The sequence below is a fragment of the Pseudophryne corroboree genome, chromosome 5 (genome assembly GCF_028390025.1).
Source record: "Pseudophryne corroboree isolate aPseCor3 chromosome 5, aPseCor3.hap2, whole genome shotgun sequence".
Lineage (NCBI taxonomy): Eukaryota > Metazoa > Chordata > Amphibia > Anura > Myobatrachidae > Pseudophryne > Pseudophryne corroboree.
This window is the reverse complement of record NC_086448.1, coordinates 555044382-555116470: the sequence shown is the minus strand read 5'-3', so window position 1 is coordinate 555116470 and position 72089 is coordinate 555044382.

The following is a 72089-nucleotide window of genomic DNA, read 5'->3' as shown; positions in this document are numbered from 1 at the left end:
TCAAGCTGTAGCTCCAATTAATGTGTATTTAGCAGCTGTCTAGATAGACTAGTCACACCTATAACATCATACATACAAACAAGAATAACAGAAATAAGACAGCGCTGACTGAGATGGATTGTCAATAAAATTACAATAATATTTCTCTAACGTCCTAAGTGGATGCTGGGAACTCCGTAAGGACCATGGGGAATAGCGGCTCCGCAGGAGACTGGGCACAACTAAAGAAAGCTTTAGGACTACCTGGTGTGCACTGGCTCCTCCCTCTCTGACCCTCCTCCAGAGCTCAGTTAGAATTTTGTGCCCGGCCGAGCTGGATGCACACTAGGGGCTCTCCTGAGCTCTTAGAAAGAAAGTAATATTTAGGTTTTTTATTTTCAGTGAGATCTGCTGGCAACAGACTCACTGCTACGAGGGACCTAGGGGAGAGAAGCGAACCTACCTGCTTGCAGCTAGCTTGGGCTTCTAGGCTACTGGACACCATTAGCTCCAGAGGGATCGAACACAGGCCCAGCCTCGGTCGTCCGGTCCCGGAGCCGCGCCGCCGTCCCCCTAGCAGAGCCAGAAGCAAGAAGACGTTCCTGGAAATCGGCGGCAGAAGACTTCGGTCTTCATTAAGGTAGCGCACAGCACTGCAGCTGTGCGCCATTGCTCCCCAGGCACACCACATACTCCGGTCACTGATGGGTGCAGGGCGCTGGGGGGGGGCGCCCTGGGCGGCAATATAAGTACCTTACTTGGCACATTAACACATAATATAGCCTTTAAGACTATATATGTGTAAAATCCCCTTCCATAACTGTATAAAAAAAGCGGGAGAAGCCCGCCGGAAAAGGGGCGGGGCTATCTCCCTCAGCACACTGGCACCATTTTCCCTCACAGCTCCGCTGGAAGGATCGCTCCCCAGGCTCTCCCCTGCAGTTTCAGACTACATAGGGTAAAAAAGAAAGGGGGGGCACTAAATTTAGGCGCAATCTGTGATATATAAGCAGCTATAAGGGGTAAAATCACTGTGTAGTGTGTATCCCTGTTTTATATAGCGCTCTGGTGTGTGCTGGCATACTCTCTCTCTGTCTCCCAAAAGGGCTTTGTGGGGTCCTGTCCTCAGTCAGAGCATTCCCTGTGTGTGTGCGGTGTGTCGATACGGCTGTGTCGACATGTTTGATGAGGAGGCTTATGTGGAAGCGGAGCAGGTGCCGATAAATGTGATGTCACCCCCTGAGGGGTCGACACCTGAGTGGATGGATATGTGGAAGGAATTAGGCGACAGTGTCAACTCCTTACATAAAAGGTTTGACGACATATCAGATGTGGGACAGCCGGCTTCTCAGCCCGTGCCTGCCCAGACGTCTCAAAAGCCATCAGGGGCTCTAAAACGCCCGCTACCTCAGATGGCAGACACAGATGTTGACACAGATACTGACTCTAGTGTCGACGATGATGAGACTAGTGTACATTCCAATAGAGCCACATATTACATGATTACGGCAATGAAAAATGTGTTGCACATTTCTGATATTACCCCAGGTACCACAAAAAAGGGTATTATGTTTGGGGAGAAAAAACTACCAGTGGTTTTTCCCCCTTCTGATGAATTAAATGAAGTGTGTGAAGAAGCGTGGGCTTCCCCCGATAAGAAACTAGTATTTTCTAAAAAGTTACTAATGGCGTACCCTTTCCCGCCAGAGGATAGGTCACGTTGGGAGACATCCCCTAGGGTAGATAAAGCGCTCACACGCCTGTCAAAGAAGGTGGCACTACAGTCTCCGGACACGGCCGCCCTAAAGGAGCCTGCTGATAGGAAGCAGGAAGCTATCCTGAAGTCTGTTTATACACACTCAGGTATTATACTGAGACCAGCTATTGCTTCAGCATGGATGTGCAGTGCTGCAGCTGCGTGGTCAGATTCCCTGTCAGAAAATATTGATACCTTAGACAGGGACACTATATTGCTAACCATAGAGGATATTAAAGACGCAGTCTTATACATGAGAGATGCACAGAGGGATATTTGCCGGCTGGCATCTAAAATAAGTGCAATATCCATTTCTGCCAGGAGGGGTTTATGGACTCGGCAGTGGACAGGGGATGCAGATTCTAAAAGGCACATGGAAGTTTTGCCTTACAAGGGTTTGGAGTTGTTTGGGAATGGTCTCTCGGACCTCGTTTCCACAGCGACAGCTGGGAAGTCAGCATTTTTACCCCATGTTCCCTCACAGCAAAAGAAAGCACCATATTATCAGGTACAGTCCTTTCGGCCCCAGAAAGGCAAGCGGGTTAGAGGCGCGTCCTTTCTGCCCAGAGGCAGAGGTAGAGGGAAAAAGCTGCAACATACAGCCAGTTCCCAGGAACAAAAGTCCTCCCCCGCTTCCTCTAAGTCCACCGCATGACGCTGGGGCTCCACAGGCGGAGCCAGGTACGGTGGGGGCCCATCTCAAGAACTTCAGCAACCAGTGGGCTCACTCACGGGTGGATCCCTGGATTCTACAGGTAGTATCTCAGGGGTACAAGCTGGAATTCGAGACGTCTCCCCCTCGCCGTTTCCTCAAATCTGCCTTGCCAACAGCTCCCCCGGACAGGGAGGCAGTGCTGGAGGCAATTCATTAGCTGTATTCACAGCAGGTGATAGTCAAGGTACCCCTCCTTCAACAAGGAAGGGGTTACTATTCCACAATGTTTGTGGTACCGAAACCGGACGGTTCGGTGAGACCCATCTTAAATTTGAAATCCTTGAACACCTATATAAAAAGGTTCAAGTTCAAGATGGAATCGCTCAGGGCGGTTATTTCAAGCCTGGAGGAAGGGGATTACATGGTATCACTGGACATCAAGGATGCTTACCTACATGTCCCCATTTACCTTCCTCACCAGGAGTACCTCAGATTTGTGGTATAGGACTGTCATTACCAATTCCAGACGTTGTCGTTTGGTCTGTCCACGGCACCGAGGGTATTTACCAAGGTAATGGCCGAAATGATGATACTCTTTTGAAAAAAGGGAGTTTTAATTATCCCATACTTGGACGATCTCCTTATAGAGGCGAAGTCCAGGGAGCAGTTGTTGGACGGGGTAGCACTATCTCGGGAGGTGCTACAACAGCACGGTTGGATTCTGAATATTCCAAAGTCACAGCTGGTTCCTACGACACGTCTACTGTTTCTGGGGATGGTTCTGGACACAGACCAGAAAAGGGTGTTTCTCCCGGAGGAGAAAGCCAAGGAGTTGTCGTCTCTAGTCAGAGATCTCCTGAAACCAAAACAGGTCTCGGTGCATCACTGCACGCGAGTCCTGGGAAAAATGGTAGCTTCCTACGAAGCAATTCCATTCGGCAGGTTCCATGCAAGAATTTTTCAGTGGGATCTGTTGGACAAGTGGTCCGGATCCCATCTTCAGATGCATCGGCTGATAACCTTGTCTCCAAGGACCAGGGTGTCTCTGCTGTGGTGGCTGCAGAGTGCTCATCTTCTAGAGGGCCGCAGATTCAGCATACAGGACTGGGTCCTGGGGACCACGGATGCCAGCCTTCGAGGCTGGGGGGCAGTCACACAGGGAAGAAACTTCCAAGGGCTATGGTCAAGCCAGGAGATTTCCCTACACATAAATATTCTGGAACTTAGGGCCATCTACAATGCCCTAAGTCAGGCAAGACCCCTGCTTCAAAACCAGCCGGTACTGATCCAGTCAGACAACATCACGGCGGTCGCCCATGTAAACCGACAGGGCGGCACGAGAAGCAGGACGGCGATGGCAGAAGCCACAAGGATTCTCAGATGGGCGGAAAATCACGTGTTAGCACTGTCAGCAGTGTTCATTCCGGGAGTGGACAACTGGGAAGCAGACTTCCTCAGCAGGCACGACCTCCACCCGGGAGAGTGGGGACTTCATCCAGAAGTCTTTCAGCTGATTGTAAATCGCTTGGAACGGCCACAGGTGGACATGATGGCGTCCCGCCTCAACAAAAAGCTAGAAAGATATTGCGCTAGGTCAAGAGACCCTCAGGCAATAGCTGTGGACGCTCTAGTGACACCGTGGGTGTACCAGTCGGTTTATGTGTTCCTTCTTCTTCCTCTCATACCCAAGGTACTGAGGATAATAAGACGAAGAGGAGTAAGAACTATACTCATTGTTCCGGATTGGCCAAGAAGAGCTTGGTACCCAGAACTTCAAGAAATGATCTCAGAGGACCCATGGCCTCTGCCGCTCAGACAGGACCTGCTGCAGCAGGGGCCCTGTCTGTTCCAAGACTTACCGCGGCTGCATTTGACGGCATGGCGGTTGAACGCTGGATCCTGAAGGAAAAGGGCATTCCGGAGGAAGTCATCCCTACGCTGATTAAAGCTAGGAAAGAAGTGACCGCAAACCATTATCACCGCATATGGCGAAAATATGTTGCGTGGTGTGAGGCCAGGAAGGCCCCAACGGAGGAATTTCAGCTGGGCCGTTTTCTGCACTTCCTACAGTCATGGGTGACTATGGGCCTAAAATTGGGTTCCATTAAGGTCCAGATTTCGGCTCTATCGATTTTCTTCCAGAAAGAACTGGCTTCACTGCCTGAAGTTCAGACATTTGTTAAGGGAGTGCTGCATAGTCAGCCCCCTTTTGTGCCCCCAGTGGCACCTTGGGATCTCAACGTGGTGTTGAATTTCCTAAAGTCACATTGGTTTGAACCACTTAAAACCGTGGATTTAAAATATCTCACGTGGAAAGTGGTCATGCTGTTGGCCTTGGCTTCGGCCAGGCGTGTGTCAGAATTGGCGGCTTTATCATGTAAAAGCCCTTATCTGATTTTCCATATGGATAGGGCGGAATTGAGGACTCGTCCCCAATTTCTCCCAAAGGTGGTTTCAGCTTTTCATTTGAACCAGCCTATTGTGGTGCCTGCGGCTACTCGTGACTTGGAGGATTCCAAGTTGCTGGACGTAGTCCGGGCCCTAAAAATCTATGTTTCCAGGACAGCTGGAGTCAGAAAGACTGACTCGCTATTTATCCTGCATGCACCCAGCAAGTTGGGTGCGCCTGCTTCAAAGCAGACTATTGCTCGCTGGATCTGTAGCACGATTCAACTTGCACATTCTGCTGCTGGACTGCCGCATCCTAAATCTGTAAAAGCCCATTCCACGAGGAAGGTGGGCTCTTCTTGGGCGGCTGCCCGAGGGGTCTCGGCTTTACAACTTTGCCGAGCAGCTCCTTGGTCGGGGTCAAACACATTTGCTAAATTCTACAAGTTTGATACCCTGGCTGAGGAGGACCTAGAGTTCGCTCATTCGGTGCTGCAGAGTCATCCGCACTCTCCCGCCCGTAAGGGAGCTTTGGTATAATCCCCATGGTTTTTACGGAGTTCCCAGCATCCACTTAGGACGTTAGAGAAAATAAGATTTTACTCACCGGTAAATCTATTTCTCGTAGTCCGTAGTGGATGCTGGGCGCCCGTCCCAAGTGCGGATTGTCTGCAATACTTGTATATAGTTATTGGTTAACTAAAGGGTTATTGTTGAGCCATCTGTTGAGAGGCTCAGTTATATTTCATACTGTTAACTGGGTATAGTATCACGAGTTATACGGTGTGATTGGTGTGGCTGGTATGAGTCTTACCCGGGATTCAAAATCCTTTCCTTATTGTGTCAGCTCTTCCGGGCACAGTATCCTAACTGAGGTCTGGAGGAGGGTCATAGAGGGAGGAGCCAGTGCACACCAGGTAGTCCTAAAGCTTTCTTTAGTTGGGCCCAGTCTCCTGCGGAGCCGCTATTCCCCATGGTCCTTACGGAGTTCCCAGCATCCACTACGGACTACGAGAAATAGAGTTACCGGTGAGTAAAATCTTATTTTAATGAATTAAAATTGCAATAAAATATATAAATGAAATAGGTCTCACTGCACTAATGAGCTTATAGTCACCATACATATATAAATTAATCACTTGGCGCTTGATCCAATGTCCCCATGGGACCCGCACGATTAGAATGTCCCTTATCCTGGGGTTGTTGCACAATCCCTGGGCCGAATGCTTGTAATAACGCTGGAGGAATAACTGTCCCAGTAGTGTGGCAATACAACAGGAAAGTCATCACCAGTAGTGCGTAGTTGTGATGATGTTCGGTCCTTGTTATATGGATGTGGGTACAAATAACAGCGCTATTTTGGCAGAGTCCACAGAGGTCCAAGCGGTGATAGGTATTCAGTGAAAAGGTGACACAGGCTCACATCTGACGCGTTTCACAGCTAACTGCTGCTTTATCAAAGGTGACTGATCCTAACTGGCAGTGTATTTATACCTAAGTTAATTACTCCATTCATTACAGCTGGTTTAGACAATCCATCTCATTGCATATGTGTGAATTACTAAAAATCATCACTCTATGTATTATGTGGATAGACTCAAGGCAATATAAAAGACACAATATACCCTATGAACCATTATACCTTATTAGTTGTTAAAATATACTTAAATTCAGTCCGAAAGTGCTGACTTCATTTTAATATATACAGCGTTTATGTGGTTGTCTGTTTACTTGTTGCTGTGTTTGCATGTCTGTATGCAGAGCCGGTCCTAGGCATAGGCAAACTAGGGAATTGCCTAGGGCATTTGGTATGCCTAGGGGCACAAGCAGCTTCTGCTGATTAAAATAATATGCGGCATGCCTATATTTTGTGTGTAGCATTTCGTATGCAGATACAGCCACAGTCGCACACAGTATATAGGCATGCCACATATCATTTTAATCAGCAGAAGCTGCTTGTGCATCCTAGCCACATAGCAATGCAAATAAGATGCATTTTCATAAAAAATAGGCACCCAACATTAGCAGAGCTGCCAGTTGTCTCACGCCAGGAACTATTTGTGTCATTATGTGTATAAGGGCATTAATAATGTGTAACATATGTGTAAGGGGCACTGTGTGTGTCATTATGTGTATAAGGGCACCAATAATGTGCGGCATATGTGTAAGGAACTTTATGGGGGATATTCAAATGTTTGAAAAGTCAGTTGGGTGACTGTTTTTTCCTAATAGACTGGCAAAAACAGACACCCAACCAACTTTTCAAACATTTGAATTCCCCCCTGTGTATGTCATTACGTGTATAAGGGCATTAACAATGTGTGGCATATGTGTAAGGGAAATTATGTGTATAAGGGCATTAATAAGGGATGGCATAATGTGTAAGGCGCATTATGTTTATAAGGACATTAATAATGTGTGTCATATGTGTAAGGGGCATTAATGTGTGGTATTATGTGTATAAATGCATTACCAGTGTGTGGCATTATGTGTATAAGGTGCTGTACTGTGTGGCATAACGTATAGAAAGGGCACTACTATGTGGTCTAATATGATTAAAGAGCAATATGGTGTGGTGTAATGTGAATAAGGAGCAATATGGTGTGGTGTAATGAGAATAAAGAGCAATATGGTGTGGTGTAATGTGAATAAGGAGCATTTCGGTATGATGTTATGTGATTGAGGGCACTACTGTGAGGAGTAACGTATATACGGTAAAGTAGTACTACTGTAAGATGTAATGTGAATAAGAGACACTATCACATTATAAATTGTGAATAAAGTTGCACTACTGTGAGGCATACATTGAATTGGGGGTACTATTGTGTGGCCATGCCCCTTGCCAGCAAAAACACATACCTTTTTGGGCTGTGCGCCGAATTTGCACACTGTTCTTATTTAAATTACAGGGGGTAGGAAAACAAAAAAAGGGACTGCTATGGGTGGGGGGTGATGGTGCTGGGAAAGGGGTGCAGGGTCAGAGACGGAACTAGTGGTGGTGCTAGGGTACACCAGCCAAAATCTTGCCTAGGGCATCATATTGGTTAGGGCCGGCTCTGTATGACTGTGATTAAATAACACTTATCAAGCAATCATACAAGAATAGTGAATGTGCGTTTATATGTGTTTATATGTGTGTGACAGATCTCATTAATTATGCACAAGACTGCAAATGTTATAAGATTGTATTTTTTAAAAATGTATTTGATGAGGAGTTTAAACTTGCATGGTATTTATTTATTTATTTATTACCAGTTATTTATATAGTACACGTATATTCCGCAGCGCTTTACAGAAAATATTTGGGCATTCACATCAGTCTGAGTTTATATTCCCTACCACGGGCGGTATTCAGTGTACCAGTATACCGGCGCCAGAATCCCGACACCCGGCATACCAACACCTTTTCTCCCTCTTGGAGGTCAACGATACCCCTGGAGGGAGAATAGATAGCGTAGCGCGCCACCGTGCCCACAGCGTGGCGAGTGCAGCGAGCCTGCAAGGAGTACATTTGTACTGTCGGCAAGCCAGCGGTCGGGATCCCGGCGCCGGTATGCTGGGCGCCGGGAACCCATCTGCCGGCAACTCATACCACACACCCCTACCACATGTACACACACATTCACACTACGGTTACTTTTGTTGGGAGCAAATTGGTAGAAAAAAAGTCAGTAATAAAACAAAACACACAAATATAAATACTCTTTATTTTGTATATATAAAGATGATGGAAAACCAAACACAATGCAATAAATATTGATTAAAAAAAATTATCACATGCATTCCATATTTTTGCATCTAACATGGATATTATCTAAACTGGATAAAGGGCATCAACATGATATTTGTACAAAGAATAGTTTGTTTTTTGTTTGTTTTTTTACTAATATTGTATTATCTACATGTTTTTCTACAGTACGTACAGATTGAGTGATCTGTGCTCTAAAAACATAATTTTTCATGTTAAGTTTCATGCTTCTATGGGGCCATTCCGACCCGTTCGTACGGTGCTGTTTTTCGCAGCGGTGCGAACGGGTCGGTTCTGTGCATGCGAGGCGGCCGCAGTGCGCAAGTGCATCTTTGCCCAGTAACAGCTGCCGCTGGGCAACGACAAGAAGAACGAAGAAAGCGATCGCTACCGCGATAGCAAGAAGATTGACAGCAGGAAGGCGTTCCGGGTGGCAACTCACCGTTTTCTGGGAGTGGTGAGTCCAACGCAGGCATGTCCAGGCGTTTGCAGGGCAGGTGTCTGACGTCAATTCCGAAACCGGACAGGCTGAAGACATCGCAGTTGGTGAGTAAGTTGAAAGCTACTCAGAAACTGCACAAAATGTTTTTGCATAGCACAGCTGCACAAGCGTTCGCAGCCTTGCTATGCAAAAAAGCCCTCACCCATAGGCGGCGTCTAGTTGATCGTACAGGCAGCAAAAAGTTGCTACGTGCGATCAGCTCGGAATGGCCCATATGTACACTAGAGTAAATGTTTGGAATTTAGGGCCCAATTCAGACCTGATTGCTCTTGTGCGAATTCGCACAGTGGCCATTTATCGAATGACTGCACATGCGTATGCACCGCAATGCGCAGGCGCCACGTCAAACAGTGACTGGATGGTGTGAAAATTTCAATCGCTAGGCGTTCGCAAGGTGATTGACAGGAAGAAGACATTTGTGAGTGGTAACTGGTCGTTTTCAGGGAAAACGCAGGCGCAGGTCAGGAAAAACGCAGGCATTACCAAGCGTTTTCATGGAGGGTGTGTGACGACAGCTCTGTCCCCAATCAACCTTTATGCCCTGCACTGTAGGAGTAAGTCTTGGGCTACGCACAGACTGGAAAAATCATTCGATGGTGAGTTGCGAACAGATTTGCAGCTGTCCGCTGTCTGGCGGGATTTTCACACGGCATACACATGCATTCGCACACTTGCTCGGGACGGTTTTTCACTCTCCCTGGGCGGTGACTATATGAGCACAGACCTCTGCAAATTTGCACCACAGCGATCAGGTCTGAATTAAGGGGACAATTCCGTAAGGATAGCAATCCGCAGAATTTGCTATCCTTTTGCACGCATGCTGGGGGCCGCCCAGTGCTGGGCAAGGCTGCCCAGCATGCTGACCGGCGCCTCCCCTCCTGCTACAAGCAGAAATTGCGATTATCAGCAGAAATTAAGGTAGACTCCTGCTGGTGCAGTTTTTCTGCAGCCGTAGGAGTCCCAGCGCCATCTTACCTGTTGTGGCGGCTGCATGTAACATCACACAGATGCCGCGACCGCGCCCCGACACGTCCCTGTTTGCGCCGCACAGCCCACCATTCGGGTTGCCCCCGCAACGCTCTGTTTCCTCCCTGAAAACAGATCGTTGCGGCCCCCCTCCCACCCCGTGACCGCTTTTTCTACGCCCCCCGCTGAAAATGTGGGCGCACACGCCCGCGGCACCCCGGCAAACATTCTGCCCGCATCGCGATTTGCGATCTGACCTGAATTAGCCCCTAAGTCCATAGATTGTTCACATGAAAACCAAAGTCAAATCAACGTATCCAAGAGCAGCTCAGTTAATCTCCATTGTCAGAGAAGGAGTAGGGACCTCCAGGCCTTTTTGCTCCACATTAACAAACGGTTTGCTCCAGAATACCACATAATGGGTCGGAAATAATGGTTTGCGAGACAGCCGGAGCTCCAAGACTCCGGCCGAACTCGTTAGTTTTTTTTAAAGCAGCAAACATTTACAAGGCAAAACCTGGTTGGTTTTGCCTTTTTAAATGTTTGCTGCTTAAAAAAAACGTACAAGTCAGCCGGAGTCTCGCAAGTTATTACATCCGGCCCAATGTATATAATAAAGAGTTGTATTTAAATTTAAAGATTTAAACATTGGTAAGATACAGTGATAGCTTTGTTATGTACTCTACTGGCCAAAAATTTACAACACCGCCATTCTCCAGCTTGTATTGAAAAGTAAGCACATCAAGTCCAGTGAATAACCTGAAACAATGTTGCCACTAGAAAGGTGCAGGGGGTGTTTGCCACACTTGATGTCACCATCCGATGGGTTGACACCAAAACTGGAGAGCAGGATGGTGTCATTGGTATCCGGATGATAAATAGACAGTGTCTAGTTAGACCAGGGATAGGGATCCTTCGGCCCTCCAGCTGTTGTTGAACTACACATCCCAGCATACCCTGCAACAGTTTTAGCATGGCCAAATAGCAAAACTGAAGCAAGGCATGCTTGTATATGTAGTTCAACAACAGCTGGAGGGCCGAAGGTTCCCCATCCCTGAGTTAGACAGTCAATAGATAAGACACCATATGTTAGACAGACATTAGGTCCACAGGGTCAAAAGGTCAGCATGGTCAAAAGGACGACATGAAAAAAGTAGACAGTACAAAAGGTCGACAAGGTCAAAAGGTAGACAGGGTCAAAAGGTTGACATGAAAATAGTCGACATAAAAAAGGTAGACTTTTTTTTCAATTTTACAAGTTTTTGGACTTTTTCGTACCTTCTCTATCTATGGCCCTCATTCCGAGTTGTTCGCTCGGTATTTTTCATCGCATCGCAATGAAAATCCGCTTAGTACGCATGCGCAATGTTCGCACTGCGACTGCGCCAAGTAACTTTACTATGTCGAAAGTAATTTTACTCACGGCTTTTTCATCGCTCCGGCGATCGTAATGTGATTGACAGGAAATGGGTGTTACTGGGCGGAAACACGGCGTTTCAGGGGCGTGTGGCTGAAAACGCTACCGTTTCCGGAAAAAACGCAGGAGTGGCCGGAGAAACGGTGGGAGTGCCTGGGCGAACGCTGGGTGTGTTTGTGACGTCAAACAGGAACGACAAGCACTGAACTGATCGCACAGGCAGAGTAAGTCTGAAGCTACTCTGAAACTGCTAAGTAGTTAGTAATCGCAATATTGCGAATACATCGGTCGCAATTTTAAGAAGCTAAGATTCACTCCCAGTAGGCGGCGGCTTAGCGTGTGTAACTCTGCTAAATTCGCCTTGCGACCGATCAACTCGGAATGAGGGCCAATGTTGGCATAAAGTTGGTTATAAACCTTGTGGCGAGCGCAGCAGACCATCGAGCCCGAGGCATGGCAAGCAAAGTGAGACCCGGGAAGGGATAACTTTCTACAATTGGGGGTCCCAGATGACTAAACTATCCACACAAACCCCCAAAAATGCAAAAACCGGTGTCTACCTTTTTTACATCGCCCATTTTCATGTCGACCTTTTGACCCTGTCAAACTTTTGTGCTGTCTACTTTTTCATGTCTACCTTTTGACCCTGCTGACCTTTTGATCATGTCGACCTTTGATTGTCTAACATGTGGTGATGGATGACCGCGTCATCCAAACTGTACCCAGAGGGGCTGAGGACTGCCATGCAATTCCCAGAGCACTGGGCAAGCCCCAAGTTTGATGAGAATGGGGGCGTGAGATGCAAACATGCTCCCCCAAAATGTCATACACCAGAGGGTGTGGCTTCATGGATACAAGGCCCCTTTTACAAGAATACATGCATACTTACAGCACGTGAGAGGTGTCCAGAGCTGGAGTGACAGGGTGTTATGCACACCAGTGCCAGCAGGAATGTACTGGTGTCTGAACGGTGAGGGATGCAAAACAAATGAACTCACAGACAGACTGGGGAATATGACATTACATACACAGAAGGTGATAGGGTAACAAAATAAACACAAAGAGAACAGAGAAGCCCAAAGGCTCAGAAACTGGGTGTCTCCCTAGTATTAGGAATGCTCAGATGGAAAGAAGCGAGATGTAGTGATTTAATACGTAGAGAACCCGAAATGCTGTTGCTAAGGGCAACAGCAAAACCCTAAAGGGTTACCAACGGGTGTGGCAGTAAACTCCTTGGTCAGAGATGGAATAATAGACACAAGGAGAGTCTCCACAATCCTAGTCCTCACTTGCAGTGCACTGGTTCAGCTTACTGCCACTAAACTGACACCTGAACACCTTGCACAGTGAGAAAGGATTTTGGCAGGCAAGTCTGAGAATACAGCCGCAAACTTGCTAGGTTCACAGAGTAGCAAAAGAACCCCAGCAGGTTAAACGACTGACTCCAGTCTTACTGCTAGGTCTGGATTGGCAGAGTGTAATACCAAATCCCAAGGCCTATTTGCAGTAAGCAACAAACAAATACAAAGTTTACACAGTACTAGCTAGCTTTCAGGAACTGACTAACCAACAAAGATTCAGCAGCATCTGCCTAACCTGGGAAGAGGGTTTATATAGTAGGTGCTGTCCACGCACCACTCAGACCTCACAGACTGTGAGCACAAAAACCAGCACCGGATCCCCTGCCGTGCATAGAGCCTGTAACCACTGCACAGCAAAAGACCCGAACCAGAGTATCAGCTACGCTCAGGTTACTCCGCTAGCACTTGTCTCCCGGTTGCCATGACGACGTGGCAGCACAGAGCAGGAGACCCTAACACAGGGTGAGATAGCGAACTGGGTTTCACCAACCCTAGTGACACCACTGACCTGAAATAGTACAAAGATAAGTGGTAAAACTTCTAGGGGTTGGAAAAAACATTTAGGTTAGTATAAACTGAAAACAATGTAAGTTATAAAAAATATGTTTCGTGTTTTTATTGAGGGAAGCGCATCCCAGCGTTCACAGCAGCATCGGGCCAGCCAATGCGGAAGGAGAGGGACTGCTGCAGCGGCGGCAATTACACTGTGCTGCTGCGGCTCCCTCCTCCTTCTCCACTGCTCCCTCTCCTCATCCGGCACCGGCGGCTTGTAATGAGTAAAATTGGCTCATTACAAGCCACTGGCCGTTGTGCCCTCAGTGCGACTGCGCTGTGTGCCAAGCACACCTGGCACACACGTAGTTACGGCACTGTCAGCGTCAGACCAAGAGTTTCATAACTATACAATAGATGGATATAGAATAGAATATGGTCAGAGTAAATGTTCAAGGTGAAACTGTATTTCTAGTTAAAAAGATAAAATAATTGGAGACTTTTAATACTTAGAAAAGTTATATTTTACTTGTGTGTATACGACTAATATGTTTTAAAGTTTTAATACATTTTCTATTGACTATAGGGTTGTATTCTTTCCTGTACCATTTGACGGGTGTAGTATGGTATGCCGGCGGTCGGGTTCCCGGCGACCAGCATACCGGCGCCGGGAGCCCGACCGCCGGCATACCGACAGTGTGGCGAGCGCAAATGAGCCCATTGCGGGCTCGCTGCGCTCGCCACGCTGCAGGCACGGAGGCGTTCTACGTGCGCCACGCTATTTTATTCTCCCTCCAGGGGGGTCGTGGACCCCCACGAGGGAGAATAAGTGTCGGTATGCCGGCTGTCGGGTTTCCGGCGCCAGTATACTGTGCGCCGGGATCCCGACAGCCGGCATATTGAAGACCACCCCCATTTGACATGTAGTTGAAAATAATTTAAGAAGAGAAGCCATGTATGAATATGCAAAATACAGAAACAGTCTGTCTATTGTGGAGTGAAAACACCTGTAAAGCATTTTGTATGAAAGCGGATGAGATAAGATAACTATATACGGGACTGAATTTATATGATTACCTGCCACTTCTCTACCAGCTCATTATTTCCTTACCCCGCGGCCGTGTCTCGCAATGCCCACTCTTTTCTTTGGTGTAAAATAAGTACATGGAAATAAAGTCATAGTTAAATGTTTTAAATGTCTGTCATATGAGATATTAGTTTAACAATATGCAAAGCAAAACATAAAAACAATAACAGACATAGTAAATCAAGTTTCTTCTCCAAACTGTCAAATTAGGCTTCTGTCACATATGGCATTTCCACAAATCTGCCTGAAAGGGTTAATTAGATGGCAACTACAAGTTATAGTAATGCACTGTCTGTGACTAATGGAAACACAATATGATGTCATGAAAGACGGCATACTAGGGTCCAGGGTGTTTCTAATTCTTAGTTTGATCTACCTACAGTATATTCAACATCAAACATTTGGGGGTAAATGTAATAGGTGCGATTTTTACAGCAAATTCGCTCGTTTTCCGAAAATAGCAACCCTGCGATCTACCGCAGGCCGCAGGATTCCAACCATAGAGTATAAAGGATAGTGCGCTACTCCATTACACATTATGGCCTCTGCTTGACTGACAGGACGAGAGCCGCCAGCCAATCAGGAGAGTGCTATGACGTGGCGCTCCCTGATTGGCTGCCGGGTCCTCTTGTTACAGGAGTCATGGGGGGTTCTAGCATTCGCGTAAAGGGGATCCATGTGTTCGGGTTTTTTGCACTTTAATTCTTTTTAACCCATGGATGCCTAAAGGGAAAGAATGGCTACGTTGGATGTAGGTAAGTATGTGTAAGTGTGTGTATGTATGTGAGTGAGTGTGCAAGTATGTTTTATTAAAATGTTACTGTCACGGTGTCTGTGTGTTTATTGTAATATTTATTTTGTTGTAGAACTACAGGTACCAGCGGGACCAATAATGCCCCACATGCTGTTACTTGTGGTTCTCCAAGTACCAGCATGCTGGGGAGGCTTACTGGGACCTTTAGTTCCACAGCAAAAGACAATATTTTATTCTTTTTTTTTACACTTCATGAACTATGAAGTTGCCACGCACAGCCCATCATCATTGGCCCTTGGGTGCCAGGAGGGAGGGACCCCTGTATTGTAGGGGTATCCACTCCCCTGGGGAACCCCGGTCAGTGGTGACTATTTGGGGGGGAGTGATGCTGTGGCCGCAGGGACCTGTATAAACGTGTCCCCTGGCTGCGGCATCACCTCCCTGGCTAGTGGAGCCCGGTGCTGGTTCCAAAAATAACGGGGACCCCTACTTCTTTTTTCCCTCATATTTTTGGAAGCAGGACCGGTCCAAGAGCCCGGCGCTGGTTGTTTAAATACAGGAAAACCCTATCCAAATTTTTTCCTATATTTTTGCAACCAGTACCAGCTCAAAGAGCCTGGGGCTGGTTATGCTTTGGGGCAGGGGTAGGGGACCTGCACTTGTTTTTTTTTTTTTTTACTATTTAAACCAGGGGCGTTTTAAGAGAGGAGGAGGCCCGTGTGCAGCCTTCTGCTTCAGGGACCCCTCCTCTCTGACTGATGCACAGGATTTAAAACTTACCTCTCCGAAGTCCCCCGGCGGCGCCATCCTTCTCTGCAGCAGCGGCAATAAAGTCTGAGAACAGACCCTATTGCGCATGCGCAAACTCCGGGAACACGGCGCGGTGTCCATTTTCCCGAAGATTTTGCTAATGCGCATGCGCAAAACTCCGGAAAAATGGCCGCCGTGCAATCTTTCCTGGAGTTTTCAGCAGGCGCAATAGAGTTTGTTCCCCCTAGTGTTCAAACTCTATTGCGTTGCCAAAAAGGGATGGCTTTGACGGGGGACTTCAGAGAGGTAAGTATTAAGCAAATGGGTGCAGTGTGTGTGGGGTGGGCCCCCCTGAACCTGGGGGCCCGTGTGCCGCGCACACACTGCACCCATTATAGGAACGCCAATGATTTAAACACTTTTAAAGGCAGAAGCACGCACAGATCTCACTGAACTGTGCATGCTTCTGCCTAACTACACAAAGTAATGGAAACGTACTAAAAATCGCATGTTTCCATTACTAAAAACCACAAGTTTCCTTAACTAAAAATCACCAAAAATCGCATGCAATTTACGATTTAAACCTAAAAATTGGAAGCTATTACATTTGGAAATGTTAGCAAAAAATCACACATTTTAAATGTGCTATTTTTGGCGATTTTTAGTAAGTCTAAAAATCACACCCTATTACATTTAGCCCTTGGAGTTTAGGCCATCTGTGGCATAGAAGCAGTATATTTTAACTGCTCACAAATACTCTGAATAATTAGTAACTAGCCACGGGGCATAGCCAGAACTTTGTGGGCCCCATAGCAACATTTTGAAGGGGCCCCCATCCCAATGCTTCTAGAGAGACAATTCTCTGCAGCATTTGTTAATTTTATGCCCTATAATAGTGCTTTAGTTCATTTTCTGAACCATAGTAGAGCATTATTTAATGTTATGACCCATAGTGGTGCCCTAGTTTCTTTTATGAATCATATTAGTCAGTGGCATAACTAGAAATTTTTCTCCCCCAAGCCAATAAATTCTTCGGCGCCCCCCCATCCCCCATAATTGGCACTAGTAAAGAGATAAATGTGGGCGCGACTTCGGCGCGCGCTGCAAAATAGGGGGTGTGGCTTCATTGGGATGGGCGTGGCTTCACATAAAGGGGCGTGGCATTGCAGGAAAAGACTACGTTATACCCCAGTTTTCCAACCTGCACGCCCAGACGTTAGCCACCACTGGAGAGAAAAATAATCCTGATTCATGCCCCTTACATTATTTGTAATTTTTCCTCCTTATAGTAATGCCCATTATACATTATGCCACATACTGCAATGGCCCTTAGACATTATGCCACACACAATAAAGCCCATTACACAATATGCACACACAGTAATGCCCCCGACTCATTATGCCACACACCGTAATGCCCCCGACACATTATGACAGGAATCGCAATGCCCGTTATACATTATGCTACACACTGCAATGCCCCTGATACATTATACCACATACCACAATGCCCGTGATATAGTATACAACACACCGTAATGCCTGACACATTATGACAGGAATCACAATGCCCGTTATACATTATGCTACACACTGCAATGCCCCTGATACATTATACCACATAACACAATGCCCGTGATATAGTATACAACACACCGTAATGCCTGACACATACCGCAATGCCCGTTATACCCTATGCTACACACCGCAATGCCCGTTATACATTATGCCACACTGCAATGACCCTGAGACATTATACCACGTACCACAATGCCCGTGATACAGTATGCCACACACCGTAATGCCTGTGACACATTATGACACACACCGCAATGTCCGTGATACATTATGTCACACACCGTAATGCCCATTACACATTAAGTCCTACAGTAAGGCTTCTAATTACTTTTAAATTACCTGCTCGTTGCCAGGGGTTTTCATGCTCAGGGTGTCATGCTCGTTGCCAGGGGTTTCATGCACTGGGTGTCATGCTCGTTACCAGGGGTTTCATGCACTGGGTGTCATGCTCGTTGCTAGGGGGTGGTGCTTGTTGCTAGGGCTGTGCTCCCAGTGCCACATATGTCCCCAGTGCCAGATATTACCCCACGGTGCCAGGTACTCACATGACCCCAGTGCACAATATAGCCCCCCCCCCTATGTGCCAGGTACACATATACCCCCCCAGTGCCACATATGCCCCCAGTGCCAGATATTCCCCCTCAGTGCCACATATGCCCCTAGTGCCAGATATCCCCCCCCCAGTGCCACATATGCCCCCAGTGCCAGATATTCCCCCCCAGTGCCAGCTATGCTCCCAGTGCCAGATTTCCCCCCCCCCAGTGCCACATATGCCCCCAGTGCCAGATATTCCCCCCAGTGCCACATATGCCCCCAGTGCCAGATATTACCCTCCCCCCCAGTGCCAGATATGCTCCCAGTGCCAGATTCCCCCACCCCCCCCAGTGCCACATATGCCCCCAGTGCCAGATATTCCCCCCAGTGCCACATATGCCCCCAGTGCCAGATATTACCCCCCCCAGTGCCAGATATGCTCCCAGTGCCAGATTCCCCCACCCCCCCCAGTGCCACATATGCCCCCAGTGCCAGATATTCCCCCCAGTGCCAGATATTACCCCCCCAGTGCCAGATATGCTCCCAGTGCCAGATTCCCCCACCCCCCCAGTGCCACATATGCCCCCAGTGCCAGATATTCCCCCCCAGTGCCATATATGCCCCCTCCCCCGCCGCCGCTGCTGCTCCCCCGCTGGTTTGTGTTGGAGGGACACGGAGGGCACAGCGCGCGCCTCTCCTGTGTCCCTCCTGCATCATCTCCGGCGGCCGCGGGTCTAATAAACGAAGTGCCGTTCGTGAGCTCTGATTGGCTCACGAACCGGCACTTCTTCTATTAGACCCGCGGCCGCCGGAGATGATGCAGGAGGAACACAGGAGAGGCGCACGCTGTGCCCTCCGTGTCCCTCCAACACGGCAGGGAGGGTTAGTAGGAGCAGATTGACATGCGGACGCTCGTCCGCATGTCAATCTGTGCTAAATCAGTGGCGCCCCCGCAGCCCCTCGCCCCCAAGCCACCGTGAGGGCTGCGGGGGCAGTAGTTACGCCACTGATAGTAGTGCATAAGTTCACCCTATGTCATATTTCAGAGCTGCCAGTACACATTATGCCGCACAGTACCCCCAATTCACATTATGATACATAGTTCTCCCCGTTCATATTGTGCCTCATTACAGTGCCCCAATTCATATTATATAACATTAAATGGCCTCCAGTTCATTTTATATCACACTATAATAAGCAAGTCCAGGGGCATACCTAGATATATTGCAGGCATCAAGGAAAAAGCTACCCCTACGTACCACCCAATGGCGAAAAATTGATATAACACATGTAACTTTGACAAGGAAAGTGGGCCCTTCTCAGCTCTGGGCCCCATAGCAGCTGCACTGCCTGCACCTGCTACACCCTTGACTAGCCACACACTGTAGGGGCTGCAGCTGGGTGCAGGAAGGAGGAGGACCCTGGAGCCAGGTGGGAAACGGTTGTGAGGAGTGAGGAGGTAGAGTAACTGGAAGGGAGAGTATTTCCATCCTGATGCTGGCAATGGTAAGCCTAGATGGCTGCCCCCGCTGCATCCCACAATCCCATACCTTCATAAATGTAATCCCTGTTGTTGCTACTGTTGGGAAGGTAAGAGGGACAGTTGCAGATCGTGCTGTAAGAGAATTTGGGGATCTCTGAACTAAGCCTTGGAGAGAGATAAAGTGGATGGAGATAAAGTACCAGCCAATCGCCTCCTCTCTGCCATGTTACAGGCTGTGGGAGGGAATCGTGCAGGTATAACGCTTTCTGATTTGCCACTTTATCAAGGTGAAGCAGGAAGAAGCAGCGCTGAGATGTACAGAATTAACATCTCGGATGCCAAAGTAGGGGAGTGAAAACTCCCCCCTCTGGCGATCACTGCTAGAGCACACAGCGCATCAGCTTAGTGCTGATGTGCCTTGTCTTACCCCCAGCCGGCTCTGGTGCACATGCGCGAGATCTAGCTACTCTCGCAAGATCTGACATGTAGCTAGGAGCCAGCACCCACCTTAGCCAGGGACAGCTACTGTAGCTGTAGCGATACATCACATATAAAATATGCCCTCCTCACTGATCAGCACCATGCACCTAGAGTGACACTAACACAGCACTGTTCAGCTCCTCATCTCAATCTCAAACTGCTTTCCTGAAGACAGGGAGAGGCAGTGGGTGATGTGAAAAATGACTGGGAGAGGCAGTCGATGACTGTGTGAGGGTGAAAGGAGAGAGAGAGAGAGAGGCAGTGGGTTAGGCCAGGGAGAGGCAATGGGTGATGCAAGGGAATGGATGACAGGCGGAGGCAGTGGATGATGCCAGGGGGAGGCAGTGGGTGATGTAGAGGATGACATGCAGTGGGTGACTGGAACGAGGAGAAGCAGTGAAGGATTGGTAAGAATGTGATGGAGAGGGGCAGTAAGTGACAGGGAGAGGGTGATGGGGAGAGGCAGTGGGTGACACGAAGAGGCAGAGGGTGATGGGGAGAGGGTCATGCCTTCGAGAGACAGAGGGTGAAGGGAGAGAGAGGATGATGGGATGAGTAGAGGCAGTGAAGGATTGGTAGGAATGTGATGGGAATGGGCAGTGAGATAAGGGTGGGAGGAGGTCACACTGGGCTTAATGAGGGGGATCACTGTGACCGGACTGGCTTAGGGGTTCTATGTGGGAGGGGAAGTGGGCTCATGGGGGGCACACAGAAAATTACCCTTACCCCTAATATACCACACCTCTAGCCCCACACTATAGGGGTGACTGTAATGGGGAGGGGCACACAGGGAATTACTAATCCCCACTGATATACCATACCTGTGCTGTCACACTATAGAGGTAACTGCCCCTCCCCCAGCTGCTGCCCTGCACAGAGGATGGAACCTTCCCCATCACCACCCAGCGGTTTCCATGGGAACGGGTCCAAGGTACTGGTCCAGAGACAGGCAGGTGAGGGTACCAGGGGTAGAACGGACAGTGGTCACCTTACCGGAGGAAATGGAGTTTAGAGGCACACAAGGGTAATGTGTGGGACCGAGGCACACATAGTAATGCAGGGGAAGTCAGAGGCACACATTGGTTAATTGGGGGTCAGGGGTACACATTGTTTAATGGGGTTGTCAGAGGCACACATTTGTTAATGGGGGGTCAGAAGCACACATGGGTAATGGGGGGTCAGAGGCACACATGGGTAATGGTGGTTCAGAGGTAAATATGGGTAATGGGGGGTCAATGGCACAAATGGGTATCGGGGGATCAAAGGCACACATGGGTAATGAGGGAGTCAGAGGCACACATGGGTAATGAGGCACATAATAAGTTTTATTTTCCCTGCATGCCGCATAGTATAGCAAAGTTTGCGCTAAGGGAACTACAGTAATACCATTTGTCCGCAACCTGCATGTTCCCGACTGCAGTGCTGCTGACTCAGGTGGGTGGCAGCCATCTTCTGGAATCTGGCTGGATGCTCATGGTTTGACAGGTGCTGCTGACTCAGGTGGGTGGCAGCCATCTTCTGGAATCTGGCTGGATGCTCATGGTCCTGACAGGATCTGCCTCCTGTCAGACCATGAGCATCCAGCCAGATTCCAGAAGATGGCTGCCACCCACCTGAGTCAGCAGCACTGCAGTCAGGAACATGCAGGTTGCAGACAAACTATATTAGTTCACTCAGCAGAAGCTGCACTGTACTATGTAATAAAATAAAATAAAAACTTCTAAGCGACAAGGGAGGCATGTGCCCCTGAATCTGTTTAGGACCATATGGACACCCTAGGCAGTTCATGTCTGCAGCTCGACAGGCTGCATACCATTCCAGGCACCCTGCAAGCCAAATAAAAGTGTCATAGGACAGTAACAGTGCGTCCCCTGAGCCCTGCACCCTGGGCAGCAGCATTGCTCACACACCCCATGTTATGGCCGCGAATTGGGCGCTATACTCAGAATCTGTATAGTTGTACTGAGGTAGGAAACATTACAGTAGGTACATTTCCCAGGTGTTGTAGGATGATCTATGAGATGATTTGTGAACAATGTCAGATTTATTTTATGCTTTTTATAAGACTATCTCTTACATCCCCAGAAAATATGGCATATGATAATTGGATTGCATGGAGCATCCTGTTCATTTGGAGTTGTCTGAGATGAGAGACCATGGGCTGGTTCCTTTAGCAAACTGGTTAATAATAGCTTCTTTTCTGAATAATATTTTCCCGAAGAAAGGCTATTTCTAAAGGACATTTTCAAATGCCCTCTGCCTAGTTTCATTGAACCCCTCTTTCATCCTTGCTATCTGATATATTGCCATAGTAATGGTATGTCAGATTACTCCTCACCAATTCATTCTGTAACCTCAATACAATAACTGGCAACCACTGTAAAAGTGCTGGGTCTCTTCTCTCTGCATTATAATATCCTCTATCAGCAGCTATTACACCCCTGAGCAAGAATGATGATTTTAAAGGATCACATGCTCTGTGTCTAATCATTTTTCTCAGGGCTGGCTGCAGGTGAACTGTTCTACGTATTGCCTATGCTGCTGTCAGCCCTGTCATTGGACTTCATATAGGCAGGGTAACTTTGGATTAGTACAATAATATGTCTATTGAGATTTTCAGGGATAGTTGTGCCACAAGCTCTGAGCTCTTGCGTCCACTCACATGACCTGTCAGGTCATGACCTCTCATCTTGCTCAGTTGTTACCTCTGGAAGTACTTAGCTCGGCACATTTCACTGCCATTCGATAGTGACAGAAAAGTGACATGATGATATGTCTTCTTACAATACTTCACTTCCCAAATTATGTTTTGCTTCTGGCAACTTTGTTACTAGATGTCTTCTCACTAACTGACTTTTAGTTGGCAAAATTGGACAAAATTCAGCCATTGTATCCATCTGACCAAGAGGCCCGATTCATTTTGTTGGCTAAGAGGCAAAATTACTGGCCAAGAGGCCAAATTAGTTTCGCTGGCCAAGAGGCCAAATTACTTTTGCTGGCCAAGAGGCCAGATTACTGCACTGGCCAAGAGGCCAGATTACTTTCGCTGGCCAAGAGGCCAAATTATTTTCGTTGGCCAAAATGCCAGATTATTTTCATTGGTTAAAAGGCCAGATTACTTTTGCTGGCCAAGGGGCCAAAATACATTCGCTGGCCAATGGGCCAGAATACTTTACTGTCCAAGAGACCAGATTATATTTACATTAATGGAACATCCTGGTGTGATAATAAGATGTGTATATACAGGTTGAGTATCCCTTATCCAAAATGCTTGGGACCAGAAGTATTTTGGATAGCGGATTTTTCCGTATTTTGGAATAGTTGCATACCATAATGAGATATCATGGTGATGGGACCCAAGTCTAAGCACAGAATGCATTTATGTTTCATATACACCTTATACACCCAGCCTGAAGGTAGTTTTAGCCAATATTTGTAATAACTTTTTGCATTAAACAAAGTATGTGTACATTCACACAATTCATTTATGTTTCATATAAATCTTATACACACAGCCTGAAGGTTATTTAATACAATATTTTTAATAACTTTGTGTATTAAACAAAGTTTGTATACATTGAGCCATCAGAAAACAAAAGTTTCACTATCTCACTCTCACTCAAAAATTTTTGTATTTCGGAATATTCCGTATTTTGGAATATTTGGATATGGGATACTCAACCTGTACAGGCTTCTAAAAGTAATCTGTGGTCAGACATCTTCTAATGCTATTTACCAAAAAGAAAGATAAAGATGTAATTTTTGTGATCAGAGTCACAGACACCACAATATCGCAGCTCACGAATCCAGCATTATTAATCATGTACTGGTGACTCTTTTGATATTGTGAAATACATGTAACACACTTTGTTCAACATTGTTAATGACTGTGTTTAAAAGTTTATTTAATTTCAAGTCTTTGTTACTATCTGTTGTGATGCTTAGTTTGGTTATGACTCCTTATCGCCTTCAGCAGAGAAACTGGCAGGAAGAATTAAGCCACACGTTTAACAGAAATATTGTAGTTTAAAACCACTGATCAGTGCACTATTTTACTTTTAATCAAAATGTTTAAACAATAAGAAAAACAAGAAACATTTGAAAGCTTTGTTTTGCCTACTACACTGTATATATCAAAGTTCAGGGACACTGCAAGAAAATGAAGATATGTACTCTAAAAAAGTTCCATAAACACAAAAAATCTTAAAGGGAGAAGCTGAAAAATAAAAATCATGTATTCTGACACATTTTTATCCAGACACACTGTATCTTAAACTAAAGCAGCTCTTCCTTATGATTCAACAACAGGGTATCTATGGAAGTTTTGGTAGTCTGAAGACCTTAAACCTCTGTTCCTACCGTCTCCATAGCAACCTCCAATTCAGAAATGAAAATGAGTGGTTGTAAATATTTGAAACAAAAAAAAAAAGAAGAAGCTACTAGTCGAGATATGGAAATAAAATGATCACACAGCTAAAATTAGAAATGCCTTGAGCTTCCATTGTTTGGAAAGTCTTAGTTTAATTTAAGTGGAATGAAAATCCCATCTCACAGCTTTCCTTTTTGTTAGCATTGTCCACAATCTAAAATAAACTCATATTAATGTGCAGTGGCTGATTATAATAGGAGCAGCTGGGGCAACTGTCTAGGTCCCAGAATAATAGAAGGCACCATGGCTTTTGCCGCATCTGCCCTAAATTACCAGCAGAATTATACCTGGTACAGATAGTGCACTAAACCATGGTCATGGGGACCTATTTTATTATTTTGTCACGGGCCTGTCTGACCCAGTGCTAATATGTTATGCAGAAGGGGGAGAGAGAGGAGATGCATGCTACTGGCAGATGTCCTCTCCCACACTGGACGCTCACACCTCATTGTCCACCAGTTTCTAGTGGACTTGGAATCACCAGGAGACTGCAGGGACACTGACTTTTTTTTACCTTATCATGGTGAGGCAGGGTGGAGTAGTAGCTACTAGCTGTCGCTTTACAAGCCTACAAGGGTCTATGTAGAGGCAGTAAATAATAGAAACCCCTACAACTGTTGTATTTTCCTTTTTATACAAATATTAACAATAATTCTGATCATTAATACTGTATTTGTGATAATTGTTTATTTAGCATGGGGAGTCTGCTAAACTTGCATCAAATTCTTATTATCAATAATGGCTCTTTCAATCAACTTGTGTTTTACTTACAATTCAGAATGATTATATTACTACGTTTTCAAGTTTGGTTGCAATGTGATTAAAGCATTTCTATTGAACTCTATTCTGACATATTGGGGTCAAACCAATTAGGTGCGATTTGCAAGTTTGTTTCATGAAACTCATAGACTTTGCACGAATGCGCACACCCGAGAATTCTCCAATCCAATTAAAATTCTTATTTGTGGTACTCACAGTGGGGGTTTGCGAATTGTCTGCCAAATGCAATGCGAGAGAAGTGCATGAAAAAGTGGGGTGATCTTCCTAGACCCCAATAAAGTGACAATTTTGTTTGCAGAATCATACAGAAGGCTGTTAGTGTGCATAAGAAAAGTTCTGGAGGTTTTTAAATGATGTAAAATGGCTGATTTGTGCATTTAAAAAAAAAAAAAAAAGATAATAAGCAAACTGTTTTTTTTTACTTTCATACAAAAAAATTAAAAATGTATTTATTATTTATTTACTAACAGTTTCTTATATAGCGCAGCATATTCCGTTGCGCTTTACCTTTAGAACAACTGTAGTAGAACAAAACTGGGTAAAAACAGGCAGACATAGAGGTAGGAAGGCAAACTAAAGTGGGAAAAAAATGCTTTTGTGGTTCTTTGAAGTGACTTTAAAAACATAAAAAAGTTTAAAAAAAACAATTATTCAAAAATATAAATAAATGCTCTAATAAAATTTTGGGTGCATAAAACTGAAGGCAGTTAATAAACCCCAAAAAATGCCATGTAATTATTGAACTAATTAAGCTTATTGGAAACTTCCAATTGTCTAAATAGTCATAATGGGTATTATCCAAGAGGGGAGGCAATCAATTTGCTGGCTGTCGGGAACCCCGCGGTCAGGATACCGACGCCGGAATCCCGACAGCTGACAATGCCAACAGCCAGTATACAGGCTCACAGGGGCTGTTCCCACTCATGGGTGTACAAGACACCCGTAGAGTGGGAATAGATCCTGTGGCAAGCGCAGCAAGCCACCGTGCCTGCATCTTGGCAAGCGCAGCAAGCCCGTAAGGGGATTCAAATCACTCACCCCACTGCCGGCTGTTACGTTCTTTGTGCTCCGAACGAAAGATATTGAGTGGTAAGTCCTGAGCACAAGAACGTGATGCTGAAAAGGTGACAAGGTATAATAATAACAACCCCTAGCAACTAAACTCCGTTGTTTCACCCGCGTGGACAGTCTACGCCTGCAAGACTATGTGTTCTTGGGCCCACGGCAGCCGCGTTTGAAGGGCGGATTAGGTCTGCCCAACTCCGATGCCCCCCGGTCTTAGTATGAGACAAGGCATAAACGGAGACGGGATTATAAAAAGGGGACCTCTAGCTAAACACAAAACTGAGCTAGGGGCTACTTCTGAACTACAAACTAAAGGTATTGTGCGGCACGGCCGCCAAAGGAAAAAGGAAACCAAGGTACACTATCCAAACCCTACACGGCACCGCCGTATACCAGGTAGGACAGCTATGGCGGAACACCTCCGCAAAAACAAGAATAAAAGGAATTCCACGGCCAAGGCCGCAAGGCGCGGCTGAAGGCCGCTACTCACAACACCGGGAACAACCATAAGCAAACCGGAATCTTCGGATCTCTGATGCAGGTGACAACCGACAGGAAGGCAGGGAGAAGTACAAGGATTGGCTTCCGACACCAGGAGTCAGGACCACCGGAACAAGACTGGACTACAGAACACCGGACAGGGAATTTTCTCCAGAGCAGGAACAGCTCACAGGAAGCTATCACCGGCGTCTGTGAAATGCACTGAGACAGAATATAACAGGGAGCATTCCAATAGCTGCAGAGAACCTAATTAGTGATGTCGTGCAGCTGCCTTGAGTTACACAGGTGTAAATTATGATTTACATGGCAACGGGGAACGCGGTCCGACTGTGGCGTCCCCGTTGCCATGGACCCGGCGGCTCGACGTGCACGGCATCCTGGCGTTGCCAGGGACCCAGCGGCTCAGCGTGCACGGCGTCCTGGCGTTGCTAGGCGCCCGTGCGGGGGAACAGGGAGGCGCGGCGGCCGTGACCGTTGCTCAGCAACGGTTGGGCGCCGGCGAGAGCCGCCGCGCCTAAATCCGGCATTCTGGTGGGCAAGATGCCATTGTTGGGATACTGACAGCCGGCATCCTGTCCGCTGGGAATACATATGTATTCTATCCTAGAGGTTCTGCATGGTGTCCTGACATTTTAACCTTAAAAGAAGGATTTTCCTACCATCTCTCAGTGTGGTGTGAATAGAAAATTGTGAGTTTGCTCTGCTCGGTGCAAGTTTCTAACTGGATTACAAAATTAATTTGCAGAGAAAACAGCAACTTGTCTTCTGCAACTCGCACCTAATTGGATTGACCCCACTAATTAGAAGCTATACTCTGAAAGAGAAAAATGCTGTATAGGCAATTCGCCCTGTTTAGTTTTGTTGTTTTTATTTGTTATATTTTTGTCATCAGAAGCTTAGTATAAAGTGGGAGATATCACCTTCAAAAAGATAAACTCTGACGATTACCAACAGTATTACAAAGACTACAGTTCCAATATCAAACAAGGTATTCACTAAAGTCTGCTTTCACCTGACAAGGATAGGAGGCTTCACTTTGTTCCATCCACATGCTGAATGTATATCCCTTGGGTGAGTCTGTTTAGCAGGTCAACCTATTTGGGGCTTTCCCTGAAGACAAATAGAAGTTGCGGATTGGTTGTAGAATAATTCTCTTCTTTTTCTTTTTTTGTTAATAAATCTATGCAAGAAACTCATCCATTCACTGAAAGCCAAGAAGAACATGTGTTAGACAGCAGGATAGGAATATAATATAATATAATATAATATAATATAATATAATATAATATAATATAATATAATATAATAATATGAAATTTATATCTAATATCTGGCATATATGCATGAGATTTTAAAACTTACAGCCTGCATTTTCTGGCACATGTCTGAACGAACACTGAGGAAAAGTTTAGTACAGGTTGAGTATCCCTTATCCAAAATGCTTGGGACCAGAAGTATTTTGGATATCGGATTTTTCCGTATTTTGGAATAATTGCATGCCATAATGAGATATTATGATGATGGGATCCAAGTCTAAGCACAGAATGCATTTATGTTTCATATACTCCTTGTACAATAGCCTGAAGGTCATTTTAGCCAATATTTTAAAAGAACTTTGTGCATTAAACAAAGTGTGTGTACATTCACTCAATTAATTTATCTTTCATATACACCTTACACATACAGCCTGAAGGTCATTAAATACAATATTTGTAATACCTTTGTGTATTAAACAAAGTTTGTGTACATTGAGCCATCAGAAAACAAAGGTTTCACTATCTCACTCTCACTCAAAAAATTCCATATTTCGGAATATTTGGATATGGGATACTCAACCTGTATTTATTTTCTAACTTTAGAAGAAAACATGGCAAATATAGTGGAGAATACTAATAGAACTAGAGATGTGCACTGGAAATTTTTCGGGTTTTGTGTTTTGGTTTTGGATTCGGTTCCGCGGACGTGTTTTGGATTCGGACGCGTTTTGCCAAAACCTCCCTGAAAATTTTTTGTCGGATTCGGGTGTGTTTTGGATTCGGGTGTTTTTTACAAAAAACCCTCAAAAACAGCTTAAATCATAGAATTTGGGGGTCATTTTGATCCCATAGTATTATTAACCTCAATAACCATAATTTACACTCATTTTCAGTCTATTCTGAACACCTCACACCTCACAATATTATTTTTAGTCCTAAAATTTGCACCGAGGTCGCTGGATGGCTAAGCTAAGCGACACAAGTGGCCGACACAAACACCTGGCCCATCTAGGAGTGGCACTGCAGTGTCAGGCAGGATGGCACTTCAAAAAAATAGTCCCCAAACAGCACATGATGCAAAGAAAAAAAGAGGCGCACCAAGGTAGCTGTGTGACTAAGCTAAGCGACCCAAGTGGCCGACAAAAACACCTGGCCCATCTAGGAGTGGCACTGCAGTGTCAGACAGGATGGCACTTCAAAAAAATAGTCCCCAAACAGCACATGATGCAGAGAAAAAAAGAGGCGCAATGAGGTAGCTGTGTGACTAAGCTAAGCGACCCAAGTGGCCGACACAAACACCTGGCCCATCTAGGAGTGGCACTGCAGTGTCAGACAAGATGGCACTTCAAAGAAATAGTCCCCAAACACCACATGATGCAAAGAAAAAAAGAGGCGCAATGAGATAGCTGTGTGACTAAGCTAAGCGACCCAAGTGGCTGACACAAACACCTGGCCCATCTAGAAGTGGCACTGCAGTGTCAGGCAGGATGGCACTTCAAAAAAATAGTCCCCAAACAGCACATGATGCAAAGAAAAAAAGAGGCGCACCAAGGTCGCTGTGTGACTAAGCTAAGCGACACAAGTGGCCGACACAAACACCTGGCCCATCTAGGAGTGGCACTGCAGTGTCAGACAGGATGGCACTTCAAAAAAATAGTCCCCAAATAGCACATGATGCAGAGAAAAAAAGAGGTGGAATGAGGTAGCTGTGTGACTAAGCTAAGCGACCCAAGTGGCCGACACAAACACCTGGCCCATCTAGGAGTGGCACTGCAGTGTCAGACAGGATGGCACTTCAAAAAAATAGTCCCCAAACAGCACATGATGCAAAGAAAAAAAGAGGCGCAATGAGGTAGCTGTGTGACTAAGCTAAGCGACCCAAGTGGCCGACACAAACACCTGGCCCATCTAGGAGTGGCACTGCAGTTTTCTAGCGAGAGGATGAGTGCTTCCATCCTCATGTGAAGCTGAACCACTAGCCATGAACTTAGGCCAGGGCCTCAGCCGTTCCTTGCCACTCCGTGTCGTAAATGGCATATTGGCAAGTTTATGCTTCTCATCAGACGCTTTCAATTTTGATTTTTGGGTCATTTTACTGAACTTTTGTTTTTTGGATTTTACATGCTCTCTACTATGACATTGGGCATCGGCCTTGGCAGACGACATTGATGGCATTTCATCGTCTCATCCATGACTAGTGGCAGCAGCTTCAGCACGAGGTGGAAGTGGATCTTGATCTTTCCCTATTTTAACCTCCACATTGTTGTTCTCCATTTTTTAATGTGTGGAATTATATGCCAGTATCAATAGCAATGGCCTACTACTATATATACTGCGCACAACTGAAATGCACCACAGGTATGGATGGATAGTATACTTGATGACACAGAGGTAGGTAGAGCAGTGGCCTTCCGTACCGTACTGCTATATATACTGGTGGTCACTGTCAGCAAACTGCAAAACTAAAATGCACCACAGGTATAGAATCTAGATGGATAGTATACTTGATGACACAGAGGTAGGTAGAGCAGTGGCCTTCCGTACCGTACTGCTATATATACTGGTGGTCACTGTCAGCAAACTGCAAAACTAAAATGCACCACAGGTATAGAATCTAGATGGATAGTATACTTGACAACACAGAGGTAGGTAGAGCAGTGGCCTTCCGTACCGTACTGCTATATATACTGGTGGTCACTGTCAGCAAACTGCAAAACTAAAATGCACCACAGGTATAGAATCTAGATGGATAGTATACTTGACGACACAGAGGTAATTAGAGCAGTGGCCTTCCGTACCGTACTGCTATATATACTGGTGGTCACTGGTCAGCAAAACTCTGCACTGTACTCCTCCTATATAATATACTGGTGGTCCCCAGTACCCACAATAAAGCAGTGTGAGCACAGATATATGCAGCACACTGAGCACAGATATGGAGCGTTTTTCAGGCAGACAACGTATACTGGTGGTCACTGGTCAGCAAAACTCTGCACTGTACTCCTCCTATATAATACTGCTGGTCCCCAGTACCCACAATAAAGCAGTGTGAGCATAGATATATGCAGCACACTGAGCACAGATATGGAGCGTTTTTCAGGCAGAGAACGGATAAAACTGGTGGTCACTGATCAGCAAAACTCTGCACTGTACTCCTCCTATATAATACAGCTGCTCCCCAGTCCCCACAATTAAGCAATAAGCACAAACGGAGAGGACGCCAGCCACGTCCCCTCCCTAACATTTCCAATGCACGAGTGAAAATGGCGGCGACGCGCGGCTCCTTATATAGAAGCCGAATCTCGCGAGAATCCGACAGCGGGATGATGACGTTCGGGCGCGCTCGGATTAACCGAGCCATACGGGAGAATCCGAGTATGCCTCGGACCCGTGTAAAATGGGTGAAGTTCGGGGGGGTTCGGTTTCCGAGGAACTGAACCCGCTCATCACTAAATAGAACTGCTAGTGAATAGGGCAAATACCAAAATAAAACAATGAAGGCATCACGGAAGAGAATGCTGGGGGAGCATACGTAAAAATTAGAGATGTGCACTTGAAATTTTTCGGGTTTTGTGTTTTGGTTTTGGGTTCGGTTCCGCGGCCGTGTTTTGGGTTCGACCGCGTTTTGGCAAAACCTCACCGAATTTTTTTTTGTCGGATTCGGGTGTGTTTTGGATTCGGGTGTTTTTTTCAAAAAACCCTAAAAAACAGCTTAAATCATAGAATTTGGGGGTCATTTTGATCCCAAAGTATTATTAACCTCAAAAACCATAATTTCCACTCATTTTCAGTCTATTCTGAATACCTCACACCTCACAATATTATTTTTAGTCCTAAAATTTGCACCGAGGTCGCTGGATGACTAAGCTAAGCGACCCTAGTGGCCGACACAAACACCTGGCCCATCTTGGAGTGGCACTGCAGTGTCACGCAGGATGGCCCTTCCAAAAAACACTCCCCAAACAGCACATGACGCAAAGAAAAAAAGAGGCGCAATGAGGTAGCTGTGTGAGTAAGATAAGCGACCCTAGTGGCCGACACAAACACCTGGCCCATCTAGGAGTGGCACTGCAGTGTCACGCAGGATGGCCCTTCCAAAAAACACTCCCCAAACAGCACATGACGCAAAGAAAAAAAGAGGCGCAATGAGGTAGCTGTGTGAGTAAGCTAAGCGACCCTAGTGGCCGACACAAACACCTGGCCCATCTAGGAGTGGCACTGCAGTGTCACGCAGGATGGCCCTTCCAAAAAACACTCCCCAAACAGCACATGACGCAAAGAAAAAAAGAGGCGCAATGAGGTAGCTGTGTGAGTAAGCTAAGCGACCCTAGTGGCCGACACAAACACCTGGCCCATCTAGGAGTGGCACTGCAGTGTCACGCAGGATGGCCCTTCCAAAAAACACTCCCCAAACAGCACATGACGCAAAGAAAAAAAGAGGCGCAATGAGGTAGCTGTGTGAGTAAGCTAAGCGACCCTAGTGGCCGACACAAACACCTGGCCCATCTAGGAGTGGCACTGCAGTGTCACGCAGGATGGCCCTTCCAAAAAACACTCCCCAAACAGCACATGACGCAAAGAAAAAAAGAGGCGCAATGAGGTAGCTGTGTGAGTAAGCTAAGCGACCCTAGTGGCCGACACAAACACCTGGCCCATCTAGGAGTGGCACTGCAGTGTCACGCAGGATGGCCCTTCCAAAAAACACTCCCCAAACAGCACATGACGCAAAGAAAAAAAGAGGCGCAATGAGGTAGCTGTGTGAGTAAGATAAGCGACCCTAGTGGCCGACACAAACACCTGGCCCATCTAGGAGTGGCACTGCAGTGTCACGCAGGATGGCCCTTCCAAAAAACACTCCCCAAACAGCACATGATGCAAAGAAAAAAAGAGGCGCAATGAGGTAGCTGTGTGAGTAAGCTAAGCGACCCTAGTGGCCGACACAAACACCTGGCCCATCTAGGAGTGGCACTGCAGTGTCACGCAGGATGGCCCTTCCAAAAAACACTCCCCAAACAGCACATGACGCAAAGAAGAAAAAAAGAGGCGCAATGAGGTAGCTGTGTGAGTAAGCTAAGCGACCCTAGTGGCCGACACAAACACCTGGCCCATCTAGGAGTGGCACTGCAGTGTCACGCAGGATGGCCCTTCCAAAAAACACTCCCCAAACAGCACATGACGCAAATAAAAATGAAAGAAAAAAGAGGTGCAAGATGGAATTGTCCTTGGGCCCTCCCACCCACCCTTATGTTGTATAAACAGGACATGCACACTTTAACCAACCCATCATTTCAGTGACAGGGTCTGCCACACGACTGTGACTGAAATGACGGGTTGGTTTGGACCCCCACCGAAAAAGAAGCAATTAATCTCTCCTTGCACAAACTGGCTCTACAGAGGCAAGATGTCCACCTCATCATCATCCTCCGATATATCACCGTGTACATCCCGCTCCTCACAGATTATCAATTCGTCCCCACTGGAATCCACCATCTCAGCTCCCTGTGTACTTTGTGGAGGCAATTGCTGCTGGTCAATGTCTCCACGGAGGAATTGATTATAATTCATTTTAATGAACATCATCTTCTCCACATTTTCTGGAAGTAACCTCGTACGCCGATTGCTGACAAGGTGAGCGGCGGCACTAAACACTCTTTCGGAGTACACACTTGTGGGAGGGCAACTTAGGTAGAATAAAGCCAGTTTGTGCAAGGGCCTCCAAATTTTCTTTTTTTTTTTCTGCCAGTATAAGTACGGACTGTCTGACGTGCCTACTTGGATGCGGTCACTCATATAATCCTCCACCATTCTTTCAATGGTGAGAGAATCATATGCAGTGACAGTAGACGACATGTCCGTAATCGTTGTCAGGTCCTTCAGTCCGGACCAGATGTCAGCATCAGCAGTCGCTCTAGACTGCCCTGCATCACCGCCAGCGGGTGGGCTCGGAATTCTGAGCCTTTTCCTCGCACCCCCAGTTGCGGGAGAATGTGAACGAGGAGATGTTGACAGGTCGCGTTCCGCTTGACTTGACAATTTTGTCACCAGCAGGTCTTTGAACCCCAGCAGACTTGTGTCTGCCGGAAAGAGAGATCCAAGGTAGGTTTTAAATCTAGGATCGAGCACGGTGGCCAAAATGTAGTGCTCTGATTTCAACAGATTGACCACCCGTGAATCCTTGTTAAGCGAATTAAGGGCTCCATCCACAAGTCCCACATGCCTAGCGGAATCGCTCCCTTTTAGCTCCTCCTTCAATGCCTCCAGCTTCTTCTGCAAAAGCCTGATGAGGGGAATGACCTGACTCAGGCTGGCAGTGTCTGAACTGACTTCACGTGTGGCAAGTTCAAAAGGTTGCAGAACCTTGCACAACGTTGAAATCATTCTCCACTGCGCTTGAGACAGGTACATTCCACCTCCTATATCGTGCTCAATTGTATAGGCTTGAATGGCCTTTTGCTGCTCCTCCAACCTCTGAAGCATATATAGGGTTGAATTCCACCTCGTTACCACTTCTTGCTTCAGATGATGGCAGGGCAGGTTCAGGCGTTTTTGGTGGTGCTCCAGTCTTCTGTACGTGGTGCCTGTACGCCGAAAGTGTCCCGCAATTCTTCTGGCCACCGACAGCATCTCTTGCACGCCCCTGTCGTTTTTTAAAAAATTCTGCACCACCAAATTTAAGGTATGTGCAAAACATGGGACGTGCTGGAATTTGCCCATATTTAATGCACACACAATATTGCTGGCGTTGTCCGATGCCACAAATCCACAGGAGAGTCCAATTGGGGTAAGCCATTCCGCGATGATCTTCCTCAGTTGCCGTAAGAGGTTTTCAGCTGTGTGCGTATTCTGGAAACCGGTGATACAAAGCGTAGCCTGCCTAGGAAAGAGTTGGCGTTTGCGAGATGCTGCTACTGGTGCCGCCGCTGCTGTTCTTGCGGCGGGAGTCCATACATCTACCCAGTGGGCTGTCACAGTCATATAGTCCTGACCCTGCCCTGCTCCACTTGTCCACATGTCCGTGGTTAAGTGGACATTGGGTACAACTGCATTTTTTAGGACACTGGTGAGTCTTTTTCTGACGTCCGTGTACATTCTCGGTATCGCCTGCCTAGAGAAGTGGAACCTAGATGGTATTTGGTAACGGGGGCACACTACCTCAAGAAATTGTCTAGTTCCCTGTGAACTAACGGCGGATACCGGACGCACGTCTAACACCAACATAGTTGTCAAGGCCTCAGTTATCCGCTTTGCAACAGGATGACTGCTGTGATATTTCATCTTCCTCGCAAAGGACTGTTGGACAGTCAATTGCTTGGTGGAAGTAGTAAAAGTGGGCTTACGACTTCCCCTCTGGGATGACCATCGACTCCCAGCAGCAACAACAGCAGCGCCAGCAGCAGTAGGCGTTACACGCAAGGATGCATCGGAGGAATCCCAGGCAGGAGAGGACTCGTCAGAATTGCCAGTGACATGGCATGCAGGACTATTGGCATTCCTGGGGAAGGAGGAAATTGACACTGAGGGAGTTGGTGGGGTAGTTTGCGTGAGCTTGGTTACAAGAGGAAGGGATTTACTGGTCAGTGGACTGCTTCCGCTGTCGCCCAAAGTTTTTGAACTTGTCACTGACTTATTATGAATGCGCTGCAGGTGACGTATAAGGGAGGATGTTCCGAGGTGGTTAACATCCTTACCCCTACTTATTACAGCTTGACAAAGGGAACACACGGCTTGACAAATGTTGTCCGCATTTCTGTTGAAATACTTCCACACCGAAGAGCTGATTTTTTTGGTATTTTCACCAGGCATGTCAACGGCCATATTCCTCCCACGGACAACAGGTGTCTCCCCGGGTGCCTGACTTAAACAAACCACCTCACCATCAGAATCCTCCTTGTCAATTTCCTCCCCAGCGCCAGCAACACCCATATCCTCCTCATCCTTGTGTACTTCAACACTGACATCTTCAATCTGACTATCAGGAACTGGACTGCGGGTGCTCCTTCCAGCACTTGCAGGGGGCGTGCAAATGGTGGAAGGCGCATGCTCTTCACGTCCAGTGTTGGGAAGGTCAGGCATCGCAACCGACACAATTGGACTCTCCTTGTGGATTTGGGATTTCGAAGAACGCACAGTTCTTTGCGGTGCTTTTGCCAGCTTGAGTCTTTTCATTTTTCTAGCGAGAGGCTGAGTGCTTCCATCCTCATGTGAAGCTGAACCACTAGCCATGAACATAGGCCAGGGCCTCAGCCGTTCCTTGCCACTCCGTGTGGTAAATGGCATATTGGCAAGTTTCCGCTTCTACTCCGACAATTTTATTTTAGATTTTGGAGTCCTTTTTTTACTGATATTTGGTGTTTTGGATTTTACATGCTCTGTACTAAGACATTGGGCATCGGCCTTGGCAGACGACGTTGATGGCATTTCATCGTCTCGGCCATGACTAGTGGCAGCAGCTTCAGCACGAGGTGGAAGTGGATCTTGATCTTTCCCTATTTTTGGAACCTCAACATTTTTATTCTCCATATTTTAATAGGCACAACTAAAAGGCACCTCAGGTAAACAATGGAGATGGATGGATACTAGTATACAATTATGGATGGACGAGCGACTGCCGACACAGAGGTAGCTACAGCCGTGGACTACCGTACTGTGTCTGCTGCTAATATAGACTGGATGATAATGAGATGAAATAAATATATAGATATATATAATATCACTAGTACTGCAGCCGGACAGGTATATATATTTATTATGTAATGACTGATGACGGACCTGCTGGACACTGTCAGCTCAGCACCGCAGACTGCTACAGTAAGCTACTATAGTAGTATGTATCAAGAAGAAAGAAAAGAAAAAAAAAACCACGGGTAGGTGGTATACAATTATGGATGGACGAGCGACTGCCGACACAGAGGTAGCTACAGCCGTGGACTACCGTACTGTGTCTGCTGCTAATATAGACTGGATGATAATGAGATGAAATTAATATATATATATATATAATATCACTAGTACTGCAGCCGGACAGGTATATATATTTATTATGTAATGACTGATGACGGACCTGCTGGACACTGTCAGCTCAGCACCGCAGACTGCTACAGTAAGCTACTATAGTAGTATGTATCAAGAAGAAAGAAAAAAAAAACCACGGGTAGGTGGTATACAATTATGGATGGACGAGCGACTGCCGACAAAGAGGTAGCTACAGCCGTGGACTACCGTACTGTGTCTGCTGCTAATATAGACTGGATGATAATGAGATGAAATTAATATATATATATATAATATCACTAGTACTGCAGCCGGACAGGTATATATATTTATTATGTAATGACGGACCTGCTGGACACTGTCAGCTCAGCACCGCAGACTGCTACAGTAAGCTACTATAGTAGTATGTATCAAGAAGAAAGAAAAAAAAAAACCACGGGTAGGTGGTATACAATTATGGATGGACGAGCGACTGCCGACACAGAGGTAGCTACAGCCGTGGACTACCGTACTGTGTCTGCTGCTAATATAGACTGGATGATAATGAGATGAAATTAATATATATATATATAATATCACTAGTACTGCAGCCGGACAGGTATATATATTTATTATGTAATGACTGATGACGGACCTGCTGGACACTGTCAGCTCAGCACCGCAGACTGCTACAGTAAGCTACTATAGTAGTATGTATCAAGAAGAAAGAAAAAAAAAAACCACGGGTAGGTGGTATACAATTATGGATGGACGAGCGACTGCCGACACAGAGGTAGCTACAGCCGTGGACTACCGTACTGTGTCTGCTGCTAATATAGACTGGATGATAATGAGATGAAATTAATATATATATATATATAATATCACTAGTACTGCAGCCGGACAGGTATATATATTTATTATGTAATGACTGATGACGGACCTGCTGGACACTGTCAGCTCAGCACCGCAGACTGCTACAGTAAGCTACTATAGTAGTATGTATCAAGAAGAAAGAAAAAAAAAACCACGGGTAGGTGGTATACAATTATGGATGGACGAGCGACTGCCGACACAGAGGTAGCTACAGCCGTGGACTACCGTACTGTGTCTGCTGCTAATATAGACTGGATGATAATGAGATGAAATTAATATATATATATATATAATATCACTAGTACTGCAGCCGGACAGGTATATATATTTATTATGTAATGACTGATGACGGACCTGCTGGACACTGTCAGCTCAGCACCGCAGACTGCTACAGTAAGCTACTATAGTAGTATGTATCAAGAAGAAAGAAAAAAAAAACCACGGGTAGGTGGTATACAATTATGGATGGACGAGCGGCTGCCGACACAGAGGTAGCTACAGCCGTGGACTACCGTACTGTGTCTGCTGCTAATATAGACTGGATGATAATGAGATTAAATTAATATATATATATATATATATATATAATATCACTAGTACTGCAGCCGGACAGGTATATATATTTATTATGTAATGACGGACCTGCTGGACACTGTCAGCTCAGCACCGCAGACTGCTACAGTAAGCTACTATAGTAGTATGTATCAAGAAGAAAGAAAAAAAAAACCACGGGTAGGTGGTATACAATTATGGATGGACGAGCGACTGCCGACACAGAGGTAGCTACAGCCGTGGACTACCGTACTGTGTCTGCTGCTAATATAGACTGGATGATAATGAGATGAAATTAATATATATATATATATAATATCACTAGTACTGCAGCCGGACAGGTATATATATTTATTATGTAATGACTGATGACGGACCTGCTGGACACTGTCAGCTCAGCACCGCAGACTGCTACAGTAAGCTACTATAGTAGTATGTATCAAGAAGAAAGAAAAAAAAAAAACACGGGTAGGTGGTATGCAATTATGGATGGACGAGCGACTGCCGACACAGAGGTAGCTACAGCCGTGGACTACCGTACTGTGTCTGCTGCTAATATAGACTGGATGATAATGAGATGAAATTTATATATATATATATAATATCACTAGTACTGCAGCCGGACAGGTATATATATTTATTATGTAATGACTGATGACGGACCTGCTGGACACTGTCAGCTCAGCACCGCAGACTGCTACAGTAAGCTACTATAGTATGTATCAAGAAGAAAGAAAAAAAAAAAAACACGGGTAGGTGGTATACAATTATATATATATATACAATTATATATATATATTAAACTGGTGGTGATTAATTAAACTGGTGGTCAGGTCACTGGTCACACTATCAGCAACTTGCAAGTAGTACTCCTAAGCAGACAATCACAATATACTGGTGGTCAGTGTGGTCACATTGGCAGTGTGGCTGGCACTCTGGCAGCAAAAGTGTGCACTGTACGTTAAAATATGTACTCCTGCTCTCAGACTCTAACTGCTCCCCACTGTCTCCCCCACAAGTCAGATATACATATACAGTCACACTACACTTCAGCAAGTAGTAGTACTCCTAAAAATGCTCCCCAAAATTACTAAATACTGTGTCTCTCTCTACTCTAGTCTCTTCTCTATAAACGGAGAGGACGCCAGCCACGTCCTCTCCCTATCAATCTCAATGCACGTGTGAAAATGGCGGCGACGCGCGGCTCCTTATATAGAATCCGAGTCTTGCGATAGAATACGAGCCTCGCGAGAATCCGACAGCGGGATGATGACGTTCGGGCGCGCTCGGGTTAACCGAGCAAGGCGGGAGGATCCGAGTCGCTCGGACCCGTGAGAAAAAAGCTGAAGTTCGGGCGGGTTCGGATTCCGAGGAACCAAACCCGCTCATCTCTAGTAAAAATGGGAGAGTGCAGAAGGCATATGTGACAATGGGAGTGAGATCAGGGGTCATACAGTATGTGACATGGAGACAAGTAAAGAGTATAACAGGAGAAGGGAGAGTGAAGGTATATGTACAGTAGAAACAGCAGGAAAGAAGGGAACATATTGCCATTGCAGCGGTCTATGGCACTATACATTATATCAGCCAGTCAGTTGTGTTCTAATAAGAAACCACATTTTCAGGAAAATCCCACACCTGAGAAGTAGAACTTTATAGGCCTCCTCCCGGCTCTAGAATTAGACTTGGAATCTCCCTTAATCATTGCTACATTATTTAGGTATTTACTGTATAGTTAGATAATATAGTGTAATGACAGATGTACAGTAATGGATCCAGGGGGAAGGATGCATTGGCTCCTAGTGCCACTTCCTGAACTTAGAATTTAAACATGTTCCACCATCCAAAATGAGTGCAAAAGGGGACCAGATAGCTTTTCCTCCATGAGTGTGCCAAAACTGGTAATCATGGAACAACAGGCGACAGCCGGAATCCTGGCTCACAGGGGCTATTCCCACTCGTGGGTGTCCATGACACCTATAGAGTGGGAATAGAACCAGAGGCGAGTGCAGTGAGCCACCGAGCCCGTAACGTGGCAAGCACAGCGACCCCGCAAGGGGACTCTTTACGCTCGACCCACAGCTTGCATATTGGCGGCCGGAATGCCGCTGACGGTATACAGACGCCCGGCATCCCGGCCGCTGGTATATCATACTGATCCCCAACAGGCATATTACTGGGTCTTTCTATCCAACAGCTTTCTCAGGAAGGGAGCTCCACATTCACGTGTATATGCAGAAAATAAATAAGAGAATAATGATGTAGTATGTCTAAAACAAATGTAATAATAAATACATTTTTGCACCAATAAAACAGCAAAAAAACATCAGTAGGAATTACAGTGCAGGGTATATTTAGCTGTCAATGGTGAATTGCTAATTAATCACTGTTACACGGGTCAACGGAAGCTGCTAGTGTCGGCAGGAGAGTGATATGAATGACTTATCATGCAGCTAACGACTACAGGCCGATAGCACTGACGTCTGTGGTCATGAAAAAGTTCAAGCGTCTGGTTTTGACTCACCTGAAAACTGTGACTGGCCCCCAAATGGATCCCCTACAGTTCGCCTATCGATCGAATCGGTGTGTCGAGGATGCAGTCAACCTGGGCCTGCACTACATTCTACAGCACCTAGACATTCCCAGTACCTACGCGAGGGTCCTGTTTGTCGATTCCAGTTCAGCTTTCAATACAATTGTCCCCAGCATCCTCCACCCCAAATTACTTTGTCTAGTCCCAGAAGCTACCTGTTTCTGGAGAGTAGACTTCCTGACAGATAGGACACAGAGGTGGTGAAAGCAGGGGAATTCACCTCTCAAGCGCGGTTTATTAATACAGGGGCCCCTCAGGGCTGTGTCCTCTCACCCCTGCTCTTCTCCGTGTACACAAATGACTGCACCTCAGAGGTGCAATCAGTAAAGATCATCAAATTCGCCGACGACACCACCATCATCGGCCTCATCAAGGACGGGGACGAATCGGCCTATAGATGGGAAGTAGACTGGTTTGCGCAGTGGTTCAGCCACAACAACCTTGAGCTCAACCCCCTCAAAACTGTCGAGATGATAGTGGACTTCAGGAAGAAGTCAGCTAGTGCACCTCCGCTAACGATTGCTGACAGTCTGGTATTGCTAGTGGACTCCTTCAAGTTCCCTGGGACCCCAATCTCCCGGGACCTTAAATGGGGGTCCAATGCTGATGCCACTGTTGGGAAAGTGTAGCAAAGGTTGATCTTCCTCAGGCAACTAAGGAAGTTCAACATCCGATAGAAGCTTCTGCTTTTCTTCTACTCCGCCATTGTGGAGTCGGTACTGTGCTCCTCGATACTGGTATGGTACGGCTCCGCCAGTGCGAGGGACAGATGCAGGCTGCAAAAGGTGGTCAGAACCGCAGAGAAGACCATCGGGGCCGACCTTCCCTCAGTCCAGGATCTGTACCTGTCCAGAGCTAAAAATCGGGCAACGAAGATAGTAAAGGACCAGCTACACCCCAGCCACAGCATGTTTAACTTGCTTCCTTCAGTCAGGCATTACAGGGCCGTCCCCGCCGGGTCCACCAGAAGCCTCAAAAGTTTCTTTCCCCAAGCGGTCCACCTGCTGAACTCCTGAACATTGACTGACTAGAGGTACATGTAACTCGCTTGTGTCCCTACGGTATTCCTATCTGTATGACTTTACTTGCCCCCCCCCCCTGCTTATCTGTTACCTACTTGGCTGTTGTATAGCAAACCGAAGACAAATTCCTAGTGTACAAAAGTATACCTGGCCAATAAAGCTGATTCTGAGTCTAAGCTATGCGATGAGTCATTCATTACTCTCCAGAGAATCATTGTGTGAGTACTCATTAAGATACTATACTGCTGTGCCAGCGACTCACCAATGCAAGTAGCAGGGGAAAGGGGACAGGCGGACTGCTGGCAAGATCGGGTCCCCTCCCCTTCTCCTCTGCTATTGCTGGGGAATGAGAGTTAATTCATGACATCACACTTGAAGGAGAGGAGCAACCATGTTCTGGCACTGGAAATGGCACTGCCAGGGAGAGTCTGTCACTATAATGACAACCAGGGGTCCTGAAAAGTTGTCATGGAGAAACAGATGGAGCCCAGGTCCAGCTCAGAGTAGCTGGGTGAAACTCAGGTCCAGCTGTGGAATCCTGGGAGACTCTGTGGTATTTCCGTTGTCTTCTTGTCCAGTTGGGAGGGCCCTGCCTATTATTGCAGTCCCGGGCCCATGCAATTTCTGATGGCAGCCCTGGTCAATGGCATGCCTAGCAGAAGTAAATTATGTTGTGACAAGTGCATATCAGGTAATCATAAGAGTCCAAAAGGCGGTCCCAGCTCCTCCAATGATGCACAACTGGATGATCTAAGGTGACTCTCATGATGACTGAATTCTCCCTGCGTCCACTTGACACATTTCAAAGTATAACTTTAGCATGACACTCACAGCTTTATCTAATTGCAAACAGAATCATATTAAATCCACAGGTAACAAAGGGACTTAGAGGTATATTTACTACTGTTAAATTTTGGGGTTTTGGTGATTTTTGCATTCGATTCTGCATTTAGAAATATACTAAAGGCAAAATTGAATGTAAAATCGAGTATAGGGCCTGATTCAGAGAAGTACACCAAGTGATGTTCCACGCAATGGATCAATTGTTAGCAGACTGCACATGTTGTTTAGAAACATAGGGGGTCATTCCGAGTTGTTCGCTCGGTAAAAATCTTCGCATCGCAGCGATTTTCCGCTTAATGCGCATGCGCAATGTCCGCACTGCGACTGCGCCAAGTAAATTTGCTATGCACTTAGGAATTTTACTCACGGCATTTTCATCGTTCTGGCGATCGTAATGTGATTGACAGGAAATGGGTGTTACTGGGCGGAAACAGGCCGTTTTATGGGCGTGTGGGAAAAAACGGTACCGTTTCCGGAAAAAACGCAGGAGTGGCTGGAGAAACGGGGGAGTGTCTGGGCGAACGCTGGGTGTGTTTGTGACGTCAAACCAGGAACGACAAGCAGTGAAATGATCGCAGATGCCGATTAAGTCTGAAGCTACTCAGAAACTGCTACGAGGTGTGTAATCGCAATATTGCGAATACATCGTTCGCAATTTTAAGATGCTAAGATTCACTCCCAGTAGGCGGCGGCTTAGCATGAGCAAATCTGCTAAAATTTACTTGCGAACGAACAACTCGGAATGACCCCCAGAGAAACATAGAATTTGACGGCAGATAAGATTTTTATCCTTTAGGCAATCTCAACCCTTTTTGAACCTTAATTCTTTGTAAGGATATTCATATGCCTATCCCAAGCATGTTTAAATTGCTCTACAGTCTTAGCCTCTACCACCTCTGATGGTAGGCTATTCCACTTATCCACTACCCTTTCTGTGAAGTAATTTTTCCTTAAATTTCCCCTGAACCTCCCCCCCTCCAGTCTCAGTGTATGTCCTCGAGTTCTAATACTTCTTTTCCTTTGAAGAAGGTTTCCCTCCTGAACTTTGTTAAGACCCTTGATGTATTTGAAAGTTTCTATCATGTCCCCCCTTTCCCTTCTCTCCTCCAAACTATACATGTTAAGATCTTTTAGCCTTTCCGGGTAAGTTTTGTGATGTAGGCCATGCACCATTTTAGTTGCCCTTCTTTGTACACTCTCTAATGTATTTATATCCTTCTGGAGATATGGTCTCCAGGACTGGACACAGTATTCCAGATGGGGCCGTACCAATGACCTATACAGCGGCATTATCACTTATTTTTTCCTGCTACTGATTCCTCTCCCTATGCAACCAAGCATCTGACTTGCCTTTCTCATTGCTTTGTTGCATTGCTTTCCTGCCTTTAAGTCACTTGAAATAGTGACACCTAAATCCCTTTCCTCCTCAGTAGTTTCCATTATAGTACCCTTGATACTATATTTAGCCTTTGGGTTTTTGAGACCCAAGTGCATGATTTTGCATTTTTTAGCATTAAACTGTAGTTGCCACGTTCTTGACCATTTCTCAAGCCTACCTAGGTCATCAATCATTTGTTTTACCCCTCCCGGTGTGTCTGCCCTGTTGCATATCTTTGTATCATCTGCAAAAAGGCATACCTTCCCTTCAATACCATTTGCAATGTCACCAACAAAGATATTAAAAAGAACTGGACCAAGTACAGATCCCTGGGGTGCTCCACTGGTAACATTTCCATCCATAGATTGCACTCCATTAACTACAACTGTCTGTTTCCTATCCTGCAACCAGTTTCTTTTCCATTTAACTGTTTTATAATCCACCCCCACGCTTTCAAGTTTATTTAGTCTGCGATGTGGGACAGTGTCAAATGCCTTACTAAAGTCTAGATATGCTACATCTACAGCTCCCCCTTGATCTATTATTTTCGTCACAGAGTCAAAAAAGTCAATAAGATTTGTTTGGCATGATCTCTCACCAGTAAATGCATCCTGTAAGTTGTTTGATTAAGATATTCCACAAGTCTTTCTTTTAATAGTTTTTCCATTACTTTCCCAACTACTGATGTAAGGCTTACTGGTCTGTAGTTACCTGCTTCTTCCCTGCTTCCACTCTTGTGCAGAGGAACTACATTTGCTCTTTTCCAGTCCTCTGGAATGGCACCTGTACTTAGAGACTGGTTAAATAATACTGTTAAAGGTGTAACCAGCACATCTATTAGATCTTTGAGTATCCTTGGGTGTATCCCCATCTGGTCCCATTGATTTATCCACTTTTAGTTTTGAAAGTTCTGCTAGGACCTTCCCCTCTGTAAATGTACTTTCATCTACCATATTTTTATGAATGTCCTTGCAACTTAACTGTGTTGTATGTTTGTATTGCACATGCATCAAGGTGCCGCTGCGAATGTGCATACAATGAGAACTCCTCTGCAAAGTGATTGACAGGAAGTGACTATTTGGAGGTGTTAATATGGTGCTAGCGGTGAGTGGTTGTTAAAACGCAGTCGTATCATAGCTGTTTTCGGGGCGTGTATCTGACTTCAGCTGTGTGCCTTAACATACAAAAACATGGCACCTGCGTGTCTACTGCTGGTCCAGACTGCGTAGTCATAGGTCTACTCTTCAGCCCATTGTTCCTTGTTCTTGCATATAGGCTGAGTATGTTTATGCAATTGAGAGTGAGTTGCGGTAGCTCTGGCGGGCGTCTCTTTTCATTTTTGGGTGGCAGCTTCACTTGCTGATATCTGCAGTTGTGTTGCAGAGAAAATCGCACTTAGTGTACTTCTCTGAATTAGGCCCATAAAACAAAATCCCACTCAAAATTGAATATTAGTAAAACATCTTTACTTTCACATAGATGAACATAGGATTAAATTAAACTACTAACATTCAAATTGAAAATTTAACACAAATCGAACACAAAATCAAACTACAAATCCCCAAAATAATAGTCTAACAGCAGACAGGCGATTGTAGCTTCTGGACAACATTTTATTCCCTAAACCTTCATTATGATGCCTATAATTGTAGAGATGACAGACGCTATGCCGATGTTTTTGCAATTAAGAGCATGCACCAAAGTGATTGACAGTCGGGCACCATTTATGTGCATTAACCGGGAGAGTGGTTGCAAAAATGCACTAGTATCGCAGCCGTTTTTGGGACATATCGCTGGGTGCGCTTGTGAATCCATACTCAGGCAGCAAGCCTCCGGTGTCTCTATTCCAGGCGGCCATGCTGCGTGGCCTTTGATTTAATCGAGCTGCCAATTGTCTAAGGATGTTTCATATGCGCTGGGAATGTGTATGCAGTTGCTGTGTCTCTGCTGGGCGTCTCTGTACTTCTCAAGGCTGCTGGGTTTTTTAAAATAATTTTGCACATCCTCAACGTGCACAATCGCAGGTGCAATCGCCATAGCGTCTGTCAATGAATCAGGCCAGATAGCAATTATACTGTGAAGGCTCTATCTAAAATTACATGATTTTAGATGTTTTTATAAATTTTAAAAGCAATCAAGAAACACTTGGGGATCTGCACTCATCTCTAATAAAAAAAAAAAAAAAAGGACCCAAACATGTGGTTTAGTGTGGCTGTAAGACTTATTGGCTTCATTCAGAGTTGGACGCAGTTGAGTTCCTGCACTTTTGGATTCCTCGCGGTGACAGGCTGCGGCTTAGGGGGCACTGGGTGCGATGATGCAGGACTCATTCTGCACATACACAGGACCTGCAACCAGAGCAGCTTCTTGCATGTGAAGTTTTTGGACCAATAGGAATACATTAGGACTTTTTTTCGATTTGGCATTCGATTTTATAGGTAATTTTATAGGTGATTTTATATGTGATTTTGAAATGGATATCCTAGACCAAACACAAAATTATTAGTCAAATTTTAACACTGAATTTGATTTTGAAATTGATTTCAAAATTGAATCTTTTTTTTTTTTTAATATTAAATTTTTATTGAGTTTTCAAACAAATTACAGTTACATTTAAACATGTAAAGCAAAACAAGAGGGGGAAAAAGAAAAAAAACACATACACAGTAGAGCTAGTAAAGACAAGGGGGAGGAAGGGAATGTATCAGTGTATTCTACATCACTCATCAAATTAAGGTCCGGTGTGGACCGGGGAGCAAAGCACAGAAAGGTCGGGTATGGCAGTCGGGGCTCCAGATATACTCATTTGGCCCGATCTCTCCTTATACAGGAACCATTTAACCCATTTCTTACTAATAGAGGTAATCCCTGAAGAATAATTGTCCTCACCTGTTTCGAACAGATAATGTTGATGAACTCTATTTTCTATCATCGATAAATTAGGGATGACCGCCGACTTCCATTTGGAGGCAATGGCGGCCTTAGCAGCTATGAGAATGTGGCCTAAAAGGTATCTATCGCAACTAGACATCTCTCCATGGTAATAATGAAAAAGTGCCAATAGGGGGTCAGGCGAAAGGACCACTCCTAGAATGTGGGAAATAAAAAGAAACACCTCCCTCCAGAGCGACTGGATTGCCGGACATAGCCAAAAGACATGAAGGACATCTCCCACCATCCCACAATTCCTCCAGCAACTAGAGGAGACATCAGGCCAAATCTTGTGTAGTCGTTCCGGTGTAAAGTACACCCTATGAATCAGTTTATAATACATTTCACAATGATTCACACATTTAGATATTTTAAAGGTAGATTTAAAGATATCTGTCCAGATATCTTCGGTAAAGACCGCTGGGAGGTCTTTTTCCCATTTAGTCTGTGAGGGGAATACTCCATGGTGAGACTCTGTCACAAGATGTTGGTACCATCTGGAGATGCCTCCCCTATTACCGCTAGGGACAAGAAGAGACATCAATAATTTAGGGAGATCAGTATGGGGGACTCGGTTGGGACAGCAGCTTTGAAGCCAATGTCGCAGTTGCAGGTATTTATGGAAATCCTGTTTAGGTACTTGAAATTGTTCCTGGAGTAAGGAAAAGGGGACCAAATCGCCGTCTTGAAGGACATCTTTTAGGGTGGAGAGGCCCATGTCCTGCCAATGGTGTAAATGCAATTCTGGGATCAATAGGGCTATAGCCTGGAGAGATAATCGGGGGGAGGGCAGAGCGCCAGCAGGGAGAGATTTACTCACGGTTCTCCACGCAACCAACGTTGCGTGGACCGCAGAGCACTCCGCAACTTTAGCAGGGATGGAAATGGTGGGCAACCAGAACAAGTCCGGCAGAGTAAAGGGGAATATAGCATTCTGTTCTAAGGATACCCATGGTTTAGAGGTGTCCTGGGTGAACCAATCCCTGGCCTGGGCGAGTATACAAGCAGTATGGTATCTCTCTAAATCTGGATATGCGACTCCACCTGCACACTTTGGAGCAATTAAAGTGGATTTCGCTATCCTTGGCTTTGAACCCCCCCATACATAGTTGGTTACTAAACGATTAAATCTATTACAAATATCTTTAGGGAGAGTCCTGGGGATGGTACGGAAGAGGTACATTAATTTTGGTAAGAGAACCATCTTCGCAGCTGCCACCCGTCCAACCCAGGAGACCTCCTGCATCATCCAGTCTTTAATAAACAGTTCAAATGCCCGGAAAAGTGGGTCGTAGTTACACCCCACCAAATCCCGCTCTCTAGAAATATGTACACCCAAATATTTAAGCGATCTAATTTGCCACACGTACTTATACTCATTCTTAAGACGCCTAAGAGCGCTATCAGGAATATTCAGAGGGAGGGCCTCTGTCTTAGTAGTATTCAGCTTGTAGTAGGAGACCGCTGCATAAGAATCTAAAAGAGAATGTAAATGTGGTAAAGACGATTCAGGCTCTCTAAGGCATACTAAGATATCGTCAGCAAAAAGACAGATTTTATGGGGCCTCCCTCCCACCACCGGACCGACAATTGAGTCCAACACTCTAATCCGCTCAGCCAGAGGCTCAACAGCCAGAACAAAGATGAGGGGTGATAAGGGGCAGCCCTGACGTGTCCCATTGGTAATATTAAATGTAGAGGAAGTGCACCCATTGGTGAAAACTGAAGCCGAGGGTGAGGAGTATAAGGCCCAAACTGAGTCAAGTATCCTGCCCGCAAATCCAAAACGGCCCAGGGTAGCCCGTAAAAAGTCCCAGTGGAGCCTATCGAATGCTTTTTCTGCATCCAAAGACAGGACCAAGAGAGGCTCGGCCCAGACCTGGCAGCGCTCAACCAAATTAATAACCCTACGTGTATTATCTGACGCTTGTCGGCTCAAAACAAAACCCACCTGATCAGGGTTGATCAAACTAGGCAAGAGAGGAGATATCCTATTTGCAACCAACTTGGCAAACAATTTAAGGTCAACGTTCAGCAATGCTATTGGGCGGTAATTCTGAACCGCTGTAGGAGATTTGCCTGGTTTAGGGATGGCAACTATCCGGGCCTCTAACATCTCCTTCGGGAAACATGCGGAGTCAGAGGCTTCATTGAAGACTGACGTCAATAGTGGGGCAAGGGTTGATTTAAATGCTTTATAAAAATTTATGGGGGTATCCATCAGGGTCGGGGACCTTATTCACTGGGCAGGAATCTATGGCTGCTTCGACCTCTTCGAGTAGCCAGGGAGAGCTAAGGGATTCCCGAGTCTGAGAATCAATAGTGGGGAGAGACAACCCCTCCAAAAACCCAGTAATATCAGCCAAAGTGGGCTGAGGGGTACCTGGGTCATCTCTGAGATTATACAACTGTGAATAATATTCAGCAAATGCATTAGCTATCTCAACCGGATCAGTTACTTTAACTCCCTGAGACGTATGGATAGCATGTATGCGTTCCTTGGCTCTACGCCCCCTCAATTTACGCGCCAGCAAACGTCCCGCTCTATTACCCAGCATGTAGTATTTCTGATTGAGCCGCTGCAAATTACGGCGAACCTCAGTTAGGGCAAATGTATTCACCTTTTCACGGGCCGCAAGAAGATGCTTAAAAAGGGATTTATTATCAGGGCTAATTTTATGCGCAGACTCCAGACGGGCAGCCTCCCTTTCAGCCGAGGCGTATCTGCCTCTATACTCACGTTTAAGTCTAGACGCTATTTGGATTGCAGAGCCTCTAACCACAGCTTTCAGAGAACACCAATGAGTGAAGACGGAAGTGTCCTTGGGGCAATTAGTAGCCAAATATAGATCTAGGGATTGCTGGATGGCCTGATGAGCCTCAGGGCGTGTAAGAAGGTACGAACCCAGTCTCCAGGGGCCATGCGGGACCACCCTCCTACTGGTGTCCCAAACTGCAACAAGTGGCGAGTGATCTGACAAGGACATAGGCAATATGTCCACCTTACTTATAGCCGCTAACGTCCACTTATCTACTAATGCCAAGTCTATCCTAGAGTATGAGCTATGGGCGTGGGAATAGAAAGTGTAATCCCGTACTGCAGGGTGTTTGGCCCTCCATGCATCAAACAACTCATACTCGGCTAGCAGTTGACCAAATTTACCTGAAGGATCCTGGGCTGGACTGCTACAAAGGGTTCGGGTTGGACGGGAGCGGTCAATATTGGGATCCAACACCATATTGAAGTCTCCAAGGATCAAAAGTGCCCCCCTAGTACGTTCCTGGAGAATTCTACAGAAGGTTCTAAGAAATTAGATTTGTTTGGTATTAGGGGCGTAGCAAGAGACCAGAGTGGTCTCTACGTTATCTAGCAGACCCACCAAGATTAAATATCTCCCGGCAGGATCCTCATATTTAGAGGACAGGACAAATGGGCAGTGTTGCTCTATAAGAAGAGCCACGCCAGATTTCTTGGCGGGTCCATTTGCAGTATAACAATGGGGGTATCGAGAATCAGTGAAAAGGGGAGGGTTGTGGCTCTGAAAGTGAGTCTCCTGCACCGCTACTACATGCGCCCTAAGCTTGTGAAAATAATTCAAGGCCACTCTTCGCTTTTGGGGAGAGTTAAGCCCTTTGGCATTAATAGAGACTATATTCAACATATCCAACTACAGGTAGGGCTAATAACTCTGTGGACCAAGTTCTGTGCTTAAACTGATACACCTGATAGGGGGGGGGAAACATATCTGAGAACAGGAGGGAAGACATAAGAAAAATAAACAAGACAAAACTAAATTGATCTCTCTTGAGATCACAAACAGTCGCCATAATGTGGCGGCTGTGTAAGCTAAAGGGGGGTAGTGGCATAACTCCCACCCAGCGCCAAACATTTATACTGTAAACTATAGAACACGAAAACATCTTGATATTATGAGACCAGATGAATACACATATGTGTTTACAAATCCTTAAGAGCAGATAAAGCGTGACAACAATGCTCCAAAATGGAAACAGAACGCAGAAAATAAACATTAGAAGTATTCCAGCGACTCTCACTCCTTATTGAGCTACCCCTACAGGCCAACATTAATAATAAACTGCTATGTCCAGGGAGGCGCCAGGCACAATGCCCAAAGACAGGGCATTTAGTAAGGCAAAATATGTGATCTGGTAAACTCGTCCAACACATGGACAGATCGCCCACCATACTCAGCGCCCCCCTAAACACACCACGGCCTTTTCAGACGGAGGGATAGGTAATATTGACATAGCAAACAACTATAACTGGAGAATCACTGGAGACACCACAGTAGAAACAGAGCAACTTTGTAAGCTGCCCGACCCAGAGCAGGCATCCTCACTTCACCGAGGACCAGTCCTGCTGAAGTCGACGGGGGGAGGAGTCCGCAGAAGGTTCCGCAATGTTCCATGACTTAAGCAACTTCGCCCCTTCATCTGCAGTAGAAATAGAGACAGTAGAGCCATCTCGGGGGATCAACAGCTTGGTAGGGAAGCCCCATCTATAAGGGATATCAGCCTTTCTGAGGGCCGCAGTGATAAGGTGAAATGATCGTCGTTTGTAGAGGGTGGCTGCAGACAAATCACCGAAGAGTTGAAGTCCTTGCAGGGCTGAAGAAGTGTCAGACGTCGGTCTAGATTCTTTTAATAAGGCTCTTTGACGTGAAAGTAGTGCATCTTCAGTAGGACATCTCTAGGGGCATCGCCTGGGGCTGCTCTGGCCTTTGGCAGCCGGTGTATTCGATCAATAAGAAAGTCTGCAGATGGAGACTTAGGCAACAGAGCTTTGAATAAGGCCACGGCGTAATCATGCAGACTGCTGTGTGACACCGACTCGGGGACCCCACGCATTTTAAGATTGCTACGTCGCGATCTGTCCTCCAGATCAGTGACTTTGTCCCGCAAAAGCTTCACCTCCGCCTCTAGTGCAGCATGAGAGTCCAGTAGGTCGTTATGGGACCCCACGACTTCCTCCATTTTATTTTCCAAGTGGTCAGTGCGGCCACCCAGGTCATCTATAGATTGTTGACATGCCGTTAACGTGGTACGGAACTCAGCTGCCACCTCCTCCTTAAAGCGAGACAAAAGTAGCTTCATAGTGCCCACCGTGAGGGCATCTCCGTCTCCGACCCTGTCCAGACTCACAGCAGCTGTAGACTCAGAAGAGGGCACCTCCAGAGAGGGGGGCGTCTGAGGGACTGCGGCTTTTGTAGAGGTCCCGGTGGCTTTAGAGCCAGACATTTTCGGAGACGACTTGAAAAATGAAAGCTGCTGGGTTGGCTTTGACGGTTTGCTGCATCTAGAAGGCATAATAAGGCACAGAGGAAGATAGCTCAACGGTTCCAGATGCGGAAGAAAAAAAAAATCTGAAGGCTCCACTGTCTCCGGGACTATCAAGACGTCACGTAGATACTGGCATGGGTTGGAAAATTTCTTGTATCACATTGGCATGAGCAGGGCTGACAGAGCTATGAGGCTAGCCATCCTCTTATGCACAAAGGAAGCACTGCAGTCCATCCCCAAGGGAGGGTTACAGACGGAGGAGGGATATGTCGGGAAGGCTATGTCGGTAGAGCTGGGGCCCAGGCCCGTCGCAGCTGTCCCTGCCGCTGTATATTTACGGTTTGCCAGCTTCAGCTTCCAGAATGGCCGGAGGTCGCAGGAGTCAGCGCAGCCTGCCTATACTGCCCAGCGAGCCACCCACGACCGTGGGCAAACTCGCCTAGGGGCAGGGGGACCACGAGACCTCCGGGTGTCCAAAGGTGAACTAGCAGGGGGGGAGGGTGGAGGAGGACACTTAGCCTGCACGGGGCAGCTCTCACCCCAGTGTGCAAGAAGGTGCAGCAGTATGGCCCCAGGTACTCGGGGGGGCACCTGCAGCACAAACCGCCACACTTCTGAAAGGCAAGGGGGGAGGCCGCGGTCGGGCCTGCGTCCGCCCGCAGCAGCGGTTGCCGGGCACCCGTCTAGAGCTCGCGGGAGGGGGAAGCCGCAGTCACCTCAGTGTGGTCGGGGCAGCAAGCCGCACGCACCCGGGGTCCTCCACACGTCTGCTCCTGCTCTCCGCCGAGTCTCTCCTCTTCTCCCGGTATCCAAGATGGCCGCCGCCCGGACTCCACAGTATACGTCCAGGCTCCGACCAGGTCTCCAAGTATTTCCGATGGACGGGGAAGAACACTGGGCAGGCTGCAACGATGTCAACGCAGGAGACAGGGTCCAGGTCGGCTCCCCAGGCGTCCCGGGAGAGCAAACCACGTGTCCAGGGGATGCGTGAAAATCGAGGCCCCGGCTTCAGAACAGTGAGTGGGCCGCAATCCGCAGGAGCCAGAAAACCGGCTCCCCGACTCCGCAGCACTAACTCACTGCTTACTCCACGTTTATAGGACGCTGATCAGGGCATATATGGCCTATAAATAAAGGTGAGGAGGCTTTATATTAATCAAAAAGCTCCCAGGTCCCTGGGAGCTCATAAACAGCACAGCTTCCTCAGTCAGCCTCCAGGCCACGCCCCCTCCTCAAAATTGAATCTTAGTAAATGTGGGATTTGATGAGAGAAAAAGAATGTTGATTTGAATAGATTTCAAGTCGACTCAAAATCAAATACAAAATCAAACTTTAATAAATATACCTCTTAGTGTTTGAATATTTCATATTTTCTTAACCCATTTATGCTGCTCAGAAGTTATACGATCTGACTGTTAGTAGCACCCTCTCCAGAAGGCAATGTCTAATTGACACACCCAAGGTTTATAATATTTTTCAATAGCTCTCTATGTACCCCATCTGTGTCACCCCTGTCTGTCTACCCCTCCCCTTAGAATGTAAGCTCTCACAAGTAGGGCCCTCTTCCCTCATGTGCTTATCCTTTTCTTACTTTAATAATCCTAACTGGCCAAATCCCACAGTTTTTTGGCCACCTTGGAACTTATCTCTATGTCGTTTACTGGTGTAGTTATGCTTAGTTACCCTGTACTTGTCCTTTATTGTCTTCAACTGTAAGTCACTGTTTTCCTGTTTTGATTATGTGCACATGTACTCTGTAATTGGGCGCTTCGGAACCCTTGTGGTGCCATATAAATAAAGGATAATAAATAAATAATAAATAATAGCCCCTTACTGCTTCAATGCTGCCCAGGAATATTTACCAAGTGAATAGAGTGAGATGAAGGATGGCTGTTATAAATGCTGGTCAGCAGAAGAAAAAAAGAGAGTGAGCATTAGCTATTTATGTAAACAGTAACAATTCCTAAAGTATATGGCATTTTCTTCTACCAGAGACATTAATGACTGGGTAACACCACTTTCTATGCGGCTTATTGCTTACATAAATATAGAAACATTATAAAGTATTCTTGGCTAAAAATAATAATAGTCAGAGTAATGACCACATGTGTAAAGGAGGGGACAGGGTGGCATGTATCACTGAGGGGAACAGAAAACATTAATCGCTATTTATAAAGCACTATTGGTGATGTGCCAACACACACTATTATATTAGGTTCGAAAGTAAAAAAACATACAGTAGAAATAATTTTGATTAATATTGGCTCTCCTCCTCTTCACTGTCAATACTCCTTTTCTTTTGCAATGAGTGCAGAGCAATACAATTTGATGCCAGTGCATTTTAGTAAGAGGGAAAAGCAGTGATATATAACTGCATAATGGTATAGTGTATATTTAATGGCCGTAATACTGGCGTTGGGATCCCGGAGGTCAGTATCCCGTCCACGGGATCCTGGCGGCCATAAAGCCTTTGGGGGGTGAGCACAATGGAGCACCTTGCGTGCTCGCTGTGCTCGCCATGCAGTGGGCTCGCTGCACTCGCCACAGGTTCTATTCCCACACTATGGGTGTCATGGACACCCACGAGTGGGAATAGCCCGTTTGCTGGCAATCCGGCTGCAGGCATTGGAAGCAGTCGGGATTCCAGCATTGGTATCCTGACCGCCGTGATCCCGACCGTCGGCAAAGCCACTGTATCCTGTACTTAAGGACTCTTGTTCACTTGTTATGACATCACTGCAGCAAAAATTAAATCACTGTTCCAAGAAGAAACAAATTGAGCTAACACTAGGGGGTATATTTACTAAAACCTGATTTTGGTCTTCAGTCGATTTTCTTCGATTTTCAGTCGATTTTGTGTGACAGGTATTTACTAAAGTCAAAAACGACTAAAATAGAACTGTGCACTTAAATAGAACTACAATAGAATCTTCAATACTTTAACATAGAGTTCAATTCCTAACCCATGTTTACTAATATAGTCGATCTGAAAATCAACTCAAAATCATCCACAAATCACCATTTTCAATAGAGCCATCACAAACAGTTCTATTTGTTTTTAAATCATGTGGAATTGTTTGAAACCTCAATATGTTGGATAAAACTAGTGATGAGCGGGTTCGGTTTCTCGGAAACCGAACCCCCCCGAACTTCAGCCTTTTTACACTGGTCCAAGCCGTGCTCGGATTCTCCCATGTGGCTCGGGTCAACCGAGCGCGCCCGAACGTCATCATCCCGCTGTCGGATTCTCGCGAGATTCGGATTCTATATAAGCAGCCGCGCGTCGCCGCCATTTTCACACGTGCATTGAGATTGATAGGGAGAGGACGTGGCTGGCGTCCTCTCCGTTATAGTCATATAATAGAAAAGACTAAGAGTGACATTGTTATAATTGTGGGGAGGACTGGGGACGGGAGCAGCTGTTAGGAGTACAGTGCAGGGTTTTGCTGATAGTAGTGAGTGTGACCACCAGTTTAATCCGTTCTCTGCCTGAAAAAAACGCTCCATACCATATCTGTGCTCAGTGTGCTGCATGATATATCTGTGCTGAGTGCACTGCTCACCCTGCCTAATTGTGGGGACTGGGGAGCAGTTATAGCAGGAGTACAGTGCACAGTTTTGCTGACAGTGACCACCAGTCCAGTATACGTTTGTCTGTCTGAAAAACACTCCTGTGGTGGCTTTTTTTCTTCATACTAGTAGTTTAGCAGTCTGCTGACAGTGTCCACCAGGTCCATTTATTATACAGTATATTATATATATAGCAGTACGGTAGGCCACGGCTGTACCTACCTCTGTGTCGTCACTCGTCGTCCATAAGTAATAATAGTATACTATCCATCCATCTACATTGTATACCTGTGGTGGCTTTTTTTTCTTCATACTAGTTTAGCAGTCTGCTGACAGTGTCCACCAGGTCCGTTATTATTATTCTGTATATATTATATATATAGCAGTACGGTAGGCCACGGCTGTACCTACCTCTGTGTCGTCACTCGTCGTCCATAAGTAATAATAGTATACTATCCATCCATCTACATTGTATACCTGTGGTGGCTTTTTTTTCTTCATACTAGTTTAGCAGTCTGCTGACAGTGTCCACCAGGTCCGTTATTATTATTCTGTAAATATTATATATATAGCAGTACGGTAGGCCACGGCTGTACCTACCTCTGTGTCGTCACTCGTCGTCCATAAGTAATAATAGTATACTATCCATCCATCTACATTGTATACCTGTGGTGGCTTTTTTTTCTTCATACTAGTTTAGCAGTCTGCTGACAGTGTCCACCAGGTCCGTTATTATTATTCTGTATATATTATATATATAGCAGTACGGTAGGCCACGGCTGTACCTACCTCTGTGTCGTCACTCGTCGTCCATAAGTAATAATAGTATACTATCCATCCATCTACATTGTATACCTGTGGTGGCTTTTTTTTCTTCATACTAGTTTAGCAGTCTGCTGACAGTGTCCACCAGGTCCGTTATTATTATTTTGTATATATTATATATATAGCAGTACGGTAGGCCACGGCTGTACCTACCTCTGTGTCGTCACTCGTCGTCCATAAGTAATAATACTATACTATCCATCCATCTACATTGTATACCTGTGGTGGCTTTTTTTTCTTCATACTAGTTTAGCAGTCTGCTGTCAGTGTCCACCAGGTCCGTTATTATTATTCTGTATATATTATATATATAGCAATACGGTAGGCCACGGCTGTACCTACCTCTGTGTCGTCACTCGTCGTCCATAAGTAATAATACTATACTATCCATCCATCTACATTGTATACCTGTGGTGGCTTTTTTTTCTTCATACTAGTTTAGCAGTCTGCTGACAGTGTCCACCAGGTCCGTTATTATTATTCTGTATATATTATATATATAGCAGTACGGTAGGCCACGGCTGTACCTACCTCTGTGTCGTCACTCGTCGTCCATAAGTAATAATAGTATACTATCCATCCATCTACATTGTATACCTGTGGTGGCTTTTAGTTGTGCGCAAAATATGGAGAACAAAAATGTGGAGGTTAAAAAATAGGGAAAGATCAAGATCCACTTCCACCTCGTGCTGAAGCTGCTGCCACTAGTCATGGCCGAGACGATGAAATGCCATCAACGGCGTCTGCCAAGGCCGATGCCCAATGTCATAGTACAGAGCATGTAAAATCCAAAACACAAAAGATCAGTAAAATGACCCAAAAATCAAAATTAAAAGCGTCTGAGGAGAAGCGTAAACTTGCCAATATGCCATTTACGACACGGAGTGGCAAGGAACGGCTGAGGCCCTGGCCTATGTTCATGGCTAGTGGTTCAGCTTCACATGAGGATGGAAGCACTCAGCCTCTCGCTAGAAAAATGAAAAGACTTAAGCTGGCAAAAGCACAGCAAAGAACTGTGCATTCTTCGAAATCACAAATCCCCAAGGAGAGTCCAATTGTGTCAGTTGCGATGCCTGACCTTCCCAACACTGGACGGGAAGAGCTTGCGCCTTCCACCATTTGCACACCCCATGCAAGTGCTGGAAGGAGCACCCGCAGTCCAGTTCCTGATAGTCAAATTGAAGATGTCAGTGTTGAAGTACACCAGGATGAGGATATGGGTGTTGCTGGCGCTGGGGAGGAAATTGACAAGGAGGATTCTGATGGTGAGGTGGTTTGTTTAAGCCAGGCACCCGGGGAGACACCTGTTGTCCGTGGGAGGAATATGGCCATTGACATGCCTGGTCAAAATACAAAAAAAAATCAGCTCTTCGGTGTGGAATTATTTCAACACAAATGCGGACAACAGGTGTCAAGCCGTGTGTTGCCTTTGTCAAGCTGTAATAAGTAGGGGTAAGGACGTTAACCACCTCGGAACATCCTCCCTTATACGTCACCTGCAGCGCATTCATCATAAGTCAGTGACAAGTTCAAAAACTTTGGGTGACTGCGGAAGCAGTCCACTGACCAGTAAATCCCTTCCTCTTGTAACCAAGCTCACGCAAACCACACCACCAACTCCCTCAGTGTCAATTTCCTCCTTACCCAGGAAAGCCAATAGTCCTGCAGGCCATGTCACTGGCAAGTCTGACGAGTCCTCTCCTGCCTGGGATTCCTCCGATGCATCCTTGAGTGTAACGCCTACTGCTGCTGGCGCTGCTGTTGTTGCTGCTGGGAGTCGATGGTCATCCCAGAGGGGAAGTCGGAAGACCACTTGTACTACTTCCAGTAAGCAATTGACTGTCCAACAGTCCTTTGCGAGGAAGATGAAATATCACAGCAGTCATCCTGCTGCAAAGCGGATAACTGAGGCCTTGGCAGCCTGGGCGGTGAGAAACGTGGTTCCGGTATCCATCGTTACTTCAGAGCCAACTATAGACTTGATTGAGGTACTGTGTCCCCGGTACCAAATACCATCTAGGTTTCATTTCTCTAGGCAGGCGATACCGAGAATGTACACAGATGTCAGAAAAAGAGTCACCAGTGTCCTAAAAAATGCAGTTGTACCCAATGTCCACTTAACCACGGACATGTGGACAAGTGGAGCAGGGCAGACTCAGGACTACATGACTGTGACAGCCCACTGGGTAGATGTATTGACTCCCACTGCAAGAACAGCAGCGGCGGCACCAGTAGCAGCATCTCGCAAACGCCAACTCGTTCCTAGGCAGGCTACGCTTTGTATCACCGCTTTCCAGAATACGCACACAGCTGAAAACCTCTTACGGCAACTGAGGAAGATCATCGCAGAATGGCTTACCCCAATTGGACTCTCCTGGGGATTTGTGGCATCGGACAACGCCAGCAATATTGTGCGTGCATTACATCTGGGCAAATTCCAGCACGTCCCATGTTTTGCACATACCTTGAATTTGGTGGTGCAGAATTGTTTAAAAAACGACAGGGGCATGCAAGAGATGCTGTCGGTGGCCAGAAGAATTGCGGGCCACTTTCGGCATACAGGCACCGCGTACAGAAGACTGGAGCACCACCAAAAACACCTGAACCTGCCCTGCCATCATCTGAAGCAAGAGGTGGTAACGAGGTGGAATTCAACCCTCTATATGCTTCAGAGGATGGAGGAGCAGCAAAAGGCCATTCAAGCATATACATCTGCCCACGATATAGGCAAAGGAGGTGGAATGCACCTGTCTCAAGCGCAGTGGAGAATGATTTCAACGTTGTGCAAGGTTCTGCAACCTTTTGAACTTGCCACACGTGAAGTCAGTTCAGACACTGCCAGCCTGAGTCAGGTCATTCCCCTCATCAGGCTTTTGCAGAAGAAGCTGGAGGCATTGAAGGATGAGCTAAAACAGAGCGATTCCGCTAGGCATGTGGGACTTGTGGATGGAGCCCTTCATTCGCTTAACCAGGATTCACGGGTGGTCAATCTGTTGAAATCAGAGCACTACATTTTGGCCACCGTGCTCGATCCTAGATTTAAAACCTACGTTGTATCTCTCTTTCCGGCAGACACAAGTCTGCAGAGGTTCAAAGACCTGCTGGTGAGAAAATTGTCAAGTCAAGCGGAACGCGACCTGTCAACAGCTCCTCCTTCACATTCTCCTGCAACTGGGGGTGCGAGGAAAAGGCTAAGAATTCCGAGCCCACCAGCTGGCGGTGATGCAGGGCAGTCTGGAGCGAGTGCTGACATCTGGTCCGGACTGAAGGACCTGCCAACGATTACTGATATGTCGTCTACTGTCACTGCTTATGATTCTGTCACCATTGAAAGAATGGTGGAGGATTATATGAGTGACCGCATCCAAGTAGGCACGTCAAACAGTCCGTACGTATACTGGCAGGAAAAAGAGGCAATTTGGAGGCCCTTGCAGAAACTGGCTTTATTCTACCTAAGTTGCCCTCCCTCCAGTGTGTACTCCGAAAGAGTGTTTAGTGCCGCCGCTCACCTTGTCAGCAATCGGCGTACGAGGTTACTTCCAGAAAATGTGGAGAAGATGATGTTCATTAAAATGAATTATAATCAATTCCTCCGTGGAGACATTCACCAGCAGCAATTGCCTCCAGAAAGTACACGGGGACCTGAGATGGTGGATTCCAGTGGGGACGAATTAATAATCTGGGAGGAGGGGGATGTACACAGTGAAAGGGGTGATGAATCGGACGATGATGACGAGGTGGACATCTTGCCTCCATAGAGCCAGTTTGTGCAAGGAGAGATTGATTGCTTCTTTTTTGGTGGGGGCCCAAACCAACCAGTCATTTCAGTCACTGTCGTGTGGCAGACCCTGTCGCTGAAATGATGGGTTCGTTAAAGTGTGCATGTCCTGTTTATACAACATAAGGGTGGGTGGGAGAGCCCAAGGACAATTCCATCTTGCACCTCTTTTTTCTTTCATTTTTCTTTGCGTCATGTGCTGTTTGGGGAGTATTTTTTTGAAGGGCCATCCTGCGTGACACTGCAGTGCCACTCCTAGATGGGCCAGGTGTTTGTGTCGGCCACTAGGGTCGCTTAGCTTAGTCACACAGCTACCTCATTGCGCCTCTTTTTTTCTTTGCGTCATGTGCTGTTTGGGGAGTATTTTTTTGAAGGGCCATCCTGCGTGACACTGCAGTGCCACTCCTAGATGGGCCAGGTGTTTGTGTTGGCCACTTGGGTCGCTTATCTTAGTCACACAGCTACCTCATTGTGCCTCTTTTTTTCTTTGCGTCATGTGCTGTTTGGGGAGTATTTTTTTGAAGGGCCATCCTGCGTGACACTGCAGTGCCACTCCTAGATGGGCCAGGTGTTTGTGTCGGCCACTAGGGTCGCTTAGCTTAGTCACACAGCTACCTCATTGCGCCTCTTTTTTTCTTTGCGTCATGTGCTGTTTGGGGAGTATTTTTTTGAAGGGCCATCCTGCGTGACACTGCAGTGACACTCCTAGATGGGCCAGGTGTTTGTGTCGGCCACTAGGGTCGCTTAGCTTAGTCACACAGCTACCTCATTGCGCCTCTTTTTTTCTTTGCGTCATGTGCTGTTTGGGGAGTATTTTTTTGAAGGGCCATCCTGCGTGACACTGCAGTGCCAATCCTAGATGGGCCAGGTGTTTGTGTCGGCCACTTGGGTCGCTTATCTTAGTCACACAGCTACCTCATTGTGCCTCTTTTTTTCTTTGCGTCATGTGCTGTTTGGGGAGTATTTTTTTGAAGGGCCATCCTGCGTGACACTGCAGTGCCACTCCTAGATGGGCCAGGTGTTTGTGTCGGCCACTAGGGTAGCTTAGCTTAGTCACACAGCTACCTCATTGCGCCTCTTTTTTTCTTTGCGTCATGTGCTGTTTGGGGAGTATTTTTTTGAAGGGCCATCCTGCGTGACACTGCAGTGCCACTCCTAGATGGGCCAGGTGTTTGTGTCGGCCACTAGGGTCGCTTAGCTTAGTCACACAGCTACCTCATTGCGCCTCTTTTTTTCTTTGCGTCATGTGCTGTTTGGGGAGTATTTTTTTGAAGGGCCATCCTGCGTGACACTGCAGTGCCACTCCTAGATGGGCCAGGTGTTTGTGTCGGCCACTTGGGTCGCTTATCTTAGTCACACAGCTACCTCATTGCGCCTCTTTTTTTCTTTGCGTCATGTGCTGTTTGGGGAGTATTTTTTTGAAGGGCCATCCTGCGTGACACTGCAGTGACACTCCTAGATGGGCCAGGTGTTTGTGTCGGCCACTAGGGTCGCTTAGCTTAGTCACACAGCTACCTCATTGCGCCTCTTTTTTTCTTTGCGTCATGTGCTGTTTGGGGAGTATTTTTTTGAAGGGCCATCCTGCGTGACACTGCAGTGCCACTCCTAGATGGGCCAGGTGTTTGTGTCGGCCACTTGGGTCGCTTATCTTAGTCACACAGCTACCTCATTGCGCCTCTTTTTTTCTTTGCGTCATGTGCTGTTTGGGGAGTATTTTTTTGAAGGGCCATCCTGCGTGACACTGCAGTGCCACTCCTAGATGGGCCAGGTGTTTGTGTCGGCCACTTGGGTCGCTTAGCTTAGTCATCCAGCGACCTCAGTGCAAATTTTAGGACTAAAAATAATATTGTGAGGTGTGAGGTGTTCAGAATAGACTGAAAATGAGTGTAAATTATGGTTATTGAGGTTAATAATACTATGGGATCAAAATGACCCCTAAATTCTATGATTTAAGCTGTTTTTTAGGGTTTTTTGAAAAAAACACCCGAATCCAAAACACACCCGAATCCGACAAAAAAATTTCGGTGAGGTTTTGCCAAAACGCGTTCGAACCCAAAACCAAAACACAAAACCCGAAAAATTGCCGGTGCACATCACTAGATAAAACATGGGAGAGAAACATATGGGGCACACTGGCTGCAGAAATTCTGGCATTTAAAGGTACAGCAGTGATTTTAAAAAATCTTGGCCATGCAAATTAGCACAGGAATGAAAGTTTTTGTGGGTACTACAGTCATACCTCCCAACTGTCGTTGCAGCAGAAGAGGGACACATGCGCAGCGAAGCCGCACGCGCTCCTGAAAAGGGGGTGTGACCTATGAAAAGGGGCATGTCTGCACGGGAGGGCCCGCGATCACGAGCCATGCCCCGTTTTCGTCACTGAGGGGGCATGCCCAGCACCCTGTGAGCCGCTGGCATGCCCCCTCTCCTTCTGGCTCAACTGAATAGAATGCTAAGCAGAGCAGCGAGTGCAGGAGCTTCCCAACTGCCTCTCCCCCCCCTCCCCCACCGCCTTCCTACCGCGGGACACTGCGGCCTGCGGGTGGGACAGCGGGACAGTCCCCAAAAAATGAGACTGTCCCACGAAAATCGGGACAGTTGGGAGGTATGATACAGTGCATGTGACAGTGCATGTGGCCAGTAGGAATGCTTTTGTATTTTTTTGTCTATTTTGGGTGTTTTTTTATTGATTTTAGTCATTTTCTGGTAAATAGAACACATTTAGAACTTCAAAGAGAACTCATATCACCCAGTGATTGTAAAATGGAACTCAGATGGTTACTCAAATGTCCGATGTGGTTGCTATGTTGTATTGATACTGCGTCTTTCGAAGACAACATAACAGCATTTCAGGATTTTTTTTGCTTAGTTTTCTTTGCAGTTTTGTGTGAAATCCACTTGCAATGAAAACTGCAGCATGTGTAGTAAGGGGAATAGGGGAAACTGTGTACTGAGCATGTGTAGGCTCTACAGCAAGGGTATTTGCAGGGAATTTGAAATTATCCCTCCTACAATGCACAATGAAGGTCATTAAGCTTCTTCCAAGGTTACTTTTTGGAGGGGTGGAATAGCACATTGCATCAAGAGAGGGGTAAAAAGTGAATGAATTGCAACACCAAATGATTCGGTACTGCTGCAGTAAGTAGATACACATACTGCAAGTTAAAGCTGAATTCTGGAGATTGTACACAAATAGATATCAAAGAGTCCACAAAACAGAATAACATTCCATTTCCATCAGAAAGTCTTTTAAATAGCACTTATGTTAATACTAGAAAAAAAAACAGGACATTGAATTCTTAGAAAAAGCAAGGAGCCAGATTCCACGTGTGTGGTCTGCATAATACAATAACAAAACAGTTAAAAAAAAACACCCAGGCAGCTAGAGAATTACAAATGCCTTTAAAAAAAATCTTCTTTCACTTCGTCTTTTGTTGGTGATACACTTGTTAATTCACTTTGCATTTCTAAAATAGTAAGCATTTGCCCTGATGATCAGCAGCACGATGACTCCATAAATTCCTTCAACTTGTTAAGGGGCCTATGTGTGTTTTGTGCTTTGCATTATCTTGTAACATAATGATATTAAAATTCTTTGCAGTAAAGCCGGGTACACACTGGAATGATGGTGGGCTGATTCACCATTTCGCAGCGACAAATCGCCAACATCGCTCAGTGTGTACGCTCAATATGCGTGCTCTCTCAGTTGCATATGACGTCATCAGGTCTGATGTGCTGCACAACAATGACTTTGGAAAGAAAACAGGAATCAGCTTAATTACAGCAGCACTTTTTCCCTTCCACAAAAAGCACAAAAAAAATATTTATACTTTATTGATGGATCATCTAAAATCTTGAAAAAAGTTCAATACCCATATGTGATGTGTGTCTCTTTATTATTACCACCACATATGATGTATTATATGTCCCCCCTTTTTATATATATATATATATATATATATATATATATATATAGGTCATGCAAAGCGAAATATAAAATTTATAGAGATAGAATAATGTGTAGAAAACAATAAAGAAAATTATTAAGTGTAAATAAAACGTGATTTAAAAGAAAATGCTTGTGCACTGTCTTTATTCTGTATGGTATTAATATGCCTGTTATGTTTCAGGTTTTGTGTCCTTAAATAATAACTAGGTTGTGTGACCGGACGGTCCCATACGACAGTCCTCAGTGCTTCGCATCCCGTCCCCAGTCACAGAATGAAGATTTAGGTCACACCCAACATGGCCACACAGGGGATTCCCGCTTCCTGTCAGTAACCGCCTGTTACTGACTTCACCCAATGTGCAGTGGGATGGTTTATGCTGCCACCACCAAACTCCTAACCTGTCATGGCGTCTGGAAACACGGTTCTGCTCTGTATGCGTCGACACACCGCCTTACCACACCTGTGTGGTGTTGACAAATCCCCACTAGTCACTTGACTAGGCCTCTACCCAGTAGCTGGCTGGAAGTGGAGCTTGGAGACGCTAGTTACACCATGGACAGCTGGAAAACGGAGCTAGGTTTCGCCTAGCCCTGCAGGTAACAAGATGAAACAGTCGTCTTAAGGCAGATGATGTTTATTTGCTCAAATAGTCTTAAAAAAGACTCTTCCCTATTACTAGGGGCAACAGCAATACAGCAAGATGTTACAGCAGAATGAAAATAATACAATACACCTTTCATGGGGCAGCTGCCCTCCTTTTATCCTACTCCAATACACAATACCACAGGGGTAAGTCCGCCCTGTGGTTTACAACCAATCAATGTTTACCCATGGGCTGTGAATGTCTTGGTCAAATACACAGCTACCATTGTCCTTGTCAAAGTCAGAAAAATATCACGCTACACACTGCCATATTTGCACCTCATGCGTGTCCCCGCTGCGTGTGCATTAGCTCTCCCGTGCGTGCGCATACTCGCTGTTGCGTGCACCCGCAGGCGCACGGTATGCGCATTTACGGTAGAGTTTGTATGCGTCTAGCGTGCGACTCAATCGTTACATATTTTAACCATATAATGTATTTTGTAGATTATGGTCCCTTTGATAGAATCTGAAAGTTTAGTTAATATAGCATGTTCATAGACAAAGAGATCCCTCTTTGTTTGATACGAAGGGTCAGACAGGGGTTATACAGTGGTGTTTAGTATATATCGGAAGAGTATTTAATTAGCAATATTCCGGTGTTGGTTTGAAGCGGATAACTCGCTCGTGCAAATAGTTATGGACATGAGAAGTTTATGGACATTTACTATTCTTTGCACTTTATTATCCATGCGGCGGGAAACCTAGTTTCCCACCCACCTGAGCAGTTGGAAATAGTCACAGCCCACCTGTATGAATCAACCTATGACCTTTTGTTATAATGCGAAGACGAATTCCTGTGTCCAATGAACAATAAGAATATAGGGACCATTGTACTGTATTTTGTGTAGGGTATAAAAGGACAAGCCGATCTGGGCCAGCTTTCTATTCTCTTCAACGGTTCTCATTGCTGATAATCGGGAGCTGGATATCCAGAAGGCGCATGTGATTGTTTCCCTTTGTGCGTAAGTTTCTCTGCAATCATATTGTCTTTAGTGTTATAAGCCATTTTCTCTCGTTTTCTCTCTCTCTCTCTCTCTCTCTCTCTCTCTCTCTCTCTCCTTCCCCTTTAAAAGTAATTGTATCTTTATTGTATTTTATGTGTAGTTACTTGGTTAGGTATTTTATGAATTCTTGGTAGTGTATAACTTGTATTGTATTATTCTTTTGCAATTGAACGTTCATTCATTTCCTTAAAAGGCGTTAGACCCTTAGACCGATATTGTGTGTTCATTATATTGCAGAGGGTAATAGGAGCGTCTCTATCGCTCAAACAGCTTTAGTGTAAACAAGGTTAAGCAGCGTTATATAGCTACAGTGTTTCAATACAAGGTCTACAGTGTAAGAATATCCTTTCTGTGTGTTACATTCAAGGTCTACTGATTGTTATCTTGTGAGCGTCTGCGCTGCTCGTGATCTCCTCGTGGTCTCGAGCGTCCGCTACGCTGATAGCGTAGCATTACGGTAGTCGCTCACCTATAGTGTGCCCGATACCAACAGCGTATTCTCGCGAGCTATACAAGAAATACAGGGATAGTGGACCACTGCGCTCACAGCGGCTGCAGTTTTGTAGAACCCTGGTGTCACTCAACACCATATATCCTGAACATTAGCTAAAAAAATGGGAACTATCAAACTGCGCACAGCTTATGGAAGTAAATATATCAGTCTATGATGTTGATCAGAAGGTTATGGACCAATGTTCCTATATTCTTCTATCTTTCCTTCCAATTCTTTCCTTTCTTACTTCTGAAAAGTCCCCTTCAAATTTGTCGAATGTCCCTCAAAAACAAGGAAAGAACAATATTGTGTAGCAGTTCCTGGATTTGAGTGATTCTCTGAGTAATCTGGTTCGACAAGATGGTTCGTACCGTACTCACGTCTGAACGGTGGGATTCACACACATAAAGGTTTCTTTTTTGGGAAGGTTTTCTCCTGACTGGATTTGGTCGTGTTCTCTTAAATCCTCGTCAAGTGGTATCCCAACATGAAAAGTACCGAGGAGAAAAAATATCCTAATTAGTGGATATCCCACGGTATAATATATTCAGTCAGTCAACCGGAGAAATGGACTCGCGTACCGTACTCACACTCAAAGTGTATTCAATATACCCATAAAGGTATCTTTATCTTTAACCTCAAAAGATGGTAGTCTGGAAGGTCTACAGGTGATGTCTGTCCCTCACACCAACGCGTTTCGACCAGAGGGTCTTTTTCAAGGTGTGTTAAGAGGGAGATTGTAGTTCTATTTATACCCCTAATGAGCAGCGGCGGTGCGGAGGAGGCTGTGGTCGGCGGTGCGGAGGATGAGGAGGCTGTGGTCGGTGGCAGTGAGGAGGAAGAACCTGTGGGCGGCAGTGTTGCGGAGAAGGCGGCTGTGGGCTGCGGTGCAGAGGAGGCGGCTGTGGTCAACAGCCTTCAGTCCGGCTCTGGTCCACCTATGACCGCCGCTATTTCAAATCTGACACGGACCGGTAGCTTGGCTAGTGGACTGGAGGCCCCAGCTCCAGGACAGTGTGGGAAGGCAGCAGTGAGAGCCGAGGAGCAGACCTTCCAGACTACCATCTTTTGAGGTGAGGTAATCCGGATCTATTTCACCTTTTTTTGAATGGTTATCAACATCTTCTGGTCGGCCTATTAGAGTTTTTTTCTGCCCCATTGCTGATACTTTTATTGTTTGAATTCAATAAAACTCCTTTTTATTAAACTTCCATTTTTCGATATATATTTCCATTATACCGAGATTGGGAGCCGATAGTGGAGTTCCACTTCCTGGGAAGAAAGTGGAAAAAGAAACCGCTACGGGCAAGACAACATCATAGAAGATTGTAAGTGGGGTACGCCTGCCCATCTACGTCTTTTTATTTTATCTGTTGGAGTATGAATTACAGTTAAAGATACCTTTATGGGTATATTGAATACACTTTGAGTGTGAGTACGGTACGCGAGTCCATTTCTCCGGTTGACTGACTGAATATATTATACCGTGGGATATCCACTAATTAGGATATTTTTTCTCCTCGGTACTTTTCATGTTGGGATACCACTTGACGAGGATTTAAGAGAACACGACCAAATCCAGTCAGGAGAAAACCTTCCCAAAAAAGAAACCTTTATGTGTGTGAATCCCACCGTTCAGACGTGAGTACGGTACGAACCATCTTGTCGAACCAGATTACTCAGAGAATCACTCAAATCCAGGAACTGCTACACAATATTGTTCTTTCCTTGTTTTTGAGGGACATTCGACAAATTTGAAGGGGACTTTTCAGAAGTAAGAAAGGAAAGAATTGGAAGGAAAGATAGAAGAATATAGGAACATTGGTCCATAACCTTCTGATCAACATCATAGACTGATATATTTACTTCCATAAGCTGTGCGCAGTTTGATAGTTCCCATTTTTTTAGCTAGTATTCTCGCGAGCGTTTGTGTCGCTCGAGCGGCTCGCTCCCGATACAGCGTCCGCTACGCTAAGAGCGTACCCTTACGGTACCTCGTGCGCCAATTGCGTACTGTGTTCTTTAACCGTTTAGAGTGTTTTAAATAAGATAAATTTTTGGCTTTATCAATTGGCGGCTCGTCCGTCCTTCACATATCTGCACTAGGTAATTTCAGCAGACATTATCGGTCAGCAAAGGGCGGGAGGTAATATTCCTCATAGTGCTGACCAATATAAGCGTCTGCTTCGCTTAGTAAAGGGTGCTGAAGGAATCCGGAACCGGAGGTAAGAACAATACGCTAGTGTCTTTTAAAACTGTTTTTTTTTCTGTTCTGTCTTGCGTACGCACGCACGCATACATCTGCATTTCTTTTCATTCGTGTATTTTCACATATCACTCTCTTGTTTGCCATTTCACAATTGATAACGTGCTAGGAAAGATTTGTTGCTATTAGTAGTTAAAGAGTAAAAGTAATACATTAAGGGGTAATTTGTAAAGCACGCACACAGCTTTGAGAGACCTGTGTGGTGCTCGGTAGATGAATACAATTAAAGATCATCTACATTGATAAACGTGTTAATTGTATTTCTGTGGACATATCTGGCTGGCATACACGTGTCTCTAACAAAAGGGTGAGACTAGTGTACGCAACACAAAGGCCGACGCACGTAGCGTATATTACGCAACGGAGCGTCCGGGTACGCCCACATAATTCAAAACACACGGTAGTATTATTTTTAACAGGCGAAAAGGAGGCAACGCGATAAATAGCGCAAGTCAATTTTAGTGTCCAAAATTTTAAGCTAATAGATCCTTCTCCAATTTGCGACTCATCTGGTCTAGACTGTTTACTGAATGAAAGGAATTTCTGCGCAGAAATAAAAATTAAAGTGTACATGTGGTGAGTGTTTGCATATATAAGTTTTTACAATTTTTGGGTTGAACCACAAGAAGTCGAGTTCTCGTGAGGTACATACATGTAAGTGACGTGCATGGTGGCTGGGGAGGCATCCCTTGTTAAACATAAATTTGAGCATTAGAGTATAGCAGACCAGGAGGTCTACTGTAGCACAAGACCAGGAGATCCGGAACAGACCAGGAGGTCTAGGTACAGCAGACTAAGAAGTCCGCTATAGAGAAGTAGCACAACACCAGGAAGGGTTGGTGCGGAACCCATATAGGCCATTGAAGCTCAGGCTGAAGGAATTCGCAGCCACAATTTTCGATTCCACTGGTCGCTCCGCACATAAGATTAGTTGCTTATGTGCTGAACGATTGTACCGCACGTGATTGTGTGCATTAGTTAGTAACCTGACCAGTACCATTTGCGTACAAAAGGGGTCATAAACGCTATTTGTACACTCTAACGTGATTTGTGTAATTTTTTTTTTTATTTTAAGGGAGGTTCGCTGGTCACTCGGGAACTATCCAACAACCGATACTTGCTGGGGACTGGTAGGTCCAACACGCTCCAGTAAGTAAAGGTTCATAGGGGCCCTAAGTTGGGTACAGCAGCTCTGAATCGGTGATTGCAGTACTGGCCAACGTGGGCGAGGAGTGAGTGGAGTACTCGGTAAACTTCGCCGCCGGCCTGCCCCGGACATCTTGGTTTTTGTAAGGGTTCGCTGAAGAAAGCAACACCTGCAAGTATGGGGGCCAGTTGTTCAGGTAGGGGGCGATCAACCTTGGTTCGGGTTGATTTAGTGAACCGACCAATCGGGTCGGCAAGGTATGTAATGTGTGAAAAATACGGTTCACACACAGAGGTTTTATGTGATGAATGGGAAAGAATGACTGTGCATGACGAGGAGAAGTTTCCCCGGGTAGGTAGCTTTAGCCCAGATGTGTTACAAAATCTTAGGAGAAGGATATGTCTCATTAAATCAGCAAAGAGACGGATCAAACATTATGATTGTTTAAAGTTATGGCAAAAGGAAAGTGAAATACAAAGAAACTTAACTTACATATCTGACTCTCATCTTGGGAAGAGAGACATGGCAATGGAGAGGATTATGGTTGCAGAGAATGGCGCAATGGGGTACGATAAAAATGCACTTAGTAACTGTATTAAGAATGAAAGTAACAAATGTAATAATGTTTATGAAAATGAAAGTGTAAAAATTACAAATGTTAACCTGTGCAAGTCGCACCCCATGTTAAACTTCCCTCAGGACTACAAGAAAGAAAGTGAGCCCAGCACGATGTCGGTACCTTTTCCAGCAGCCATCACACAAGACATCCAGGTGGACGCGACCAAATCGGTAAAGGCAGTAATCAAACCCCCTAACGGAGGGTCCGGTGAGGTCGTGTCCACAGGTACGTACGGTGTTATATATCACGCACAAACAAATGTACCTCATATTGTAAGACCAACACAAGGTGATGTAATTGAATTTAGTCCTTTTAGGGTGATCACAGTCCCCAATGGGAAGACTGACGATCAGGGAAGCATTCCCGTCAAGGACAGTGCAATGCGCCGTCCCTGGTCCCGGATGGAATTGAGAGCAATTATGTCTGAATTTCCTGATCCTAGGAAAAATCTAGTCGCATGTCAAAGGTTCATTAAAGAACTAGGAAACTCAACAGAACCCACCAACAAAGATTGGCGGACAGTGCTGAGGGCATGTTTTCCCTCCAGTGTTGACCCTGCGAAATTTATTGCTGATTGTCAATTAGACACGGAGGTACCTTGTACGGAGGAACACAATCAGGAGTGTATTAAGCGGATCAACCGACAGTTGGGAGTATATTTCCCTGCCATTGTCAAGTGGAATGAAATTTTCTCCATAAGACAAAACGAAGGGGAAAGTATTTCCAATTATTTTAATCGAGCACTGCAAGTAATGGCTAGAAACACTGGGATCACGGACATCAAGACAAATGTAAATCATAGAGAAGTAGCAGTATCTGTGTTAATGAATGGTTTAAAGGAGGTATTGAGAACAAGGGTACAGACCACCAACCCAAACTGGAGAAATATCTCGGTGGCCGCATTAAGAGAGGCAGCTATTGATCATGATCGGAATATCACCAGACACCGGGAGTCACAAAGTGATAAGTTAATGGCCGTAAGTATACAGGCCCTAACCACAAGACCACTCCAGCATAAGCCCCAAACCCCTGCGAGAAATTCAAATGTGGAAGTCTGTTACAATTGTCATAAAGAGGGACACTTTGCAAGAGATTGTAGATCAAGAAGTAGACAAAAGTCATATCAACCCCCTAGACAACAACATAACCATGATATCCAAGGAAGCAGGGAAGTACAGGGAAAACGGTTGATGGTGATGAGCATCCGAGCGTTTGAGGAGGCATCAAATCAACCAAGACCTCAGGTCACTGACACTTGGAGGAAGCACAGGGTTTGTTATCTTTGTAAAAGAGAAGGGCATTATGCCAGCAACTGTAACAGCTCACATAAAGTCAGACCCCCCAGACAAGAACACGAGCAAAGTTATG